The sequence below is a fragment of the Silene latifolia genome, chromosome 1 (assembly GCF_048544455.1).
Source record: "Silene latifolia isolate original U9 population chromosome 1, ASM4854445v1, whole genome shotgun sequence".
NCBI lineage: Eukaryota > Viridiplantae > Streptophyta > Magnoliopsida > Caryophyllales > Caryophyllaceae > Silene > Silene latifolia.
Window position 1 is genome coordinate 194,778,295 of NC_133526.1, and position 72,089 is coordinate 194,850,383.

The following is a 72,089-nucleotide window of genomic DNA, read 5'->3' on the forward strand; positions in this document are numbered from 1 at the left end:
TGGTTTCCGTTCTATTTAGTTCTTTACGTTTTCCATTTTGAACTTGTAACACCCCCACATACCAATGTGCCTTACCAAGGACCGCACTAACATGAGAGACTGTTACCATCTCGGTTGCCTGAGGATAGTATATCAAAAGAAATCATTCCACAACATTTATTAAATTATATAAGTTAATGTTTACATAGTTCCAAAAACCAAACAAAAGAAATGTTTACTACTACTCAAAACAACTAAAATCTAAAACAACAAATCTCGTGACAGCGGAAGCTAGACTCGAAATGATGAGTCCCTATCTCGCCTCCATAGCAAAATACTATCATCACCTGTCATAATCTGCTCACCATCCCCGAATGGATCACCACAGATTTTACAAAACAACAACGGGCCAGTTCACTGCATAATCAAAATAAACAAAGTACGATAAAGATAAACAACTGTTCACAATCCACCTCCAACTCCCAATCACATCTCGTAACTGACTACACACTACAGTGTGTGGCCCTGCCAGTGGGGGACCGCAACCGTACCCATCTAAGCTCCGCTCATCAACGAGAGATAACCCTATTCATTAATGTGCACATTCTCTTATGTGGCGGGTTCCACAGAAGGCGAATAAAAGGCATGAAGCCACTCCCGCAAGTGACTCCACTCAATCGAGGGCGCACATCGCGAACCACAGACAATTACACAATCAATTATGCAACAACAACTCCAACACAAAACCAACATGTTATAGATCAACGATAAACACAATCACCACCGACAATTATGTAACCAATAACCGAGTAGGGAAACCCTACCTTTTCGCAATCCAAGCACACACAAGCAATCAATTATGATCCTTCACATATCCATCACCTACATAGCATAATTATGTATCAAATCCGAGAACGCTTTTCCTTTTTTCGTCGAAGTCGGGAGAGGGGCGGAAGAGGAACTGAGGGACCTCGGGCGCGCCACTGCCGCCGTTTCTAGGACCGACCGACGCCTTACCTGCACAGGTACCTACGTAGTGTAGTGTCGGTCGCACATTCAACAAGGAATATGGACTAGTCCTTCAACCTCAATTCTCCAACTCGAAACTTTATTTTAAAAGAAATCCTAAGAATAAGCACAAAGTGAGTGCAGAAGGACCTGAAAAGAGCCTATAGTTTCTAGTTATATAGGGTAGAAGAATCCCCTCAGATTCCTGCTGTTTGTGTGTAGAATGGGAAAGCCCCCTTTACGGGAACAACCGTCTGATGGAAAACTACTTTCACGTTCGGCTCATAGGCTAGCTAAGAAGTGAACCGGTCTCCCCTTTTACCACCTACTCAATCAATTAATCATGCACATAACCTAGACTCATCACAACTTAATAGGAATATCAACTTAAAGAACAAACACGACTTTTCCTGATTTTTCAGCACATGACAGACTCTGTATAAAATGAATAATTAATTCCATAAATCGAATCGATACAAGGCCAATTGGATTGGAACACCATGAGTTTTAGCTACAACTCATATCCAATGAATGTTTTTCAAATTCCAAACTTATCAAGGGTTTTGAGACTGATTTTCCAAAAGCTGACAGAATCCGTCGCATAAAATGTATCGATTCATAAAACGAGTTTAAAACATCATTTTTCGGTAATTCCAAACTTTACAAATATGATATATGAAAAAGCCCCAAAACTGAATCGACATATATATAAATTAGGGTTTCAAATCATTTTCCACAACCAAATCAGATTCGCGGACTTTTCAGCGATAGGTTCATAAATAAATCACCTAAAACAAACCATAAGGAATTAGGCTACGAAATTTGATATGCATAAACTAGACTTCAAATAAATAGGACTCTCTTTTCAAAAATTTTTTGAAGAAGAATTTAAAACAACATAAAAAATTGAATGAAATCGACTTACAAACAGGGGAATCAAATTAGGCTGAAAAGGGTGAGAAATCTCCAATCAAATGAAAGGCTCGTTCATCTCTTCTTTCTATCCCTCTCTCAATGTTTAGAAATTAATTTTAGAAAAGTTAAAGTGAAGTTAGAAATGACTTAAGCATTATAAACAAAACCTTTGGTCAAAACATAAAAGAAACCGTCAAACTTGCTGAACCAGTTTACTCGGTCAAGTGCACTCGGCCGAGTAACACACACTCGACCGAGTACTCCAACTAAAATACGGAGTATTACAGTCTTTCCTCCTTAAAAAAACTTCGTCTCCGAAGTTCGCACCAACTACAACCAACGACACCTAACATCACATATAATTAGCACAACATAACTCATACCCATAATATAACTCGTATGCATAACTAGTACAATATATGCTAATTCATATAAACTTGAGTAAACTCGGGTTGTCACATTTTATCCCCCTTAAAAAGAAGGTTACGTTCCCGTAACCTAACTCATATAAAACCACACAAGCCACGCGATATCACTGTCCTTCCTCACAAATACAATTCATAATAAAACATATAAACAACATATGCAACTATACAATTCTAAATAAAACATATAAACAACATATGCAACTATAGTTCGACCACACACGGAAGCTATCATTCAATACAATAAACATGTTACCGCATTGTTTGAAGTAGTAATTACTAATGGAAATCCAAATAACCACATAGCAAAACATAATATCACATTATATCTCCCTAAAAATAAACTTCGTCCCGAAGTTTCTTATTCATCCCATATACCAACAGACCCCGAGGTTTCGTCATGCACCACCAACATCTTCAACGACAAAAGGTCAATATTCGTGTTCATCTGTCATATTTAGCTCATTCCTAATAAGAGATTGTAAATCATCAAATCATGTTACTTTTCGGTAACAACTCGTAAAACCCTAGTGCAGACCAAAGCTCACTTAGCCAACTAAAACCAAAAGGACGAGACCAACCACTATAAACAACTTTCACTCAAAACTGGATACTAGACAACCAGCACCATGTAACGTATTATAAACTAAGAACTTCATCTCAAAATATCATACCTTCACGAGGCACTTTCTCAAAGTACGTCCAAACCCAAGAAATATCGCCTTGTCTTCCTCCTTTTTTCTTGGTAGTAGACGAATCCGAACCAACACAAGTTTGCGATTCTTGGGTATTTGGAAGGTCACCAACTAATAAACATAATAAACAAAACTAATTAGTAATATAATCAAGTCAATTAATAAATGAAAATTAATTACAATATAAATATAAAGAAATTGAGATTAGAGAATTAGAGAGAAAGTATAATTACTTTGATTATATTTTTAATTAATAATATAATCAAAGTAATTAATAACAACATGAAATGATAAAAATAATTAATAATTAATAGTAAAAATGTTTTACCATCACCAAATATTCTTTCCATCTCCTCTTCACCGATTTCTTCGGATATATCAATGTTGATATTATTAGACATTATGATAGAATTAATGAGAATTTGAAAGATTAAGAGCGAATTAGAATTTTATATTATAATTTATAACTTCACAACTTGAAATAACTTGATTATTTGAAATTAATTAGAAGATTAAGAAGATGATTAATTGATTACTAGAGAACTAGAGAATAGATTGGAGAAAATTGTGTGAATATTTAGCTTGAATGAATTGAGTATTTATAGAACTAATTAGGGGGGAAAATACAAAATAATTTGAATTCAAATGTAATAAAAAAAAAAAGTACAAAAGGAACCCTAAACCCAACGGTCGACCCACAGAGTCAGGCGGGCCAGACGGGTCAAGCGCGTTGGGTAACGGGCTGGGTTACAACACATAGAACCCGGGACCGGCCCATGGTTACCAGCGGGTTGTGCGGGCTAGAGTACGGGTCTGGCGGGCTGGAAATTACATGACCCGGTGGAGCGGGTCGGGCCAGTGCGGGCCGGGCTGGCTCGTGCTGGAGTCCAGCTCTACCATACACAGTGTCAAGCCCCTGGAGGCCGTCATAATTCACCAATCGTTGTTGACCACATGTACGAGTGCTATATATATAATAACAACTTACCAAGTGTAGATACCCAGTATCTGCTGAGACTCCAACAAACACCCGATGATTATCGGACTACAACATATTTTGGAATCGCGGCGTTTGATCGACAGTTTGTGTACAACTTTACGTCGGAAAACTTAAAACGATTTCGAAAATAAAACATTTCAAAAATACCTGGAGTGTTTAATGCACGGTGACGGGGTCGCAATGACACTAACTAGAGTCAAAACCGACACCGGACCAAAAACCGACTCGAAAATTCAAATCCCGACTCCAACAACGAGTCAAACCGAGTCAACCACAAAAAACAAAAAATTATAAACCTTCTATACTAAGTTTTCCCGGATTCATGAATGGTCAAGTACCAAACATGTGACTACAAAACCTAGGATAGAACAAATCATGATTGCGTTTGTTGTGAAAGCGACAACACAGCTCGAAGACCCGCGACGTGGCTCGCGCCTCTTTGAGCAGCCCAGGTGGCCACGTCGCTCAAAACTCACACAACCACTCATTCTCCTATAAATACCCCTCAAATGCCACCCATTTGAGACTTACGCGAGTGTCCGCCCCCCTCTTTTCTCCCTTTAAATTCTCGACTCGACTTCTTAAGTCACAATCCGACGCGTATTTACGACCTACCTATCGTAAACACGAGCCTTACACATTGTTTGGTACCGTCATCGTGCATTAAATCACTTGACCGACCACTTTGACCACTACACCATCACTAAACTTTTAAAACACTCTTTTACTTACCAAAACGGTTTTAAACCGAGTTTTTTCCGATCAAACGAGTTGTTACACTTACGTCGGTCACTCGCCATAACCAAACATGTAAGTATGAGGGTGTAAAAATCCTCTTTTATTATGTTTTCATTTGTTTCATGACTCTAACATGCTAAAACTTGCATAACATGAACCAAAACATGGAATAAACGAGCCAAAACTGATTTTTGGTCTGAGGCAGAAGCCCCTTAGGTCGCCAACTGGCTCGCGCCTAAATGGGGTACTCAGACCAGAGATCAACCGTGTTTGTTCTCGTCATTTCCCTTAATCCATTTTTCATATTTGTAATCAGTTTTTACCATTTCAAGTATTTTCGAAACCTTTTTGTTTCATTTGACATGTTTTAACCATAAAACATTTTTCACCCTTGGTTCCTCATACCATGGCGGTTAAATCCGTGTTTCGGTGATAATATTTGGTTAATGACATTTAGAAGGTATTTTAAAGCCTTTTATTTCATTTCTTCACATTTTCAAACAAACATATTAGTCACCAACACAAAGTCATCCTTGGTTCTACATACCATGCCGGATTTTAACCCGGGTACGATGATGAGTATCGACTAATTACATTCAAAATGGACTTAAAACAATTAGTCCATAATCATTTTCAAAACTATTCATGTCAAGTTTGTCAAATCGAACCCGACACCGAATATTATCAAAACAATGATGATTATTCGAGTCTAGTTCTTCAAATAAAAAAATGCGGTCTAAACGACCCTTTCAAATCAAACCGGGTTCAAATACCCATTTCCAACACGTTTTACAACGTTTTCTAAATAGTAAGAACACGGCATACAACCGTTGGCTAACCCGCGCCTCAAGCAGGCTCCCCTTTTCTCATTTTCAAAACCAGAGGGAGGCCCCTTACACCGCCGGCTGGCTCGCGCCTCTTATAGCCGTCTGGTACAGGGCCTGTTCCCTTCCAGCATCAGTCTAGGATGATCCCGACTCCGGCTAACCCGGATATAGGACGGATCAGATGACTATTCAAACCATATTTGCAAAATGCCTTACTAAGACGAAAGGATTATGTTATGCACCCTAAACCTAATACGGTAAATGGATGTTTAATTTCCGTCTTGCATGCAAATCAATCATTAATCCAACTCGATATCTTATACTTGATACTTGGATTAAATCAACCGACTTAGAAAGCTCTCACATGTTAGGTTTAAATCATTGGATGCGCATTCATGCATTTAAACCGTTTTATCAACTTTTGCATTCAACCAACCAAGATCGATCAGTAGAGGCCGCTGAACGCGGGCGGGATTGGGTGTCTGATTAAAGGGCTTCCCATACCTTCACCTCTTACTCAGAAACTTTGGATAGTGGACGACCTTATCCAGGGTGTACGAGAGTCATTCTAGAGATAGGATGCTAAAGAGGGACGATTTCCTTATCTTTAGTACCTATGTCAAACGCTGCTTTGTGCTTCGATTTGACCGAGGTATAAAGTGGAATTCGAACGGGTTCCAGGCATCCCACAAATGCTTGGTGGCGACTCCGAACATCTCTACTCGTTTCGAGACCCTTACCGAGACGAAACCGACCGATCTAAAACGATCCGGTCGAAAGCACCTTTACGCCGCCGAGCGTGGCTTTCAAAAAAGACCGCTGCCATTGTCCACAGATCGGCTGGGCATACGCAGGTGGGCCATGTCCACACCAAGCATGTTATCGACAATATAAAATAAAATCACTGTCTATGCACATATACTCGAACAGTAAAAGTATGCAATAACACCATCTTTAATCACATATCAAGGTAATACTAGTTCAAGTAACTGAACATGCTTGACTTGTTATGCCACTAATCAAGCTTCCCAACAGAGTTACCAATTTCATCGCAATTATCGAACATGCACAAGGGATGTAAACAACAAAAGCCATCTTATCGTTAATCATGCTCATTACTATCATTAAGCTGTACATACATAGTATAAGTTGTTAGTTCTCACTATTAAGCACAAGTTTGTATCCACATTAGTACTACTTGGCAAATAATTTAAAATATGCACATAAATCAATTATACATGTATGATCGTAATTCCACATCATGCTCAAACTCGTACTCAAACATGTTCGAATCATTCCTACACAATTGTTTACAAGCACAGTACATACTAGGACAATCATCATTTGAATCGTGATTAATAACATGTTCAATGTCAAACTCACGTGGATCATAATTTTTTTTTTAAATGTACACACTTCAAGACCAATATATTACCATCAATTAACTATCATTCAACTGCTCACGTCATCAGATAAGCTATTTATTTGCACCGTCAACCATATATTATCATATCACTAGACATGCTAGACTAATCTTATGCAAATAATCACTTAATACTTCCGTTTCAATATATTAGCTTCTTATTTGTATATATACTCCAATCTACATGATAATTACTAACATCATTAACTCATCGAACATTATTCATGGAGTATTATACGAATTACCTCATCCTACAACGATTTATTCAACCCATGTTATGTTCTATTCCATATTCATGTCGATAATATAATCAATCACCATGTAACATATCTGACTCGATCAGACTCGATAGCTCAGATAACCGCAATTTTCTTGCATGTAATCACACTTGTTACTATTTGTAATATGTGCAACAAATCAATCTACTTAATCAACCTAGCTATAATTCATGTTCATGCTATTTGCAGACATCGTCATGTAATAAGTGGCATATAAGACACGACATCCGCAATCTTTCAATGACATCACTTATTCCACATAGACTTACAGGTTAAGCTACTTCTCATGTCACCTAAACATGTTTCCAAAATATAGAAACTAAGACTTCGCAATTCATAAGGTAACCTTTATTTGAGACTTGTCATCAAACACACATTCACATGCACTATAAAGCATGCTGTAATTTCCAGAATCACCAATAAATAAAAATTTAACGAACACATGAGTTTTTATACTTTTTAGAAAATACAGAGAGTCACGGAAAGGAGAGAGTTGGAATTAGGTCCAAAGCGTACATAATCAATTTATAAGGAGTTTCCCAAACCGATGGATCCAAGCAGAATGTTATCAGCAATTTGTCGCGTTTCAAGGTCAATTTTCAAAAATCATAATTCATTAATAACACATCCATATCAAGTGAGGTTTATCAATTTGGAAAATTATACGAGTCTACTAATTAGGAGAGTTTGAATTACTCAAAAAGCATGTACACATCTCAAATGGTAAATTTTCCAAATTGGTTGGTCGAAATTAGCACTGTACAGTAACATTCTGACCGCTGCTCACTAAAATAATTATTTCTGTTAATTCGTAACTCTTATAGGCATGAAACTAGTGGCAAATGAAATCTAACACATGAGACTAACACATATAAAAATTTAGTTAACATATCTTAACCACATATAAAATAGCATCCAAAACAAATAAGAGTCAGAATCTGAGAAATAAATCATCTTTCAGTCTTTATTCTTTGCAATCCTTTATGCTACTGTACTTGTCTTCCCTAGGTACTTGCTCAAGAGTTTATCACAGCCAAAGTAATAAACTTAACATCACATATTACAATTCGTAATATTCGATCCCATAAAACGAACTCGATCGAGTATACACGTTACTCGGTCGAGTATGCCTATTACTCGGCTGAGTGATCACAACTAGTAGCTACTGCTACGTATACACCAATCAACACTCGGTCGAGTGCTTGGTTACTCGGCCGATATCCCTTAGTCGGCCGAGTAGCCGCCCTGCTCGATGGAGTCATGCCAAAACGAGCTATATATCTACGAGAAACTTATCTAAACATGCAAACCGTACTTTTAACATATTACTACCCTTCCAAAGCCACGTAATAAAGCACACATCATGTTCCAACACTAACATATTCAAGATACGCAATTCACCTTCTCTTTTCATCCAACAACTTCACAAAATTCACAGCTACAAGTACATCACATACGCACACAGCGGTCCCCAAGACACCCCATGTTGACCGACTCGAGATTGTAAGGGCCTCATTGCACCCAAGTCTTTGCGGAAGCTCCAAACAACTCTCTCCGTGTTCATTTTTTTAAACTCACTATGTTCATTAGGTTCATTGGTTTTAGGTTTCAGAATCGTCGCTCTGATACCACTTTGTAACACCCCCACATACCAAGGTGCCTTACCAAGAACCACCCTAGCAAGAGAGACTGTTACCATTTCGGTTGCCCGAGGATAGTATATCAAAAGAAACCATTCCACAACATTTATTAAAGTATATAAGTTAATGTTTACATAGTTCCAAAAACCAAACAAAAGAAAAGGCTTCGGTCGATTAGTTAGCCACTGAAACAGCTCCCTTTCTTCGTTGGTTAACTTTCGAGACCACTTCACGCTTCTCGAGGCATAATAATTCCGCTCCAAATCCTCCATCTCCATAAACGCATTCTAAAGGGACTGAAGAAGGCACGATTCTACTACTTTTGGGCCCGTTCCTGCAATTAAGGCCAAACAAACCAAAGTAGCCTATTCGGGGCATTTTGCAATACAAAACTACGAGAATTACATGGAAATGTCTGCATAAGAGGCCAAAAAGGACTATGTAAAATGCACGTATCAACATCTCCAACTACTCTAACAATCTTCATAGTACCATCAGGGAGAGTAATTTTAACAGGATTATCCAAAAATATTTGAGAAATCAATAAAGTCTATCATAGGTCATATGATCAGAGGCACCAGAATCAAAAATACAAGAATAATAATTAACATGTTCATTATCTACTATTGCATTCACAATAGTAGTGGCCACACTGGCCAGGGATGTACCTGCAAAGTTCACAGAATGAGAACTTTGAGACTGAGATCCCTGGACCCTGAACTCTGGAACATCTCCTATCTTGACAGCTTTGACAATCTGTTTGAAGAATGCCGTTACCATAGCAGGATTGACCTCAATATCTTCATCATCAAAGTGATCCTCTTCTTCGAGTGGATTGTCAGTCTTAACATTCGCAACATACTTCCTTCCTGTAGGTCCTCTGTTATTTTTCTGACCAGGAAATCCATGTAACTGATAACACCTGGTGACAGTGTGTCCATCTCTCTTGCAGTAGGTGAAAGTCATCTTAGGTCTCTTGACATACTCTTCATCTGAATCTTCCTTCTGAGTATATCCAGTAGTTGATCCAGCAGCATTGTAAGTAGGCTTCTTATAACCATTATTGTAATTTGTAGCAGTCTAATCTTTCTTATAACCATTGTTATAAGCATTCTTCTGAAAGTTATTTCCATTGTTGTTCTTAGCAGAATATTTCTGATAGTTTTGCTTTGGAAAATAGGATTTGTTAGCTCCCAGAGCAACCTCTTCATGCATTTCAATCTGTTGTATCCTGAAGAAAGCTTGATTAACTGTCGACAATTGATCTGAGGCAAGAATTTGACTCCTGACATTATCATACTTTCTGTCAAGTCCCATGAGAAAATCAATCAACCTATGCCTATTATCTCTCTCCAGAATCTTCTTGAGCAGGCTACAGGAACATTTGCTTAGAGCTCCACATTCACAATCAGGCAAACTATCTAAAGACTGTAAATCCTCCCAAACTGACTTCAATTTACCAAAATAGTCAGCAACGGACTGATTATTTTCTTGAATTGTGTGCATGACATCTTTTCTCAGCTGATATAGAAACGGAGCATTAGCTTGGCTGTATCGTTCCTTAATTTCATCCCAAAGCTTCTTTGAAGATTGCACATACAGCAAACTCTCTAAAATCTCAGGAATTAAGGACTGCAGAATCCAGCACATCACATTATAGTGTACGCTAACCCAATCTTGATGTGTTGCTGTTGTTTCTGTAGGTTTAGGATACTTCCCTGTGATGAATCCAAGTTTATTTTTGGAGATTAAGGCCATTTTAACAGCTCTCGGCCATTTGAGATAGTGTTTCCCATTGAAAGGTGAGGCAACAAGATTTAATCCTGAAGTATCATCCGATACAAGATATAAAAGATCTTGCATTCCTACAACTCCAGTAGTAACACCTGAATCGATGTCTGATCCGACGGAATTATAGTTTGTCATTGATGAATTTGAAGTAATTTGATCTTAAAATGGAGAGAAAGACTAAATTTTTGTGTTTTTGTGATTTTGCAGCGGAATTTTCGAAGAAAATGAAGAAAAACAACAATTTGTTGTGTGAAATTGCGTGGAAAAGAGTATATAGAAACTGCTAGGATCAAGCCTTGCAGCTCTGATACCATGAAGAAAAGCGTTTTTTCATGGAAGCCATTGATGAATGTGAGAAAGTTTCGAATTGATAGAGTAAAATGTAAACAATTGTAGAGAAGAAAGAGCTAAATAAAATGTAAATTTGATTATGAAAACTTAACTTACAAACTGTTAGTTAAAAGTATTTATATACAAATCTGTCTAACTAACTTGGAGGAACAAAATATCCGGATATTATTTGTTAGTCAAAGGTCCTACTCAGTTCACCATAACAGAATTCTGTTATGCTGACTCATGTGTGACTCATTATAACAGAATTTGTTATGTTGACTCATCGTAACAGACTATAATAGCATGTCAACTATACTCTAGACTCTTAGGTCTTTCTACTAGGTTAGTATCTATGTTAGGAGCACGGCAACGTAGAGTAGAGGTAAGTAGGCTAGTGTCAGCATTATGTCAGCAGTGTACATCATCATGTACACCATCAATATCTCCAATACAAACTAATCTCAAAAATCACATATTTCCTTAAATTATCCGAAAATCAAATCATCAATGCATTGATTAATTATAGATACTAGGAGTTAACTCCAATAGTTGGATAGATTAAGGATTAAACTAAGGTAGTTGTGGTATGAATTAGAGGGAAGGGAAACCCTAGAAAAAAAGGGAGGAAAAGTTGTAGAAAATGGTGAAGAATATAGAGGTGTGTTGACGAACGCGCAACAAAGAAAGAACGAGGAAAACATATGACTAACTTTTCTTTTATTTTACTAGTGGGAACTGCGCGTGCGCCACATGCGCGATATCAAACTTTTCTCAATTGTTGTGTTAATTGTACTCCGTAGTTGATTTTAAAATTCAAACATTTAACATTTTTCAATTTTAATTTCTATCTAAGCATGTTTAACCGGAACAAAAACTCAGGAGCATAGCATCTGAAAACACAAAAAAACAATCCACATATAAAACCATCGACAACAATGACTCTTATGCGTCCTTCCAAAACTTAGTTTGGGATAGCGTCAAATTAATATCCATTTGTGAAATAGTTGTAACAGAAGTCCGTGCAAGATGGTTCGTCAAACACTGAAGCAAAAAATTAAAGTAGAGTCCGAGATGTACAACAATGTACACCATTAAACATGTATTAATACTACAAGATTTGCAGGATTTCAAAGATGGGACAAGGATGGGAGAAATCAGGAGTTTATGTGCTCCACATAGTTGGGGTCCTGTTATTTCGACCCAACTACTGAACCTCGAACACCGAACTTAATACGAACAAAACACGAATGTCAGCAATTCAACAACATATCAGCTAGAGAATGATGAACCCAAGTTATAGATAGCGATGAAGGGCATTAAGACACTAGTAGTCCAAAGTTTCCCGTCTTTCTCCTCTACTTCACTTATCACTTTCACAACTTTCCCAGAACGATCCTCCAAGATCTGCAAGATTTCATCAGCAGGGTTGTACTTGACGATGATGCCATGAGGAAATCCCCTAACGAAGAGTATAAACAATAATGAGAGAGGGATAAAAAATTATACCTAGTTAAGGAAAGAGTTGAGAAAATTTGCTTTAGAAAAAAGATGGAAACCCTAAATAAGTTGCAATAAATGAGACCTCTCTGAAGACCTCTTATACAATGTTTGAATGCTAAAAGGCAAAATCTTTTATTAATTATTAACTAGTTTTATTACCCGTGAAACTCACGGGAATAGCTATATTGTCATGTTGGTTGTGTTATGCAAGCCCGGATTTACGATCGCACTGGGCCTTAAGCGAAAAAAAGAGATCGTAAGAAAAAAAAATATATTAATCAATACGTATATTGTCATAATATATCGTCAAAGTAAATATTTATTGTTATATATATGACCACAATTTAGTAAAATTTTGCCACGGTTTATTAGTGTTTTGCAACGATTATTGTTATATTGTTTCTATTTGTTTCTTTTTTTATGATGCTACCCCGTCTCGATCATTTTTCTACCTTTTTTTTGTTATTTCATTAAAAAACAATTGATCTATGTTATTAATTCAACCTAAAATAATATTTTCAAAATAGAATTTTCTACATTTTTGTTTGCGAACTATAACTCAAGGTAAATTGAATGATAATATTTTTCCACTACAATGCATTTTTTTGTTTAATACTCCCTCCTATTCACCATTTTGTTCCCCTTTGTTGTGGACACAAGGTTTTAGGAGGGGATTAAAGTATGAATTGTGAGTTGGGTGGGTTTTGGTGATAGAAGAGAGTAATGAATAATTAGGAATTAAATAAGAAATTGTGAGTTGGATGGGGTTTGGTGATAAAAGAGAGTGGAATGAATAAAATAAGAGTGAAAATTTCTCAAAAAGGAAAGGGAAAAAAAACCTAAATAATCCGTATTGAATGGTCCTCACGTTGTTCGTATTGAATGGAACAACTAACACTCTCAAAAAGTGTAATTTCATATTGAACAATGATCACTGAATACTTTCATCAATTAATTAATTAATCTCAGAAAGTGTAATTCAGTAATCAACACCGTGAAATTATAAGCATTACAATAAAGTACTAATAATAGATATTCATAGAGTTAGACAAGTTCAAGATTCGACAACGTAAATAAAATAAAGTACTAATAATAGATGTTCATAGATCTAAACAAGTTCAAGATTCGACAACGAAATACGGATACAAATCTCACAATACTTGGTACGAATAATAATCTACCATCCATACTTATCTTCTAAATCTCACAGATACAAGTATGGGTGACTAAGGATTGTAAAATGCGATGATGGGGTTCATTGTCTTCCCACGAATTTTCGATAATTCAGAACGGGTCAACGACTCGCATGTAACGATTGTCTTGATCATCGACCTCAAAAACCAGATCATAACCGCTATCTACAACAGTGACTGCATGGGGGACTGTGCCCGGACGCCAAGAACATCCACGATAAATGGTACCGGAAAGAGGGGGAACGGAAGGGACGGGGTAAAGCAAGCGATAAAAGGTTCGTTTTCGTCGAGTTCCCTCAAGAGTATCGGGACCTTTACGACTTGACCATACTTGTGTACCTTCAGGTGAAAACGGATACCTGGTTGGGTGGTGGGAAACCCCAACGCTATGGCGGCCTCGAGAACAAGAATGACATATACGGGCGACCGGAGAAGAGTTTCCCCTAAACCGGTCCCTCTTTGTGGGGTCAAAAACATTAAAGTCACCCGGCTGCTGATACCTCTTTGCTTGTACGATCCTACGGCGATAATCCATACACCTAGCAACGTGGTGGTGGAAACAAATATCTGGAAATTTGGTTAAAAAAGCATTTACATATGAATGGGTAATTGATTGATCAAATGATTCTGTTGTTGATGTACATGGTCAATAACAAGTTGTTGGCAAATTTACATTTTGTTGGGCCTACGCCAATCATCTGGCCAACCCAAGTGATAATGCCCCTAAATAAAAGCCTAAGAAGTAAAAAGTAAGCACTAGCATTTGACCGTGCTTAGAACTTAGTCACCCATAAGATAAATAATTGGTGCAACGAATAGAAACGAGACCAACTAAACAATTTAAAAAGTGGTGATTTTAGAAAAACCTTGTAAATAAATATACTTCAGGTTATCATTTTTTAACATAGATAAAATTATCAATTTTACTCCAAAAGTGATCTCGCTATACGGACCGGACCATCTTATGATATAAAAATTAGTGAATACTCGGAAAATAAAGTAATATAACCCCTCATAATTTCTCCTTATTTGAAAGCTTTTATGTGGTTTAGATTCAACTTCATTTGAGGTAGTTTATTTTATGTGGTTTAAATTCACTCTCAAAAAGAAAAAAAAAGTGAGAAACATAATACTTTATAATTTATTTATTTAGCCACAAAAAAGAACAATGTTTGAGATTTACACATTTTGCAAATGAGAATGCTATCAATATAATTTTACAGATCTAGTGGGTGTGCATATGAATAAGGAAGTCTACATTTATTAAGCTAATAAAATAGTATTACGAGTAGTCTGGTGAGAGCAAACACTACTTAAGTCAAGGGTGGGTTTTAACTTTTAACAAGCAAACGGATAGTGTTATCACCTGATTGTGGTGTCGGCTTTCTGAGAACCTGATATCCATTTAGCCCATTGATCCACGATTTCTCACATCGTGTGCGGAATAACTCGTATCGCTTTGCCCCTCCCATATATCTGTTAATTTTACATGCAAAATCAAATCTTAGATAGTGCTTTATATTTATTTAGAGATTTCAACATTTTAAACATAAATAATAACCTGATAATAGATCTAATATATACTTTAAGTAGTAATTAAAAAAAACAATAATGAGAAAGGGATAAAAAATTATACCTACTTAAGGAAAGAATTGAGAAAATTTGCTTTAGAAAAAAGATGGAAACCCTAAATAAGTTGCAATAAATGAGACCTCTCTGAAGACCTCTTATACAATGTTGGAATGCTAAAAGACAAAATCTTTTATTAATTATTAACTAGTTTTATTACCCGTGAAACTCACGGGAATAGCTATATTGTCATGTTGGTTGTGTTATGCAAGCCCGGATTTACGATCGCACTGGGCCTTAAGCGAAAAAAAGAGATCGTAAGAAAAAAAATATATTAATCAATACGTATATTGTCATAATATATCGCCAAAGTAAATATTTATTGTTATATATATGACCACAATTTAGTAAAATTTTGCCACGGTTTATTAGTGTTTTGCAACGATTATTGTTATATTGTTTCTATTTGTTTCTTTTTTTATGATGCTACCCTGTCTCGATCATTTTTCTACCTTTTTTTTGTTATTTCATTAAAAAACAATTGATCTATGTTATTAATTCAACCTAAAATAATATTTTCAAAATAGAATTTTCTACATTTTTGTTTGCGAACTATAACTCAAGGTAAATTGAATGATAATATTTTTCCACTACAATGCATTTTTTGTTTAATACTCCCTCCTATTCACCATTTTGTTCCCCTTTGTTGTGAGCACAAGGTTTTAGGAGGGGATTAAAGTATGAATTGCGAGTTGGGTGGGTTTTGGTGATAGAAGAGAGTAATGAATAATTAGGAATTAAATAAGAAATTGTGAGTTGGATGGGGTTTGGTGATAAAAGAGAGTGGAATGAATAAAATAAGAGTGAAAATTTCTCAAAAAGGAAAGGGGAAAAAAACCTAAATAATCCGTTTAAGGAAATAGAGAAGAAAATGGTGAATAGGAGGAAATATATTTTTTCTCTCTTTGTAATACAATTTTTTTTTAAAATATTCTTGCAATACAATTTTTTGTATTGTATGATAATTTGAATTTTTAAAAAAAAAAATTCATTACATTATATTATTCTTATAATTGCATGCGGTGAAAGATGGGTATATATTTCAAAAAAATCTTTGACGTACTATATGAAATGTATCTAATTTAATTAAATTGGGGATTTTATAACAAAGAATATATAAACAATTTAAAATTAGGGTGATGTAATTTTTATTTTTGTTTGACTTATTCCAACAATTAGCGTCGTAATTTAATGTTGAGTTTGAATATTGATTTTGATTTTTTTTTTATTTATAACAACAATTAAAACGCCAAAGGTAATTGTTTAATTTGCTATTATTAATTTGCTTTTAACATTTAAAAAAAAAATCATTAGTTTCTCATAGCGTAAAATTAGAATGATGTGAATTTTTTTTCTTTATCTTATTCTAACGATAAACATAGACATTTAAATTTTAGTATGTATCTTAATTTTTGTTTGTTGTTTAATTTATTTTAAAATTAACACAAAAACTTACGAGAGACGGTCTCTCAATAGCGTTATTGAGACACCTCTCTCATAATGGGATGAGGGACCTACATCATTTATTTATATTCCAATTATATCTCTCACTAAATTAGTGAGAGACGGTCTCTCATGAGACCTACTGATATAATATTTATATTGAAGTTCCGTCCTTGGTCAGGTTTATCACACGGCGCTATCAATTAAAAACTATATAGTATAGTTAATTTGTATTGATTATATAGGTGTTGTTTGGCCTGACTTTTAGGAGTGCTTTTCCAATAAATAAGAGAAAAAGAAACATACATCGGATGTACTGCCTCCAACTTTTTTGTTTTTTGAGCATAAATGTATTTTTTTTGAGCTTATTCCCTCAAACTTTATTTGTTTTTGAGCATATATGTGTATTTTTTGAGCATATTAAAGTTTATAAGTTAGATTTTAATATTTTTTCCGTCAAAACTCAAATTTAACTAAACTTATACTAATATTTTTGAGTTTTATTGTAATTTTTTAGAGCATAATGTTTAAATGAATAAACTCATAAACTTCATAGTAAAACTCATAAACTTTAAAATAAAACTCAAAAACTTTATTAGAATGCTCATAAACTATAGAATTGGAAGTAATACATCAGATGTATAATCCTCTTACTGAATAAATAAGCACAAGCTAGCCCAAACAATCAATTTTGAAGAAATTAAAACAACTTCTTTTAAACCCAAAAGTCAATTTTGAGAGCCAGAAGTATGTGATGCTTCTAACTTTTACTTTTATTTTAGATGGTGTTTAGCCCGGCTTTTAGAAGTGCTTTTTCACTGAATAAGCACAAGTTAGACCAAACAATCAATTTTAAAGAAGTTAAAACAACTTATTTTAAGCGTAAAAGCCAATTTTGAGAGCTAGAAGTAGAAGCACCAATTGATGCTTCTAACTTTTACTTTTATCTTAAAGATTTTTAATGCAGAAGTGACAAATTGTATACTGTAAACATGTCAAAATAAAATAAAATTAATACTTATTCATTCATATTTTTTTTTCATTCTCTACAAATCGAGACCCATCTTGATATACTTTCAACAAAAATTTTCCGCTTATGTAAACAATCTTGTTGAGAAGTCATTTTTTTTTTTGATAAAATGTTAGGACAAACACCAACAGAAGTACTTATTAAAAAGCTAATTTCTAAAAGTAAAAACAGTTTTCCTAAAGCAAGGCCAAACATGCCCTTAAAGATTTTTAATGCATAAATGACATTGTATATTGTAAACATGTCAAAAAAAAAATTTAATACTTATTAATTCATATTTTTCATTCTCTACAAATCGAGACCCATCTTGATATACTTTTCAACAAAAAATTTCATTTTTCATCCGCATACATAAAAAGTCTGTTGAGAATTCGTTTTTTTTTTTTGTAAATTGTTAGGCCAACACTAACAGTTTTATCAATTTTCCTAAAGCGGTGCCAAACATGCTCTAATTACATTGAACTCTCTTAGTTTCCGGATTTTATAGTTCCTCAATTCAACTCTACTCTACCAATTTCAATTTTCTACACTATTTATAAGTAAACATTTATTTTCAATTTTCTCTCAATACATACGTGAATATATTAATGTGCGAACTTGTTTGATTCGTCTTTACGAATACATTAAAAATATACTAGTTTTAAACCCGTGCAAAATTGCACGGGTTTGTATTTAGGACGGTATGAATGTTATTTGACAAATATTTTATTTTTACATTTCTATTGTAATTATCTAATAGTTCTATATCAGTGATCTACATGTTTAATGTAGATCACTGATCTAACTGGAAATGAACATTCTCCACATAAATAGGATGCGTTAAAACAACAACTACCGGGTGAATGTTCATTTCCAGTTACAGACGGATTAACATCAGTAAGAGTTTCACCATATTCGGCACATAAATCTCTCACTAAGCGCTCAACAACATCGTACTATCTAGTTTTAATAATTAATTTAAGTTATTTAATTTATTCGCATTGTTTGTAGTAATTAATTTTATTAATTTCTGTAATATATTTCCATCATATGTAATTCATTCCCGTAATTAAATGTAATTTATTCTCGTAATTATGCAATTTTATTATTAATTATGTAATTTCATTGTTAATTATGTAATTCATTCCGATTATATGTAATTTATTTCATTTATTCCGATTTGTAATTCATTCCGATTATATGCAATTAATTTCATTTATTCCGATTGTATGTAAGTATTTCATAATTTTTTTAAAGACGGAATTTGTCGCATGGTTGTAATGGCAGACGATTTGAAGAAATAAATTCTTTGCACACCAACGGGACCCACCATAACCTGAATTTCAAAAAAAAAAAAAAAAAAGTTGTATAAATGACGTGGCGCATTCTCCATTCAGCATTGTCTTCTGAATTAATAAAGATGAGATCTTTTATAATTTTTGCAAATACGTAGTTAATGATATTTACCGTGTAAAACACACGTTGATAAACGTGAAAAAGTAAACTGGTAGAGTGGAGTTAAATGGAGGAAGTATATAGTATTGATTGATTGATTGGTATGGATGGCTGGGGTAGATTTTGTCTTTGGTTTTTGTATTGCGATCTTAGGTGGGCAACACTCCCGAGAAATATAAATTTTTATTGCAAATTAAAATGGTAGTAGTAATTTTTAAGCATTATTTTAAAAAGCGATTCACATAAGGGGGTGTGTCTTTTTTTTTTTGTACTGTGATAAGATGCAGAATAATGCATCAACTGCACAATTTATATCAAGTGCCCTAGTAACTCACGGCGAATTAACTGACAAGTGAGCTTCTCAAGTATGCTTCAACAATATTTAAGCCACAAAGCTCCTTCACAACCGGCATGGTTGCCGGAACACTCAGCTGAAACAATGACTCCTGACCGTCTAAGGCTAAGCCACCCCAAGAAGCAAGCTGCTTTCTAGCGTCTTTGACTGCTGCCCTTACTGCACAATGTACTGATGCTGCTAACAGCAGTGGTGGCTCTCCGGATGCTACAAAACAACGAAACAGGTAGTGAGTCAGTTCATGAATGTCTTAATAAACTAATAATCTGATCACTGACCATATCATATACTGTAATAATTTGTGGTAAGCAAATGAGAACTATCAGATACTCAAGGTCGCGCAGCACGACAGTCTTATACAAGACTTACAGTTACTGTATAAAGAAATACCCCAAAAACGAAAAGCCAAGACGTTGGATTGTTGGAATGAACATCATAGATATACCTTTGGATGAGAGAATTCGCTTCTGGTGGTGGCCGCTGTTCATCACCTCGACATTAAATTGTTTGGGTATAGTATCGACTGTTGGGATTTTGTAAGTCCATGTGCTATCAGAAGTTACTAGTCCTTCAGGATTACTTAGATACTCTTCCATCAGGAAAAACCCGATTCCTTGCACAAATGAACCTTCTATCTGTACGAATTAAATGCTAATTGCATGTTAAATCTTCTTACAGGTATGTATAGCCGTGAAGGCTTTTTGTAAATTTGCAGCCAAAATCAACCTGTCCAAGGTCAACAGCAGGATTCAGACTCTGTCCACAGTCGTAAATGATGTCAGTCCGTAAGATACTGGTTTCTCCTGTAAGAAGATTTACCTCCACCTGCGAAAACAGCATTGTAAAAACAGGAGGTGAAAGGAAAGGGCCAAGCACAACTGCAGACGCAAAAGTAAAAAAAAAGTTTACCTCACTGACAGCAGCTCCATAATTTAAGTATTTCATGGAAGTAAATTCAGGAACATAGTAAGTACTTGCGGACAGGCTCACTGATTGCATAGCCGCCTGCAATGAGAAATGAACATCATAAGATTTGATTCAGCCATCTCCTTACCAATTTACTTAGGTTCAGTCCAAAAGTATCCATGTGTGCGTTCAAGTGTCGGACACGACTAGTAATGAAAATGGTCATAGTTTGTCATGATGTTATGTGAAAGAACTGTCTCAACGAAAAGCCTACGCTCAAAATTGAGGCTCAATAAATGACTGTATACCATAATGCAGTAGCCAGACAACCTAAAGGGAACCCTAAGGATAGCTTTTATGGTAGCGGGTTTAAATTCCATATCATTATGTACTACCATTGAAAGATGTATCAGCTGAACTAGCTAACATCCGCACACAAAGCCCACATAAGAGCACAATATCTTACAAGATAGCAACATAAGTTCAAGCTCAATAACATCTAAGAAAGGCATAAAACAAGAAGTTACCTGAGCGATCAATGTTTCCCAGTTGACAGTCTGCATTTGTCCCTGCAGTCGGTCTCTGACAGCCGATAATCTGTCAACTAATAAACCACAGCAAATCCTAACAGCTTCACAGCTAGACTCTGAAGTAGTACTTCCGGCTGTTAAACCTCCTTGAATCATGCTTAATGTATCTGCTTGTATAACGCGTACCTTATTCAACAACATTTCAGACCCTGGGCACTGAATCAAACCAAGACCAAATGCCGTCACTTGCTGAACCTTTGTCCATAGACCTTGTCCAAGCTCAATTCCTCCAACTTCAACCACAATCGAACCATCAGGAAGAATGCTAACTTTGCCTGGTGTTGCTCTCAGCCGAACTTCCTGAAAAATGGGTATTCTAGAAATTCCCCTTTTACTCCATTTGTGAGCGCGGTTAAAACTTTCTACCATCTCCCTTCTTAAGTAAAAATTCGAAGAGGAAGCTAGCTTATCCCAAATTAAGGGTAATGTATATTCTCCTGGCTCTCCATAACTATTCTCATAAAACAAGCCTAAGCTGTCGAAAGTGTGAAGGTTCCTGATTCTGACATCATCAACATCAATGGAAAGGATAGAAGCGACATTTTCAATTATGGCTTCAGCGATAAATGACCCTTGAATATCACCAGGAGCTCTCATGGAAGTTTTGCTTGGATGATTGGTTTTGCATAGTTTGATATCAAATGATAAAGCACCCCAGTCATACTTCTTGAGTGCACCTATGAAATTATTCGGCATAATTGCGCTAACATCTGGAGCTATTCCTGCATTAATAAGTAAATCAAGATGCAAAGCTGTGATCTTCCCATCCACTTTGAATCCCACACTGTAAGTGATTTTCATTGGATGTCTTCCTCCTGCCCTTATCATATCAGTTTTGCGGTTGAGATACGTCCTAACTGGACGACCAAGCTTGTGTGCAGCCAGTGCACAAGCTGTCGTAACCTGCAAGTTACGAAATTGTTTTGAGAATTATATTTCACGAATTAATTATCGAGGTAGAGGCAAAAAGCTTACAGGAAAAGCTTTATAAGCCTTCCCACCAAATCCACCTCCAACTCTTCTGGTAATGACGCGAACATTGTGTTCAGGGATTCCAAGACATCCGGCAATGGTAGTATGTAAAAATTGCGGAGTCTGAACAGAACTATAAACCACCAGACAATTATCTTCATCCGGAACAGCAAGAGCAGTTTGTGTCTCCATATAGAAGAAGTATTGTGATGGAAGTCGGATCTAAAAAATAATACAAACAGGAACTCATTAAGAAGTCGATATAGCACCTTCATTCAGCCAGTCACATACCGAAAATGAAAGTCATGTAAACTAAAAAAAACAGTTAGATTAAATGTACTGATGATTAATTACAGATAAAATAAAGCGATCTCATCATAGACCGGTTGAGAATTTTAAAAAAAAGCATAATTCATTAATTTCATTTGTACCTCAGTAGTGAGAATTTTCTGCTCAGCTTTTGCCATACCCTCATCAAAGTTGCCAACTGGTTTCGAGCAGATGAAAGGTGGGATGTCGAAAAAGCTAGATCTCTCAACAGCATCTTCGACAGATAAAATGGGAGGATCCAAATTTTCTGTGTCATACTCGACTACTGCAGTTTCTGCTGCAATATCTGCATGTTTCTGTGAATCTGCAACCTGATATCAAGATTAAAAAAAAAAGTTAAGACTTTAAATAGACCATTAGTCTTGTATGAGATGGTTTCACATAAGTATATGGGTAGGTGAGTTCACATGTGAGAGTGTGAGACTGTCTCGTATACGTTTTGTGTTAAAAGGAAACACAGCAGACCTAGAGAGATCATCAGAATATAAGTATAACAGGAAGAATGACTTACAACTAATGCGATAAGTTCACTGTCATGAGCATAAATAACTACCATAACAAACTGCTGAGCTGGCATAACAGAATTGCTGAAAGTTAGGGCGAGTTAGTTAGAATAAGTTAGTTAGTCAATTGCTATAAATAGGCTCAAGTCATTCATTATAGAATCATCTGTTGTATTACATTCTCTACACTTCTTCTTCTAAATTCTCCATTAATCTTGTAATCATCAAGCTTCCATTAATAAAATTTTCTGCTCGATTGTGTTCTTCAAATTGGCAATCCTGCAATTAGTTTCTCGAATTTCTTCGAATTGATTCCTAGAAGTTCATTCCAAGTGGTATCAGAGATTCGCTCCTGGCAATCTCCTGAATCATTCTGAAAATATCCTTCAAATTCTGTAATAAACTCCATTAAAATACCTCAAACACTCCATTAAAACCTCTCTAGCAATGGCGACAAAAGCACAAGCAGCCCTTGAAGAGTTTCAGAAAAGTATGAAGGATTCTTGGACAGAATTTCTAGCTGAGCAACAAAGACAACAGAATGAATTCAGGGATGAGATGCGTGCTCAAAGAGACACAATGCTTCGAATTACAAATCAATTTCAAGAAATTGGAACTAAAGTCACAACATTAGAGAGGAATGCACTCAACAATGGCGACCACCTGAATAACAACAATGGAGGACAGCAATTTAACTCAAGTTTTGCCAGATTTTCTAAAATTGAATTTCCACGCTTTAATGGTGAAGATGTGCAGGGATGGGTTTATAGGTGTGAACAATTTTTTGAGGTGGACTCGACAAATGAAGATTTGAAGGTGAAACTTGTGTCCATACATTTGGAGGGAAAAGCTCCATTGTGGCATCAATCTTTGATGAAGACTAATCTACAAGGATTATGGCCTGTATGGGGAGTGTATAAAGCGGCAATCTTGGCTCGATTTGGGAGTCAACCATATGATGATCCTATTTCAGAACTAATGAATCGAAACATTCGGGAACTATTGAAGCATATCGGGAGAAATTTGATGCATTGTTGATCGAATCGATTTGTCGAAAGCAAGCAATCGATTGTTTTCTCGGTGGATTACAAACGACATCCGAGCAACTTCGTAAGAATGTTCAAGCCACAAACTTTAATTGATGCTTATACTTTGGCTCGATTACAAGAAAACACCTTAACTTGCATTAATAAGAGAAATAAACCTCTCTTGGAGAAACTCGTGACTAAATCTTTTACATCATATCGCCCACAAAACAGTCCAAAAACCTTTGTCAAACCCCAATGTTCAATTCAAAACCACCGGACAAAGATTGACCCCGAGTTTATTTGAAAGAAGGGCCAAAAATTTGTGTTTCTTTTGTCTGAAAAGTTTGTTCTTTGGTCATAAGTGCCCGGCTCGGTTTACCGCATTGAGGTGGTTCTGATCCACGAGAAGATGAGACAGTGGGGGAGTCCGAAGTTTCGAATTATGGCGGCAGGAGAGTAGTGGTGATGAACTACCTCCCTTAATCTCCCTAAATGCCATCATTGGGAATCTTTGCATTTCGGACAATGAAGGTCACGAGGGGAAAGTTCGTGGTACTTCTTTGAATATACTCATAGATTCAGGGAGTACCCATAATTTTCTAGATGAGAACACGACCATGAAATTGGGGTGTAAAGTTGTTCCAAGTTACCATGTGGTGTGTCGGTGGCTAATGGTGAAAGTATTTCTGACAAAAATGTGGTGAAACAATTTAGGGCGATTTGCAAGGTGAAACTTTTTTCGGATGATATCATGTTGGTGCCCTTGGGAACTGTGATATGGTGCTAGGGGTACAATGGCTCTCTTCATTGGGACCGGTGTTGTGGGACTTTAAGCGGCTCGAGAATGCAATTTCAAAGTACAAAGGGAAGAAGCATGTGCTAAGAGGGGGAAAGCGGCGAGGAGTAGATTGGGTTAATGGCAAACAGACTACAATCTCTCATTGTAAAGGGCATATCAACAGTCGCTCACCCCAATTGTTTGCATTATCTATTCGATCCATCGAAGAGCTTACAACATCCGAAGGTAATCCTATACCTCTTCTGCTGTACAAACAATTTTGGATGACTTCAAAGATGTTTTTAAGACTCCCATTTGAATTGCCTCCCATAGAACCTATGACCACACCATTCACCTTAAAGAGGGAACCACACCAATCAATGTGAGGCCTTATAGGTATCCTGTTGTTCAAAAAGATGCTATTGAAAGCATTGTGAAGGAAATGTTGGAATCAGGAGTTGTTAGGCCAAGTCAGAGCCCTTTCTCATCTCCTATAGTGTTGGTTAAAAAGAAAGATGGGACATGGAGACTTTGTGTTGATTATAGGGAGCTAAACAAGTACACTGTAAAAGATAAATTCCCAATTCCTGTCATTGAAGAGTTGCTAGATGAATTACATGGTCTTTGTGATTTTTCTAAGATTGACCTTAGATCCGGATATTGATGATTAGAATGCATCCGGATGATGTCCCTAAAACTGCATTTAGGACACATGAGGGCCATTATGAATTCTTAGTCATGCCCTTTGGCCTAACTAATGCCCCTTCAACATTTCAACACCTTATGAATACTGTTTTCAAGCCTTACTTGAGGAAGTTTGTGTTAGTGTTCTTTGATGACATATTAATCTACAGTAAAAGCTTGGAAGAACACACACTGATACGAAAGTAGCGGAAGCAATATTAATAACGTGAACAAGAACGAATGAAAAGGGGGATATTTGCTCAAAACAGACCTATGTTTTGAACAATGGTGACCGATGTAGCAAAGCGCGTGCTAATCGATCTAGTTTAAGCCTGAAAGCGCGTCAGACAGAAACCGTTTTGGAACGAAAACGCGTCGATCCGAGATAACAATTGCAAGGCAAAAGCTTAGGTTTTTTTATTATAACTTGAATGAATTAAAAACCATACATAAGGTCCTTATTTATAGTATTAGAATCCTACCTATTGCTAGCTATTGCTAGCTATCACACGCCTAAAACAATAAGGAAATAGTACTCTTATTTTCCTAAAACCGACCTTCCTAAATATAATCTAATTACCTTGCCTTATTTGTAATTAAGCTAATTTCCATAAACTAAATAAACTAAATAACGATATACCAAAGACATTAAGCTATTCCGAGATTCATTAGAACTCCTCGAGCTCTACTGTAACCCACGCCCAAATATGTGACGTGAGCAGCTCCTCGTTCCTCGACCAACGTTGCATCTTCAAGCCCTTTTACATCCAACACGACCTCATCACTTAAGTTTGCTATTTTCGGATCATCCCCTCCCCCTTTGAAAGGAATTGTCCTCAATTCAGCAATACCATCATCGTCAAGATAAGGAGACAAATCCCCTACATTAAATGTAGCATGAACACCATAATCCCCAGGTAACTCGACTTTGTAGGCATTGTCGTTTATTCGAGCTACAATCTTGTAAGGTCCTTCCGCTCTAGGCATCAGCTTATTCTTACGCTTACTCGGGAATCGTTCCTTCCTCAAATGTAACCAAACTAAGTCGCCTGGTTCAAATATTTTAGGCCTTCTATGCTTGTTTGATTTCTTCTTGTAAGATTCATTAACGGACTTAATTCGTTCCCGAACTTGTTCATGTAACTTAATCATCGATTTAAGCTTAGCCTCGGCATCTTTATGTACTAACTCGTCCTTTGGCAATGGAATCAAGTCCAACGGCAGATATGGATTCAAACCGTATACAACTTCAAATGGGGAGTGCGTAGTAGCGAAGGTAGGAGAACGATTATAAGCAAACTCGGCATGCGCAAGCTTTAAGTCCCAATCTTTCTGAGTTTTGCTTACCAATCCACGCAATATAGTACCCAAGATACGATTGGTTACTTCTGTTTGTCCATCGGTTTGAGGGTGATGCGATGTACTAAACAAAAGCTTGGTTCCCACCTTTCTCCATAATGTATTCCAGAAATAGCTTAGGAACTTCGAGTCACGATCAGAAACAATCGTTTTGGGCACTCCATGTAATCGAACTATTTCACGGTAATATAAATCAGCCACATTACTCGCATCATCGGTCTTATGACAAGCCACAAAATGCGCCATTTTTGAAAATCGATCAACGACCACCATAATAGCATCCTTACCTCGTTGAGTGCGAGGCAAAGCAACGATAAAATCCATCGACACATCCTCCCATGGTCGGCTTGGTATTGGTAACGGAATATACTCGCCTGGTTTAAAAGTACTTTTTGCAAGGTGACAAGTGACACACTTACTCACGACATTATGCACATCGCCTTGCATCTTCGGCCAATAGAAATGCTCTCGGAGAACATCCAATGTCTTCTGAACACCGAAATGGCCAGCCAAACCTCCTCCATGTGCTTCTCTAACTAGCAATTCTCGAATTGAATGTTTAGGAACACAAAGACAATTACCTTTAAACAGAAAACCATCTTGTAACACGAAATCCTTGAATGCACCCGTCTCGCACTCGGCATATATCTTATGGAAATCCCCGTCCTCCACATAATAATCCTTCAAAGTTTCGAAACCAAGCAACCGAATATCGAGTGTAGAAATCAACGAATAACGGCGAGATAGAGCATCAGCAACAACGTTACTCTTACCATCCTTATACCTTGAAGAAAAATGAAACGATTGCAAAAAATCAACCAATTTAGCATGCCTCGGGTTTAGTTTCTGCTGCCCGTTTATATGCTTCAAAGATTCATGGTCCGAATGCAAAATAAAATGACTCGGACGAAGATAATGACTCCAATGATCAAGAGCTCTCACAATAGCATAGAATTCCTTATCGTAAGTTGAATAATTAAGTCTCGCTCCTCCCAACTTTTCAGAAAAGTAAGCAATGGGGCGTTTACCTTGTATAAGCACGGCTCCAATTCCAACACCGCTAGCATCACATTCAACTTCAAAAGGTTGTGTAAAATCAGGTAATGCCAATACAGGAGCCTCACAAAGCCGCTTCTTGATCTCCTCAAACGCTCCTTGGGCTGCTTCACTCCAAACGAATGCTCCTTTCTTCAAACACTCCGTGATAGGACTGGTTATGGTGCTAAAATCCCGAATAAACCTTCGATAAAACGAAGCAAGACCATGAAATGACCTCACCTCAGTCACGGACTTAGGACAGGGCCAAGACTTGATTGCCTCGATCTTAGATTGATCGACTGAAACTCCTTCTTTTGAAACGACATAGCCAAGAAATACCACGCTATCCACCAGAAACGTACACTTCTCCATTTTCCCGTAGAGTTGTTGTGCTCTAAGGGTCTCGAATACTTGTCTAAGATGGACGAGATGATCCTCCAAGCTTCTACTATAAATAAGAATGTCATCTAGATAAACAACAACGAATCTGCCCAAGAATGGTTTAAGCACCTCGTTCATTAACCTCATAAAAGTACTCGGAGCATTTGTAAGACCGAAAGGCATGACGGTCCACTCATATAATCCATGTTTAGTCTTAAAAGCCGTCTTCCATTCATCACCTTCCCTCATTCGAATCTGATGGTACCCGCTTCTTAAATCAATCTTGGAGAAAATAACGGACCCATGGAGCTCATCTAACATGTCGTCCAGTCTCGGAATTGGGAATCGATACTTGATTGTAATGTTATTCACGGCCCTACTATCGATGCACATTCTCCAAGTTCCGTCTTTCTTTGGTACAAGTAACGCCGGAACAGCACATGGGCTTAAACTTTCACGGACATAGCCTCGACTCATGAGCTCATCAATTTGCCTTTGCAACTCCTTTGTCTCCTCGGGATTACTCCTATAGGCTGCTCTATTAGGAAGCGACGCACCTGGAATTAAATCGATTTGGTGTTCGATTCCTCGAATTGGCGGCAGCCCTGGTGGCAAATCATCTGGAAATACGTCTTTGAACTCGTGTAATAACTCTTTGACGGGTCCTTCATTTACAATTGTTGCAGCGACATCCCTTTTCTCATCAGCAATTAACGCATATACGGGCTCACCATCGTCTAGAGCTTGCTCAATTTCTCGTTCATTAGCAAAAACAGATAAGCTAGGTTTCTTAGCTCGCTTGGCACTCATAACTCGAACCTCTTTAGGTGACATTGGTCGTAGCACAATCTTCTTACCTTTGTCATGTAGCTCATACTCGTTACTCCGACCATGGTGCACTACATCTCGATCAAACTGCCATGGACGCCCCAAAAGGATATGGCACGCGTCCATTGGAATAACATCGCAAAGAACATCATCACTGTATGAACCCATTGCCAACCCAACTCGGACCTGTCTGGTTACCTTTACTTTATTACCGTCATCGAGCCAATGCAAAGAATAAGGCTTAGGGTGAGCCGTTGTCTCTAACCCAAGCTTAGTAACCATCTCTGTTGATGCGACATTCGTACAGCTACCACCGTCTATAATCAAGCTACACCACTTGTCTTTCACCTGGCACTTAGTATGGAATATTTGATCTCGTTGTTCCGTCACGATGGGCTCGGATTTAGTTTGCAAGGAACGAAGTACCAACGTGTCATAAATAGGAGCATCATAGGACTCAACGTCCCCTTCTTCTTCATCCTGTATACTGAGATTAAAAACGCCTCCCAATGTCTCATCTTCTTGCTCAAATAACTCGTCCCTAACAGACATGGCTTCTCTTAAGGTTATGTTTCGTTTATTCGGACAAGAATTCTGAAGGTGGCCAAATCCTTGGCATTTAAAACAACGAACCCTAGAAAGGCTTGTTTCCCTCGGAGGTGGAGTAGCCTTAGGAGTCACGGTCATTGCAGGGGTATTTACGGCCGTCACCACCGTATTAGAATTTGAGCCCGAAGTCATAGCTTTGGATGGGTCAGACTTGCTCCAATTGTTCGATCTACTTACTTCACTTGTCCCATACTTGTTCTTTCCTTGCGCCTCAAGTTTCAAGCACAAACCACATAATGTATCGAAATCTGCATACGGATACATCTCAACGGAACTAGCAATATTTCGATTCAAACCACGAACAAATCGTGCCATCTTTTGCTCCTGATTTTCCTCTATCTCTCCCATTAAAGAAAGCTTCTCAAATTCGTCAATATATTCATTAATACTCATCCTACCCTGTAACAAATCAGCAATTTTCTTGTATAGGGTAAGTCTATGCGTTGCCGGTACATACCTCTTCCTTAGTTTTCGTTTCAACGTATCCCACGAAGCAAGTTTCTCCTTTCCAGCCCGTGCTCTTTGAGCCTTCAAATTCTCATACCACAATGAAGCCCCTCGAGCAAGTTTGAGAATTGCATACTTACAACGTTTATTGTCATCAAGATCCTTGAAATCGAACAACCTATCGATCTTTCGTTCCCATTCCAAGTAATCTTCAGGATCGGTTCCACCAACGAATTCCGGCAACTCCGTGATTTTGAACTCATCCACGGGTTTCTGTCTCGGTCCACTCCTGGGTCCCGTTGGCCTATTACGTAGGTAATCTCGCACTTCAGCCAGTATGGTGTCATCATCGAGCTCAGCCATCGAATAGAATCAGTAACCTTTGCTCTGATTACCACTAATGATACGAAAGTAGCGGAAGCAATATTAATAACGTGAACAAGAACGAATGAAAAGGGGGATATTTGCTCAAAACAGACCTATGTTTTGAACAATGGTGACCGATGTAGCAAAGCGCGTGCTAATCGATCTAGTTTAAGCCTGAAAGCGCGTCAGACAGAAACCGTTTTGGAACGAAAACGCGTCGATCCGAGATAACAATTGCAAGGCAAAAGCTTAGGTTTTTTTATTATAACTTGAATGAATTAAAAACCATACATAAGGTCCTTATTTATAGTATTAGAATCCTACCTATTGCTAGCTATTGCTAGCTATCACACGCCTAAAACAATAAGGAAATAGTACTCTTATTTTCCTAAAACCGACCTTCCTAAATATAATCTAATTACCTTGCCTTATTTGTAATTAAGCTAATTTCCATAAACTAAATAAACTAAATAACGATATACCAAAGACATTAAGCTATTCCGAGATTCATTAGAACTCCTCGAGCTCTACTGTAACCCACGCCCAAATATGTGACGTGAGCAGCTCCTCGTTCCTCGACCAACGTTGCATCTTCAAGCCCTTTTACATCCAACACGACCTCATCACTTAAGTTTGCTATTTTCGGATCACACACATCATGTTGGGATGGTTTTATCTATCCTTAGGCAACATACACTTTTTGCTAAGATGTCTAAGTGTGTGTTTGGAGCCCCAGAAGTAGAGTATTTGGGACATGTGATCTCTGCCAAGGGGGTAGAAACAGATCCCACCAAGGTTAAGGCTATGGTGGATTGGCCAGAACCAAGGAATGTTAAGGAATTGAGGGGATTTTTGGGTCTTACAGGGTATTACAGGAAGTTTATTCAAGGGTATGGGATTATAAGTAAACCCTTGACCAACTTATTGAAGAAAAATGGATATAAATGGGATGATACTGCTGCTGCAGCATTTCTGAAATTGAAAGATGCAATGACTAAAGCACCTGTTTTGGCTCTCCCTAATTTCTCAATGGAGTTTGTGGTGGAAACAGATGCTTCAGATAAAGGCATGGGGGCTGTACTTACTCAAAATGGTCATCCCATTGCTTACATAAGTAAGGCATTTTCTCAAAAAACACAAGCTAGCTCCACCTATGAGAAAGAACTGCTAGCTGTCATCTTGGCCATTGAGAAATGGAGGCCTTACCTCAGCGGAAGACATTTTAAAATTAAGACCGATCACTTGGTCTTAAGTATTTCTTTGGAGCGAGAAGATAACAACAAAGACATTCCAAAGCAAATGTTTGCCCAAGCTCTTGGGGTTGGATTATGAGATTATATACAGGAAGGGGAAGGAAAACGGAGCTGCAGACGCCCTATCTAGAGTTAATGGCACTGAATTAATGTCCTTAATTTTGTCACAACTCAATACTGATCTTAAGATTCAGGTTTTGAACAGTTGGCAGAATGATGACCAATTACCAGCCATAATTCAGGAACTACAAAATGGTGGGAATAAAAAGCATTACTCATGGGCTCAAGGGGAATTAAGGAGGAAGGGTAAACTGGTAGTGGGGAATAATGGAGAATTGAAACAGAAGATTATTTCCTTATTACATGATACACCAGTTGGGGGACACTCAGGAATACAGGCTACCCAAAGGAGAATTACAAATTTATTTTACTGGAAAAAGCTTAAGAAAGATGTTAGGAATTACATCAGAAAATGTAGCATTTGTCAACAATGCAAGCCTATTTTGGAAAAACCTGCAGGGTTATTACAACCACTTCCTATTCCACAAACTATATGGACTGACATCTCCATGGACTTTGTAGAAGGTCTACCTAAATCCCAGGGTAAGGATGTTATACTTGTGGTGGTGGATAGGCTTAGCAAGTATGCACATTTTGTGCTGTTAAGTCACCCCTTCTCTGCAGTCTCAGTAGCTCAAGTATTCCTAGATAGGACAAAGGAGAACCCACCCCAAAAGCTAGCTCAAAGGGTGGTAGAGCCTTGTCCTATATAAATCTCACATCAACCCCTCATTTGATCGATGTGGGACTCATGTCCCATACCATGCAATTGCGCAGTCTTGTAACATTCGTCCCTTCTTCAGGACCAACGTCCTCGTTGGGTCACGGCTACGTTGGGTCACGGCTGGCTTTTCCAGGCCACCCACTCCGTAGGCCACCCACTCCATCATCAAAAATTTCATAAGCAGCAGGAGTACTAGAATTAACAGAATGTTCATCTTCAGGCATGATGATAAAGATTTGAAGATAGAAACAAGAAACACAGAAAACGAACAATAGACGGAGATTACGCAGATTGATCACAAAGATTTGATCAAAAAAAGAGATAAAACGAAGAAACCAGACCAGAAATTAATGGAGAATTACACCGGAAGAAGAATAGCGGAAGCAAAGAAGTACAGGATCATGAACTTGAACAACTGATACCATGTGAAGAAGTATAATCCTCCATTGATGTAGGTGTATAGAGTAGCTTGTATAAAAGTTGTTATAGAGAGAGAAAGTAGTTGTAGGAAATATAATCTGTTATTATGAAAAGTTAGTTAACTCTATAGTTGTTACATGTTATTTATAGTATGACTAACCACTTGCTACATATACTGACTCTATAATACTTTAGTCAATATTGACCCATATATGTTTCACAATATGTCATACGAGTCAGGGTCGGGTTTGCGGGATTAACCCAAACCCAAATCAATTAAATCGTGTGTCTACCCACTTACAGTCATTAAATCTCAACCCAAACCCGTATTTTTGAGCCGGTTTGTGTCGTAAAATTACGAAGAACAAACTATTAAATCGTGAAATGGAAGCTAACAAACAAGATCAATTACTACGAATTTGTGGAACTTCAACACAACTAATTACAAATCGATGTTGACGACATATTGACATGGAATGATTTGGTAGTAGTAGTAGTAGTAACATTCAAAATTGTCTTTGATGTCTAGGTTTTTTGATTTAGAATATGAAATTATTTGATTTGTTCATATCGTTAGCTTAATGTTTCCATCGATCATCATATAACATTTAACAATTAAAACCTTTTTCAACCATTTAATTTGATATAGGTATTACTCTTACTAAACGTAGTTGTTGTAGGTTAAAATAATTTACAAGACTCATAAAGGTCTGTCTCCGTTCTTAAGGATTTATTTTGGTGAGTTGCACCATGTTTACAGATAGAGCAGTTTTTTATTGAATTAAAAACCAGTTGTGTCTGCGAAAATGAAAAAACAAAGTACATATTATAACTAAATCACTTAATGTTATAAGTACTATTGAATGTAAATTTTTACGGTAAACGCACTAATAATTCATAAATCAACTATACCAACCATGAAGTTTTTTTCATCAATGATTTAACATAGTTGGATTTTTTTGTTAACTTAAAAATATATTTTTACAGATAATCCTAATAAGAGCCTCGTGCATCGCACGGGCTTTCCAACTAGTATAGATAGATAGATAGATAGATAGATTATTTCTAAAAACTGAAATAGCGTTTACCAAAAGTAATAGAATTAAACAAGTGATAATAGGAAGGTGTCTTAAACTTCCAAATTCTGATCATATTCCCTGTAAGGATATATAACATACGAGTCGCTATATATAGTGTTTCGATCTTGAAAAAAATTGTAAGTGCAAGATATATACGTAACAATATGGCAGGTGACTGGTCGTGTATTGTGTTTGATATTCTTGAAATCATCGCACGGAAGTGCTCTCGAAACATTGGAGACTTGGCCGTGTTTTCGAGTGTATGTAGGTCGTGGCGACAAGCTGGTAACATGGCCAAGACAAGTATGAAGTGGCGTGAGAATATGCCTTGGTTATTGCTTTGCGAGAATAAAGAGAGTCGGAATGTGTTTGATTTGAGTAACAACAAATGCTACAAATTCCACATTCCCGACTCGTTTGGCAAAAGATGTTACGGTACTGGGAGTGGTTGGATTTTAAGTGTCGGCCTGGACCACCATATTCATCTATTTAATCCAATCACCGCAGCTCGACTGGATCTCCCATCTATACATGCTTTACCTCACCAACCTCGCGGGGAAGACGGCGAATTACCATATGAAGATCCCACTATTGAAAACCAACTAGTGCGCGATGAGTTCATTCATGACGCTTTGGTGGCACCCCAGCAAGACTGTAATGATGATGAATCGTCGTTACTAGTTGTCGTGATTTATGGTTTACCACCGTATAACTATATTGCAGTAGCCAAACCAGGGGATTCCAAGTGGGCTCATATTGAGCCAATTGAGGGCTACATCCACGAGTTCGCTGAGGCCGCCTACTGTCCTGGTTTAGGTTTAATCTTGTTCATGACATATCAAGGTACCCTTTGTTTTTGGGATTTGCGTCTTAATAAACCGTTGGCTTTACAACCCTATCTTCCAAGTCCGGTCTGCTTTCCAATAGACTACCTGACGACTAAGTACTACAGAAAGTTTTACCTGGTTGAGTCTTTTGGAAACATTCTAGCTGTACTAAGGTGGGTGGACGTGTACGTGGTACAACTCTCGGAAGACAGGTTTGTTGACGGAATGGGTAATAGTGTGAGTTACTTCGACAAACTCGGTTATAATACGAGTTACTTTGAAGTCTACAAGCTTGATATTCATGCTAACAAGTGGATCGAGATGGACGATTTGGAAGACTTGGCTTTGTTTGTGGGCAATAGTCCCGCTTCCTCTGTCACTGCTTCAAGCTTCAAGGGATGCCAAGGTAATTCCATCTACTACACCGACGATAGCGGCTTTGAGGAGACTTGGAAATGCACAGTCGATGAGCTTGGAGGTCGAGACATGGGTGTTTATAACTTCCCTGAGCAAACCACTCTACCTTTTTACTCAGGAGATGATTCCCTTTCTTCTTACTCTGTTCCTCTTTGGTTTCATCCCCAAATTAATTAATTAGTTTTCTACATTTATTTACTTCATATTATGTAAAACCATCCTACATATATTGAAAAATATAAATATTTCCATATTTTCAATTATTAGCTCATATCCTCGAGTTTTTTGGCAATTAGGTGTTGATTGGCAAAATAATTAAAGAGTTGGGGTTTCTTTGAAACTATTTTGCCCAATGTTACCCACGTCATCAGTTTTTATTTTTTTTCCAACTTTTATAGTAAGCCGCTAAGAAAGTTTAATTTTTTTTAAATTCTTTTTTTTTTTAGAAAAAAAAGTGAATAGTATAACCGCTAAGAAACCTAGCGGATCAGTACTGTTTTCAAAAACTTTCACCTTCAAACACAGATAACAGCCTATTCTAGAAATGAACAACCACTGAAGCCGTTAAGAAAGTTAGCGGCTTCCCTATTTCTTTATTTTTCATAAACTTATGGCATCTATCATCTGAAAAATGATAAGGAGACAAACCAGTTAAAAAACTTGGCGACTTTGCCTAAAAAAAGGAAAAAAATGAAAGTAATGACATGGACACCATTGGGGTAAAATAGTTTCAAAGAAACCCAACTCCCTAATTATTTTGCTATTTAACTCCAATTTGCCAACAAATTTCATATCCATCGTCCTTATAAAATTTCAGTATTTCATAAACCATGGAACACTAACCTTACATCGAAATTATATTGACCACATGTTTAATAGAAATATTTATAATAGTTGGGCCTCAACCATCACCTTAAGGTTTTTGTTGAGTTGGTTCATCAATCATGGTATCAGAGCCAGTGTGACCGTAGGTCAACCTCAAAACCCCTCAAAAACTCTCGAAGTGGAAACCCAGCATACGGTACGGGGGAGCCGGTGCACAACTAACCACTCTTCAAACCCTCACCTTAAGGTTTCCTTTGATCGCTAAGCTTAAGATGGGTCATCCATATGCTGTTTCCTTGCATTTACTACAGTCCATCTCAGGCAAGTTTACGCGATACAAACTCATTTGCTACCAGTTACTGGGAATACAGGCCAACTACAAATTTCGAATATCATCCGAATGACCCATTTGTTTTACTAGGTTTCAGCCAATTCTTTAGAGCCATATAAATAGTCCATAATATGCAACAAGTAGATATCAATCAATTTGTTACCCATATTAATGTTTTCACTTTTCAAGCTTATGTTAATTGTATGCAAGATGAATTATATTCGTTGCCTTTGTATTTCCTAACTTAAGTTCCGTTATACTAATGCTTGCTTTAATTTGTTGTTTTACCGGCATTGTTATGGAGGGTATACGTAGCAATAATATTATTGCAAAGGCTCATAAATAAAAGTCTTAAAAGGTCATTTTTTTTCCCATTGTAATAGTTTTAACGCTTCGTTGTTTAGCAGGTTCATTGGTAAGACTTTTTCTTACTCTTTGCTTTATCTTCTTTACGTATATTTTAATTTTTTTTTCTTAATAAATAGTTAAGCTCGGATAGGATAATGCAAGACACCACCTTTACATAAAAACAATAACATGTGTTGAAATTCTTATTGATTAACATATTAAAGAATTTACTCATAATAATTGTATTGTAGTGTTGGGGACTAATCTACAATCACTTCTTCATAACTTTATCTTATGCTTAACATGAGATAATACAAGTATACAACCACTTTTTCGTAACTTATTATTTTATTATGCTTTTATTTGGAAGTAATCTATGTAGGTGTTTGGAATTTTGACTAAACACCAAGCTGTTAGTCTTTAATAGAGCAATTTCATGTTTTGTTAGCCAGTTGTATAGTAGTTACACATAAATAAACATCATCGTTGTTATGTATGGAGTTAGTTAGTAACTCTCACATTATGTATACCTTTGTTCAAAATTCCAACTACTATAATTTTTGGAAAAAAAATTGTGTCTTTCGGAGGGACCGTACTCCTTACACCCAAGTTTTTACAATATTACATTTGGTGGATTGATTTTAGATGTAAGCAGGACGGCCCTCTCAGAGGACACAAGTATTTTTCAAATTTTTGTACGACTTATATATAGATAAATTTACAAAACTATCCCTTTAGTCATAAAGATTGGGGGACAATGTCATTTTGACAAAGGGTGTGGTAGTTAAAACATTAGGAGCAATATTGATAGATCATTCATTTACAATACTAATTAAATTAGAAATTATATTATTGAGATGGAACCAATCATATACTAAAAAGAAAAAGAAAAAAACTAAATAAAAATACTAACTAACTCTTATGAGAGAGGTGTCTCACTAACATTAATGAGAGACCGTCTTTCTTAAGAATAATTTTTTTTACAATTGATAATACTTCATAATATAACTTATAGTAGTTTGGGTAGGATACAATAATCCTATTAATATTATTATATGTGAATTTAATAGTGGAATTTGATATGAGATAGAAATTGGTAGAACTAGAATATTTATACTTCGTAGCATCTCTGAATTCTGATGGAAGACTACATCTCTGGTGGAGGAGCATTAGGAGTCCATCTAAGAGATAATTATCATTACCAAAGAGATAATTATTTCCTATGTGGAGTACGGAGTATTACATATTACATAAGTTTTATATTTCTCTTATCATCTTTAATAATCACCTTATTTTTATGTGTATATTTATTTATTAAGCTATAAACACTGCTTCTTGCCCCAAGCTTCAATTACACGTAGATCGTTTTTCCTAATTCCTACATGTTTGGTGAGAAGTTAATGATTTTTTTGAGATTTTATCAATCTCAAGAGCTTCTCTATTACATGTATAATTGATACGACATATTATTGTTTGTTGATGCATTTTTTTTTATTGATGGGTAAGTAATGACAGATTCTTCAACAAAAATTCGTTAATAGGGTTAAAGGGCGAGGATGCATAATAACAAAGCTTATATTGTCAAGTCCTTCATTTTCCTAATCAAACGAATTGGCAATTACTTTGCAGTGCAATGAGTGTAGACAAATAGTGCAGCAGCGTTTCTACTTCAATTTTGCAAACACGTGAACTTTTCAAACGATATTAAAGAGTAAGTTTTGAGAAATTGTAAATATTTTTTTTATTTTAGTTATTACTCCGTATTATTTAATAATGAAATTATTGTTAATACTACATAATTGTAAAAGTAGATCAGGAGAGTTCGTAGTTTTCATATACTACTCCTAATTCGTAGAGTAGGAGAGACCTATTCATATATAGAGTATGATACTCTTGACCATAATGATAAGTTACAAGCATATCTTACATGTATTACTCCTACTCATAATCCTATTAATGATAAGGGATAGGGAAAAAAATGCAATGTAATTGTAAAAAAAGAAAATTAATAAGTAATAAAATAAACACAAATTCTAGAAAACCAAAACGTCAACTTTGCAGCACTAATTTATTACTTTTCCTGATTGGTTCTTTGATCAAGGCCCGTGTGTGTGTTTCTATGTTAACAGGGGTAACAACAAAGATTATCTTTCTTTTAAATTTTAGAGTTGGGGGGTAACATGGGCAACCCCATGTTACTAGCTCCCTCCGCCCCTGACTCCTACTCTTATTAGGCCCTGTTCTTTTGGACTGAAATTTATAGGATCTGAATTGAATTGAAGTTATAAGATCTCGAATCGAATCGAACTTATAGGATCGAACTTAATCGAACTTATAGGATCGAATCGAACTTATAGGATCGAATCGAATCGAATCGAACTTATAGGATCTCGAACTAAACTTAAATTAAGTGATGTATAGGATCTCGAATCGAACTTATAGGATTCGAATCGAATCGAATCGAATCGAACTTATAGGATCGAATCGAACTTATAGGATCGAATCGAATCGAACTTATAGGATCTCGAATCGAATCGAACTTATAGGATCTAAATTGAACTTATAGGATCTGAACTGAACTGAACTGAACTTATAGGATCTGAAGTTAACTTAAATTAAGTGACTTTAAGTCCAAAAGAACATGGCCTTAATCCTATTATGCAAACGAGTTATACTTCGTAGTATTTATTGTACTTCCATTAAGCAAACACAAATTCTTATTTGGGTTATTCTCATTGGTACCCCTAACTAATTAACTTTTCTCATCAATACCCCTGCCTTTTCATAATCCTCAATTGTGCCCCTAAACTTTGTTATTTATTCCTAACTGTGAACCTATCCTTTTTTCCGTCACTTCCTCTGTTAAAAGCTCACGTGTATCGATGATGAGAATGTTGACTTTTTTGTTTATCATTTTAACTCCAAATGAAATCTTTCCCCTGATCGCCCTCTAATATCCACTAACACATGATTTTTCACCCATTACTCATTCTCTTTCAAGAGTTACTGTGATTATCTTTCAAGAATCTACTACAATAATAGCTAACTTTTGAGAGAAAGTTAATCTTATAAACCATGACATTCCATTGCACAAAGTTACAATATGCTAATAACATTGCATACTGGTCTTCTTAGCTTGCTAACAAGCATTACATATTAGTCGATATAAAATCAATTGTTATTATAGCAGCAATTCTTCATATTGACAAAATCAATAGTTATGAATTTATGACACTCTTACTTGATACCAGTAAATCTCAATTGAACATGATTATGATAATACAACAATATGCTCATAAATAACACAATCTAAAAGGCTATTATTTGATAGAAATTGATCTTGCATATATCGGTAGAATAAGATTGGAATTAGGGGTAGAAAAACATTGATAATACAAACATTGATAATACAAACTTACTTTAGACGAAGGATTAATTAACAACTAGATGGCACGTTTGGTTCATGTCAGGTTGAAATTGGAAGAAATTGGAAGTTTAATAGAGCAAGGAGGAAGATTGGTTTGTGAGTTTTGCTCTTGGCATTTGGGAGAGAAGAGTATTAACGACACTAAACAATTAATATGGTACAATCACCAGGTCAGTCATCTTTTAACAGAAATAATTGACAGAAAATAGAAGGTGGTCACGGATAGGAGTAATTAACAAAATTTAGGGGTATAATTGGGGATTATGAAAAAGCTGGGGCACCACTGAGAAAACTCAATAACTCAGGGGTACCAATGAGAATAACCCTTCTTATTTTAAACGGGCTATTTCTTATCTGAAATAATACGGACCAAATGTAGTCATTTTACGGTAAATGTTACTATTTGATGATAAAATGTTAACACTATTTTCAGGGTAAAAAGTGACAATTTTAGTTACAACATTTTGTCATTAAATGGTTACATTCTACTAAAAAAAATGGTGATATTTGGTCTGTCTTTTGGTCTGTCTTATTTCAGACCGTTTGAAGCTAGCAAGACTTATTGGTAAGCAAATATGTGTGAATTATTCACTTTATGTGCATTATTGTATCTTTATACGTATATCATTGTAGTTACTAATAACTCAAATTTACTAAATATTACTCCCCCGTTCCATTCATTAGCTATCAATTAAAACCGGGATAAACATCAACTGTGAGAGAAAGCATTTTAATAATAAGATTGGACCACATGATACACCTAAAATTGGAAAATCATAACTACTGACTGAGACAGAGGAAGTATAACGTAAATAGTACTAAGTACTAACCATGAAGAATCAGTTCCATGATGCTAAGAAGAAAGAAATAATTGAATAAGAGAGAGTAGCTATTATGGCCCTAATACTTAGATATATAAGTATATATGTTCTCTAAGGGCCAAGGAGATGAGCAAAAACAACAATGATACATGTTGTTTAATGAATGGATATTAGCAAATAGCAATAGGTAAGGCGATTCTTGAATCAAAGGTAGAAAATGATGAGACATAAGAGACGTGGATTGAGATACCTCGAGATTTGATTGGAAGCCTAATTAAGGGACCTATGCTCGAGTCAATGGTGAGTGAAATGTATCTAACTTTGACCTCAAATATCACGACGCAAACTATCTCAGGGAAATGCCATATTTACAGAGTTACAACTTTGAACGTGAAGGCGGATTTGATAAATAATTACATGGTTGGACTACTTTTCAGGGGAGAGCAGGTGACATATAGAAGGTGTGATGAAATTTGTTATTCTTCGATAGTATGCAAGGAACACTTCACATCGTCCCCCACCGAGTATTTGAACAACTTGATCTTGCAGAGACCACCTCATCGTGAATTAAAGCTCAAAGTAGGTATGTCGATTACGTTTTTGAGGAACATTAAGAGCATTACGTAAAGAGGCCTGTCTTATTACAAATCGCGTTGGAAAATTTATGGCTGAAGGGAAGATAGTTACGGGTTACAAAGTTGGAAAAAGCGACTGCATCCGAGGATCTTGATAACTTCCTCGGATACAAAGATCCCTTTCGTTCTTAAGCGAAGACAATATACATTTAGGCGATGCTACAACATGACAATAAACAGGGACAATCACTTGATCATGTTGGAGTTTATCTGCCGAAACCAATTTAAATGACCAGTTTTACGTAGCAACATTAGTTAAGAACGTCACCCGAGGAAATTAACATTACTAAGTTGAATATTTTATTTTTTAATAACAAATAAAGCCTACTTAGTTCCCAACCTATGAAATATACTCCCTCCTTTTCAATCACTCCCTAAATAAAGATTAATGCAAACAATTGTACGTCATATATTTTCATGATGAAACCAAATGTGTTTGGTGTGTGGTGGTTGCTCACCTCATCCCTTAACCATGAGGTCAGGGGTTCGATCCCTGCCAATGGGAATGGAGCAAACTCTTTGGCCAGCAGTTTACCTCTTCGTGAGAGCACGCGCGGCGATGGGATTATACACTGTTGTCGACGGTGGACACCCCGGTTTACATCAAAAAAAAATATTTTCATGATGAAAAAAAAAAACACCATTTGGAAATAATCAATACTATTATAAAAAGCTTGAATAGTGTAAGACAACAACTTATGTTATTAATTTAATTTTAGTTTGTGTGGAAAAATATCAAATTATGAAGTTCTTATAAGCACTGGTTCAAAAGACCAGATTCATGACACATCACGATTGGAGTAGAGGTGTAGCAATTTCCAATAAACCAAAATAGTTAATTAAGAGGTTTGTTTATATGCATAGACATTACTAGCGCCCGTACAAGCGCCACCGGGGATATAATTGTAAATTACTTAATGTTTTCCATCTCCCTCCATAAAACTTTAAATTTCAAACTAATTTCAAGTAAAGGGTAATTTAGGAACTAATTAATACAATTCACACAAAAGATACAATTTGTATTTCGTTAATGGCTTCCTAGATTTTATCCAACAAACTTCAACATGTGAAAACCAATTTCGCCATGGAGTTTGACGTTCCATTGTGTGCTTGCTTGTTAGTGGAAATTAAATTCAATTTATATAGAATGAAAATGGGAGTTCCACTACTCTATTGAAATATTAATGAAAATCATCAGTGTATAAAATTGAATTTTGATGTTAAAGCTAACGTCAAGTTGTTCAATTTACAAAATTGTATTTATGTCATGTATCGAATAAAATGATTGATAAACAACGTTTTTGGACCGTATTAAAATTAATTTGATTTATATCCGTGCTTATAATATATACGCACATGTCAATTAATTAAGGGGTGTGAATTTCATGAGACGGTCTATTTATGAAACATTTTGATTTAATATAGTTTAAATTTTATTGATGTTTGTTACGGTTGTTCATGGATAGGCAATTTTTTGCTACTTTATGAAGCTCATGAAGAAGATGAAGTACTCAAGTACGTGCGTGCAGTTTGAACTAGTAATATGCATATTAATAATGTTATTCATAATGTAATCTAGATTCACATATACTAATTACACTTTTATCCTTATGTATTTGGCGCAAAATTGAAATTAATTTTTTTATTTATAATATTTTTCTTTTTTTAATTAAGGTGGCGTCGAGATTCAGCGCTATCGGGTGGCGCCATATCGCCATCCTTTTTTTTATAGTACTTGTACTAGGTATAGGGCCCCGTTTTTAATTTCGCACGGGGCCACCATAATCTCCCAGACGGCCCTGGTATGCTTATGTTTAATTTATGTTACCCATTTGTATATTATTGTTTGGAACAAATTTGGATGAGGAATTATGTGTTGTGACAAGTCCGCGTGTTGGCTGGAACGCGTCATTATCGGACCGAGACGGTTTTCAATGTTTCCAAAAATATGACAGATTGAACGGCATCGAAAAATTAGGTGGTTTAGCCACTTGAATCACTCAATTCGGAGTCCGTATGAGTAAATGGCGTTTTATCGATTAAAATTTATAGAAAAGTTTACCCTTGTGTGAGACGGTTATTTATGCTATTTTATTATGCGAGAAAGTGAAAGGATGCCCTTCGAAGACAACATCTCTGAGTCCACAATCATCGACCACATTTATGAAATTATTCATCTGCCATTTGGGATGCTCCCCTCCCCTCCCCTCAGTAGCATACAAAATCTCATTAAAATCCCCCATGCACAACCAAGGACCCGAGTCAGCCGCTGCAAGAAGACGTAATTGTTGCCAAGAGAGGTGCATATCTTGTACCGCCGGCCAACCATAAAAATCCTTGAAGCGCCATTTAGCCTCGCCAATCTCCAAATCAACATCCATGTAATGCACAGACATAGACCGAAGTCTACATCGAACCCCCTTCTGCCACAAGAGAGCCAAGCCACCGGACCTACCTATACTATCAACAGATAAACTATCATATCCATCCAACGACCTACTTATTTTACACCACTCACTACCACTAAGCTTCGTCTCACAGAGAAAAAGCACAATGGGGGCCTCCCTCCGTACAAGATTACGAAGCCCGCCTACTGCATCGGGGTTGCCCAGCCCCCTGCAGTTAAGGCTCAAAAGATTCATTGGGCCCGGCGGGGTTGAATTCTCTCAACCTCCGCCTCGGATAAACACACATCCATGGAAAAATGTAATTTCTTGCTCATACCTGACTCATCCTCCATCTCATCATCCTGTCCCCTCTTAGTCGCCAACTGAACCAGCCGCCCACCCCATTTCCCTTGCCTTTTGTCTCGCTCTTTCCTTACCCATTTCTTCCCTCCCGTCTTTTCCTTGTCCTCCTCCCTCCTCATTCCAGTATCCCCACCTTTAGAACGTGAACCAACCCCATCAGAGGCCTCCTTTGTACTCCCAAGGATCCCCGACACACTCATCATACTCAGCTCACAATCACTTCGTCTCCCCCTGCCTCACTCCATGTCATCTCCGTATTAACATTTTCCACCCCTCCCTCGACCTCCGTTTCCATCTGTACCACAGTCATCCCAGCATTACCAACCTCATCCACCGGTACCTGATGTTTCTTCTTCCTATTGGCCAGCGAGATAGCTTGTAGTTTTCCTATCATTTTCTCAATATTCTCCTCCTCCATACGACGCTGCTCAGCCTCAAACTCTCGAGATAGCGCCCTAGCAACCTTCGAACCCACCAGCTCCGCATTTGTCTTAAGCACTTTCTTCGGCGACGCACGTAGCCACTCCCCGAATACTAACTCAGACTCCTCATACGGCCCCTCATCATATTCTTTCTCCCCATGCCCTAGAATACCGCATCCGTAGGAAAATATGGGCAACCGTTCATATTCCACATCAAATCTCGTCAACAATCCATTCGGCATCCTCGCACTTGTATGAGCACGCACAAGTTTACGCACATCATGCAAAATTCTAACCCTAACTGCCCTTTCCAACTCCGGATACGGCTTCTAATAGTTAGTTTGATAATTTTAGTTAGTGGAGATTATGGCTCCTAATAAGTAGGGTAGTTCACATATTGAGCTAAGGTTTTCCGTGGGATTGATCCCACTTATTCCTAATTCTTAGTTTATGGTTATGTAGGTTGTAAGCCTATAAATAGGCAAAATTAATTTATTAGTAATTGAGCAAGTTTACGATTAACTTTTCCCTTTTCTCTCTAAATATTATTCCCTTTAGAAATTCTACAGACATATCATAAGGTTGCACAATCATTCCTAAAGTTAGTACGGTACTTGTTAAGCGGCGAAATAGACATAGATCGCTTCTGTTTAAGGGTGGGCTGTCCTAAACATTTTGCACAGAAAAGTAATTTAAATCTTAGACGAAAAGAGGAGTTGAATTTGTGCAAGCTACTATGCAAGTATTATATGGCATCAAGGCAATTTGAGGTTGAATTTGTAGGGATGTTTCACAAATATGTTTCGAATAGTCGGTTGAAAAGGTTGACAAGCAGTAGATGAAGTTATCCCTCTGCCTTTATTTTTTTGGTAACAAGGGAACCCGCAGCCGCTACTACCTTCGGTGCGCAATGGATAAACCCTCGGGTATACGTAATAGCCTTTTAATTCCTAGCAATTTTATCGTATTTTTTTTGGGTGAAGGGAGTCACATGAGTGAATATGCTACTAACGGGTTTGAACTGGATCATGAGTGTATCACCCCATGACTATATATGCTAAACTAGCTGACATCTACATGATTTTATATATGGTATTTAGTATTGACTCCGTAATTTATGCTTAGCTTTATCAGTTAACTTATCGATTTATGAGAAAAATCTATTTAGTTTATAGGCAAAACATAAAGATGATAGACGTTAACAATTTGGAAGGCAGAGAAAAAAGAGATGATCGACTGAGCTCGTTGCCCAACGACATTCTTATTGAAATTCTCTCCTACCTTCCTTTCCGATTAGCCATTGCAACCGGAACTTTATGCCATCAATGGCGTGATTTCTGGACTAACGTAAGCTCTGTCGACAAAAACAACAAATATTTGAGCTCTTATGCATTCCACATCTTATAATATAAACGGCAACTTAAACAATCATTGACTCATTGTATCGCAATGTTTCAAAGACTCCTGCCTATTGTAAGATAATATAAACGGCAACTTAAACAATGAAAAGTATACTTTTGCATAAGATGCAACATACACTATTGCAAAAAAAAAAAAAACCCACTAATCTTCTCTTCGTGGTTGCGAACAACTAAAATAGATGATTTCCCGATTTGCTCTTGAAAATTTCCGGCAAGCATTACGAGACAGCTTGTAAAACTCTCCTACAAAATCAACCTCATGTCCCTTAGAAACCATTGGAGCTTGATGAAATATCCTTTCCATTCTTTTTATACGTTCTACAGTTTCCTTTCTACAATATCTCGCAGCATATAACCTAAAATGGAAATGCTTTGAATCGATAGTGTTACTTAGTAACAAGAATCCTACTAACTCCACGAAATATTTTGATGGGAAGCGGTAATCGCACCAGTCGATTTCTACCTCCACCCTCTTGAGTACTCGTCGTAAGGTGCTTGAACGGCGAGAATGTGAGGAGAGTTTCAACCACGGTATATTCTTAGTATTAGTATAAACGCCTTCAAGTTTTAGAGCAAAAACGTCTAGCACGGGGCATAATTTCAGTAATGACAACACTAAATTAGTATCAAGGGTATCAACGTAATTTTTGATGTTTAATGTAAGCCTAGTTACATTGCGAAACACGGTACATATGCAATCTAGTACTGGAACATCCAGAGTAATCAAGCCAACACTGGAAATCGCTTCGTAAAATTTTGATTTCAACTTCTTTTCTTCATCGTCTTCATCGTCTAGACGATAATGCTTTTCACTAATTTGGAGTTTAGCTTCACGCAACGCAATTGTTTCTTCTTCAAGGCAAATTACCGCAGCTACCGGAGCACAAATATTCAGATACTCTAATTTTGGGGCGTTAATCACAATTTTGATTTTACCCTCGGACCTCCAGTTTATAAATAATCGTGTTAGATTTTGATTCGAACATTTCAAATAACCATTTGACGAATTATGAGTAGTCTAATAATATGATATTTTTCTTTATGTTAAATGCAATAGATAGTTGAGTACATAATATTTTATCGTAAGTAAATAAATACGAGGATTTTATTTAATTGATAAACAACATAATAGATCAAATCATCCGAATCAATAAAAATCGAAAGACTAAATCAAAATCAGACCTTGGCAACATCAAGAGGGTTAACAATGACAAGAGACGTAAAGCGCAAAGACCACCAGCGAAAGCGCATTGGTAGCAAAATTACTCGAACTCGCATCATTTGCACCATTTTTTTTCCTGGGTTGATGCTGAAATTGAGCTTGCTATAACAAGGCTCCATCAATCACATTTTCAGCCATAGTACCACTGCCACCTTCAATATCAATCCCATGCCTCCTCAACAATTCCTCTGATTGGAAGAGAAATAACATCAAAATCGGTTAACCTATCTAAAATTGGATCTTCAGAATGATTTGAAGTAGGAGCTATTTTAGTTTCACTATCGCGGGGCTCTTCAATTGAACTACATCATCTTACCATAACACTTTAATCAAATAAATTCATTATTTATCCATCAGCTTCTTGAATTTTGATGCGGGAATACAAACTACAAATGTATGCATGAGACCATAAGTGTGAGAAAAATAAAAATGATAACTTAGCCTATTATAATTGTTTTTTATTTGTTTGATAATTGTAATCTACTTATATTAGGATAATTTTACTAAAATATATTTGATCTACTTATATTAGGATAATTTTATTAAATTTTGTTTTTAAATATTAAGAAATCTACTTGTATTAGGATAAATTTAGTAAATTTGTTTCGAAATCTACTATATGAAATTTAGAAAGAACACATGTCTCACAAGTAAAATCCATATCATGAGAAAAATTCATTACATGCCTTAACTTGTCCAATTATCTTAGATGGGAAAAATGTTTATTAAGAAGGCAAGGGAGTATACATCATGAATTTTTTAACATAACTCATAATGCTATGTTCTACGAAGTGTGGTATGTTGGTTATGTTGTTGAGGAACATCAACCCCGTAATAGGACTATCTAAAGAGACATTGTCTTATTATCAATCGCCTTAGGAACTTCGAAATATAAAGGAAGAAAATTACGTGTTCCAGAAGGGAGTCACATGAGTGAATATGCTACTAACGGGTTTGAACTGGATCATGAGTGTATCACCCCATGACTATATATGCTAAACTAGCTGACATCTGCATGATTTTATATATGGTATTTAGTATTGAATTAAAATCTCATATTTTGGCTCTGTTTCGAAAAAAAAATTAGCTTAAATTTATCTGACCAAAATTTCATTTATCTTTTTTGTTGTAAGTATTTGGTGGATAAATTATTTACCAAAATAAGCGAAGCATGTGAGAAATAAGCTACCTGTTTTTTTAATACTTCAATTTATAATATTTAATATGGAGTACTTAACTATGTCCTTTTATACCATATTATAAAAAAAAAAAAAAAAGCTATCTTTCGGTTAGTTTTAAAAACAGTTTTTATTTAATCGGTTAATTGATATGTTATGAATTTTCAGTTATCTTTTAAGCTCGATCTTCTGATGTTTCCCAAGGAGATTGGAAGAGACAGAAGTTGGATGCGCCTAAGGTGGATGCAACAGCATGTGAAAAGCCTGTTAAGTTTTGCACTCACTGCAAGAGAGGTGGCCACAATCTTTCTGAGTGTTTTCATTTCATTCCTTGTGCTCATTATGGTAAGAAAGGGCATCCTGTATCCAACTGTTTTATCAGGTTGAGGAGTCTTAATGGTGGGTTTGCAAGAGGCAGAGGAAGGAATCAACATAATGGTGGAAGGGCCAATGTTTATCATAGGAAAGCTAATAATGCTGATAACTTGGATTTTGCTGACAATCCATTTAAGATTTCTCCTGCAGATAATGTTCCTGCACCTGCTACTCAGGCACAGATGCAAGGTGTTGATCCTGCTTTGATGAATGGTATCATGAAGAATGTTACGCAGCAGGTGTATAAGGCTCTCTCAGACTCTAATCCTACAGTAGCTTCTTCCTCAGTCAATTTTGCAGGTACAAACTTGTATTCTCAATCTTGTACTGTTGCACATATATATGGTCAAGTATCTTGGATTGTAGATACTGGGGTTTCAGATCATATGACTTCTAATGAAGGCATATTACATGATATCAAGTTATTAAGTAGGCCAATTATGATTGGATTGCCTGATGGTACTATTAAATTGGTACATAAGATGGGTAATGTCAGTCTTACTCCTAATATACATCTTAAGAATGTGTTGGTGGTACCTGATTTCAAGCAGAACTTGTTGTCAGTGAGCAGATTGATTCAATATACTCCTATGATCGTTTTATTTACTTCTAAATATTGTGTATTCCAAGACCTTTCCAGTAAGGTTTCCTTGGATTTAGCAGTGAAGAGAAGAGGATTATATTGGTTTGAGCCACATCTCAAGATTAAAGGACAAGAGAATAATCTTCAGCTAGCTTCACTTTTGCGAAGATCATCTATAATAGATAAATGTCCAGAATCTTCTTCTAATGTTTATGGAGTGAAATCTTGGAAAGGTATGGTCGGACTAGTGGTTTAGAAATCTATCAATTGAAAAAAGATTTTGGCCAAATTTCTCAAGAAAATACTAGTTTGATTGAATATTATAGCAAACTGAAACAAGCATGGGAAGATCTTGATGCTATTGATCCTATTCCATATTGTACGTGTGGTGCTATGGATGCTTGTTCTTGCCAAATGCTTAGGAGAGTTGTGGATAGGGAGACGAATTCTAAGCTGATTCACGTCTTGATGGGATTGAACAATCCTTTTGAAACTGTGAGGACTACGGTTTTATCTATGGAACACCAGTTTGTGTTACAAAATAAAATGTTGATGCAAATAATGCTATTGATTTGCGCAGCAGTAGCATTTGTTAGTGGTTATGTTTTAGGTTCTTTTAAGTTGATGATCTTCATCTAGGCCGTCCTTGTCCTCGTTTTAACTGTATTGATGATTGTCCCTAATTGGCCTTGGTTTAATCGCCGCCCTCTCAGATATCTTGACCCACGCCATCCTAAACCGATATCCGCTCCCATTTCAGGCAAGAAAAAGTCTACTGAGAATAAGTAACTAACAGTCTTGCAACTGAATTTCAGTTTATGTTATGTTATGGTGGATTTGTGTTTTATGGGTGTTGAACGCTTGTAGTCTTTGTTGTTTAGGCCAATAAGTAACTAACAGTCTTGCTTGAGTTGAGGTGATGAAAGTGATGGATTTTTATGGAATTTGACTTGTGTTGATATTTTGTTTGATGGCGCGGTGATTCATAGATTTGTGATTTCTTTTGCGGTATATTCTGGTCCATGTTGTATTGTTAGTTATGTATAACAAATGATCTTTGAGAATAGACAAATAAACCTTTTCTACCAATCTAATACTCGTAGATGAAAGCGCTCCCTTGTCCTGTTTTTAAATGCAATACATTTTTTTTATATGGAACGCTATTTATTTTGAACCAATTTATTCTATTTCTCATGATTATGATGTGGGATTTATATAGCATCATCATAACCTTGACCTCTAACACTGGAAAGAGTAAGAGAATTTGCACCTAGCAACTTTTCTATTGCAGCTTTAAGTGTCAAAGAAGTAGTGTTACCCACATGCACAATACCCAAAAATCTTTCTTTCAGTTGTCCTGTTTTATCAACAAATCTCAAACAAAGAGCCATTTGTTCTTTATTAGATATATCTGCTGACTCATCGGCAAGAATACCAAAAAAATCCACCGTCGAGTTCTTCAATGACTCTTTTGGTTGTCTCATTTGCGAAAACACTCACAATTTCTTTTTGGATTGTAGACGAGGTAAGAGTACAATTTCCAGGTACCTTCTTATCAAAAAGAGCTCTAGCTATATCACTGTTACGCTTTGCAAAAACTTTTATAAGCTCTAGGAAATTACCTTGGTTTAAAGATTCGTCACTTTCATCATGACCACGGGATGCCAATCCTTGTAAAGTAATAAACCGTAATGCATCTATTGAAGCTTCCAATCGAATACGATAATCACTTTTAGCTTCTTTGGTATAATTTTCAAAGCAACATGCAATGGAAGATTTTTGTTTATTAAAAACATCGAAATTCTTCATGGCATTATTATGAGAACTCATATGATTACCGACATGCTTATTAAATGCATCAGTTTTACTCCAAGTTCGAACCCCTTATTCACAAAAGCCTCACCCCCCGATAAATAACAAACGAAACAAAATGCTGCATCTTTTTCTTTACTATACTCCAACCAAGGCTTAAACTTATCAAACCACGAAACAACAAAGTTACGCTTTGTCTTTGGAAATTTGTGATCACGAGGTTGACATGGTCCTCTTCAAACATACTCCTTTCTTATTATATCACGGTTATTGATGTGGAAATCTGTTAACTTTCTCCTCAACCTAGGATCTTGTGGAAGAGAAATAACATCAAAATCGGTTAACCTATCTAAAATTGGATCTTCAGAATGATTTGAAGTAGGAGCTATTTTAGTTTCACTATCGCGGGGCTCTTCAATTTCAATTTCAATTTCAGGTTCGTTTATGGGACTTGATGTAATACTACGGATTTTTATAAGCTAAGTACTCGACCGAGTAGAGCCTACTCGGCCGAGTAGTGTCAAGAGTGTAGTCTGTTTGGGTACTGCCGAGGAATACTCGGCCGAGTATAGTGAATACTCGACCGAGTAGAGGATACTCGGCCGAGTATACACTTTACTCGACCGAGTATCCGGTCTGGCGAGTAATATTTCAGCGGTTGATGCGGGAGTGTTTAGGGTCATTTAATATTGAAAGTAAGTTTCTAAACGTCATTTACAACCCTAAACATTTTACGATTACTCTAATCACTCCCTAATCCTCCACTGTGTGGGCAATCGTCGTAGTCCTTGCGTTCAATCTTTCATTCTTTCGCCGGTAAGTCTTTATCCCTATGTTGTTGACGATTAATTCTAGGGTTTGTCTTTATTCTTTGAATTGGGGGAAATGGGGTTTTGCAGTTAGTGATTAGAATTATATGATTGTTGTTGTAGGTGACGATGTGGTAATTGTTATGCATTTGTATGGTTGATTGCAACGTAAGCGGATTGCGAAAAAGGTAGGGTTTCCCTACTCAGTTACTGTTAATTGATTTAAGACTGTGCTTGTGTTGTAATTGTTGTTATCTGCTGATCATCGGAGTATGGGTGTTGTGATGACGGTGGCGATGTGGTTGTGTTGTGACGGTTGTGGTGTTGTGGCAGCTGTGATGCTGTGGTGTTGTGTGATTGTGGTGGAGTCACTTACGGGAGTGGCTTCACACCCTAGTTCGCCCTCCGTGGAACCCGTCACGGGAGGGGTTGTGCACATTAAAGGACAGGGATTGTTAGTCGCTCGTTGATGAGCTGGACTTGGTGGGGATGGGCTGCGGTCACCCACTGGCGGAGTGGATTACCTTTTGCGATGGGTAATCTGGCAGGGCTACACACTTTGGTGTGTAGTCGGTTACTATGGAGGATGATCAGTCGGTTACATTTTTTGTTTGTCTTACATTGATTGAATGGTACTAACCCCGTTGTTGTTGTTTTGTAAAACCTGTTGTGATCCATTCGGGGATGGTGAGCAGACTTGACAGGTTTTGCATTTGGTGAGCTTGGGCGGTCATGGGGAAGTCGTCATCACCAGTTGTAGTATCACAGTCACGAGTCTTAGCTATGATTTTGTAGTTGTCCTCAGTTGTATTCACTTTATTGGTTTTGGTTTGGATTTGGATTGTTGTAAACATTAATACTTTACAGTACTTCTAATAAATGTGTTTAGGACGGACGCTTTTGATATATACTAACATCGGGCAATCGAGATGGTAACAGCCTTTCATGCTTGGGTAGTCCTGGTAAGGTACCTTGGTATGAGGGGGTGTTACAAAGTGGTATCAGAGCCGAAGATTCTGGCACCTAAAACTAATGAACCCAATGAACTAAGGGAGTCTAAATAAAATGAACTCGGGGAGAGTTGTTTGGAGCTACCGCAAAGACTTGGGAGACGTCCCAAATCGCATTAAGGCCCTTACGATCTCAAGCCGGTCACATGGGGGGAAACTGTTGTATGTTTGAGTCATGTGTGTTTGATATCTATAGTTTGAATCTTGTGCATGGTTGGATGAAATGATGAAAGAAGTGGAATATGATAGTTGTTGAAAGATGTATCGAGGATTGTTGATGTTAAACTTTGAGCATGAAATATGTTGGCATGTTAAGTGTTTATTATGTGGCTTTCAATAGGGTAGTGGAACATGCGTACATAATCATGATGATGTTAATGTTTGGTTGTTGGTAGTAGCATGTGATTAAGGTCATGCGTCTATGCATATGAATGTCGTGTTTAATTTCCATGTGGATATGATAAAAGTTCACCCATGTACTGGTTTTTAGAAATATTGGATCGTTATTGTTTGTTTTATGCATGTTTAAGTTGTTTTGTTTAAGAAATTTTGATTTGTATACAAACCGATTTTAGAAGGGTTGTCTTAAAACTGTCATAAGTCGAGTTCTGAAAATGATATTGCTGTGATTTCAAGTTGAGGTGATAACTTGTCCTCTTACGATTCTAACGATAGGTCACACGCCCAAAATGACCAAGTAACGAGTGAGATATGACTGTTTTACGAAAACTGCACGGTGCTGAGAACTGCGCCGATACTCGACCGAGTAGTCCCTACTCGGCCGAGTATCTTTTATACTCGACCGAGTATTCCATATTCGGCCGAGTAATATCTCTGTGATAATACTGTTTAGCGTCTGGAGACGTGAACTCGGCCGAGTAGTCTCATACTCTACCGAGTAAGGTCTACTCGGCCGAGTATTCCCAATACTCGACCGAGTAATCCTTTTGCGACAATTGAGTTTGCTTCTGGAGTCGAAAAATCGACCGAGTAATATAGTTACTCGACCGAGTACCTTGTACTCGACCTAGTTTGTTATGTACTCGACCGAGTACCTCATTGGGCGGCCACTTTGAGTCGGTGGCTATGTTCTTACTTTTGTTTTGAGTCGGTGGCTATGTTCTTACTTTTGTTTTGAGTCGGTGGCTATGTTTTTACATTGTTTTTAGTCGTAGGGTATATACACATGTATATTTTGAGTCTTAACGCATTCTTTTATATGTGAGACGGTTTTGATACGTAAGTTACCGGAAGTTATGACATGGAGAATGACGGCTTATGAGGGACATGGATTGGGTAAGGAAGACATGTGTTAATGTGGTTGTGAAGGATAGTGGAAAAAGAAAAGGGAAGAATGATGAGCTAATCGAGGTAAAGAGCATGTTTTGTGAGATATGATGAGTGATATAGTCGTGTGTTGAGTAGTATAAAACTAAGTGTATATGGGCAAGGGTGATGTAAGTGTAAAGAAGCATGAGAATGATAGATTGAGATAAAGGATACGAATAGTGGCATATTTGGATGTGTAAGGATTTATGGAGGAAGACAGCTAGGATAGAGTTGCTTAAGGATATATGTAATGGAAGGTTGTTGTAAGAAGATAGGAAAGAGAGGTATATAGTGAACTTAAAGGAAGTTATGTCGCGATGTAGATTTGTATATAGTGGCTAAGTTTGGGAAGTTGGAATATCAAGGGGTGAGCCTAGTGTGTAATTCTTTGGACAAACGGTATGAAGTGAATTTTGGTTTCTAGAGATGCGAAAAGGAGATACGACTAATTGAAGAGTAACTGTTAGTGCATGGACTTGATGGTGACAAGGGTGAGTGTGAAGCAAGATGAGAGATGATAAATGCTAAGAAGAATGATAAGATATTGATATGAATTAATGGAATTAGAGTTGTGGAGCTATGGAAAATAAACAAATTACTACAGAGATAGGTAGAAAGAGAAAGGAGAAGAATTATTAACTGGTATTATTGAGTAAAAAGGTAGAAAGAGGGATGGAAGTAAGTTGAGAGAACGTTGACCGAAGCTAATGAGCATGAAAGTAGGAAATTATAAAATGTACGGTATCCCCACTAGAGGGTGTGAGTTAATGGTTATATAGGAGAGCAGGACGACGTGTTAGCCGTGAGTTTCGAGGTATTAAGGGAATAAGAAGCTTGTGGAGTGTTGCAAGATCTGAGATTTTGGTGGAAACTTAGGTAGCGATATGATAAAGGATAGAATTGGGAATAATGTTGAGGTATGTTCTGTTGATGGATTAGATGTTCGTTATTTGGGATGATAACCAAAAAGAGGAAACAGATTTTTATATTAAGAAGTGATAGTAAGAGAGTAGCCACATAAAGGATGTTGGTGTCATAGTAGTGTCACTAGTGGCTGAGGATGATGTTAATTTAGGGAAGTTAGTTGTTCTAATGAGGTTGATTTTGTGGAGGTGGTTAGTATGTTTGGTTGTGAGGAAGTATAAGATGTGGATATACGAGGTGTTCACTGGAAGTTGGGTACTGAGGTTATGGCTACATTTGCCGGAGGGGTGATAATTGTGTCTAAGAGAAGATATGTTAGGAATGGCATCTGAGTTAAGTCCGGATAAGAGATATTCATTGTCAAGTGGTAACTTACGTGATCAGGATTGACTAGTTGAATGTGATTACGGGTCTATGATATATGTAAATGTTTGTGTGAGGTTCTGACCTCACAAGAAGTGGTATGGTGTGATAATTATAAAGTGGTTATATGAATGTTTTGTAATTTATGTTGGGTACGGTATACTAATGAAATTAGGTTCAAAAGGTAATAATTTGATTGATCTGGCATGGATAGTTAAAATTGTATGTGTATTAATGATACATGTTTATTCCGTGAAATGGTAAGGATGATGTTCATGAGATTCTTGTCAGTTTATTCCGTATAATATGTTGTGTTATAATCTAGTAAAACGGTTTTGAATGAGTTTTCTTGTTCGAAATGTCATACTGAGTCAGTGTTTATGGGAATTATATGTGATTGTGATGTTTATCGATGTGGTTGTTGTGCCTCGAGTGGTGATCCGGTCATGGTACTTCATGTTGTGATGCGGGCATTTTCGCACTGCGGTGCGGCTGTTGGTGGCGGTGTTGCGATGTCGTCACCGGTTGTGGCGGAGTAGGCGGGATGATTATGATTCGAGTTTCGACAGTACATACCAGTTATACATAGATTGTTGTTTTGTTTGATGTTGCTCCCTACGAGTTTCACTTGTGCAGATAGCCAGTTGTCTTGTTTATTGATGTTTTCTTTACCAGGTTAAGTTTAGGAATGAGGGTAGAGTATGATATGAAATAGAGTTGTATATGTTTTCGTTGTTGTCATGGTATAGTGATATTCTGTTGATGGGACACGGTTGTGAGAGGTTGTTACAGTAATTTTGATCTTGTTCTAGATAAGGCTTTAGTAGACATGGTAATGGCAAGTGATTCGTAAAACATGTGTGGTAATGACCTGAAAGATGCAGGTGGTTCATAATCCTTTGTTGAGACAGTGAGTGTAGGGTGTTGGGGAATTAGTGTCATGTTAAGTTATGTATGAGTTTTGCGGTAATGAAGGAAAGAACTTGAGGATCTAGTGTGAGTGTTCGTAACGAGTGTGGATCGTGAGTTATGCTTTTGGGAGATAGGTGCTTTACATAGAGAGGTATGTTGTTTTGCAGTAATAATGGAGAGCTAGTATGGTGATTTTGCTACGAGTTTTATGGTATAGGTTAGGTGGTGTGCCGAATGAGTTGAGTTATGAGAAATTTTTAAGTAACAGAGCCTTGGATATATACATGACGAGTGTTTAGATTATAGGTGGTTATCTTTGACATGCGGTGGTGATGAGGATAATGAGACGATATAGCTAGGATTTAGTATTAGTGAGTTACGAGGACGTAACATTTATCTTAAGAGGAGTAGGATGCGATAAAAGAGATTTTGATGGTTGTGCATATGGTAGTATAATTGGAAGTAGAGTATTGGTGTAGCATAAAGGACGGATATTTATTTTGATTGATTTTATTAAAGTTCATGACCGTGCTTGTAGTAGTTCGATGTTTAGGAATGGGAGAATATTTCTATAGTGTTGACAGTTGGATGATGATGATGTTATGAGTGTGAGTAAACTTCAAGGACGAAGTTCCTTTTTAGGGTGGTAGAATGTAACATTCCGTTTCGATGGTTGATCTTGTTTTGTGGATTGTCTTGGTATTGAGTTGTTAGTGAGTGTTATGGAAGTGATACAAGGTTGGCAACGTTATATTGTGGTTATTCGATAATATTATGGAGTCAATATCGAGAGGATATGTTAACTAGTAAGCGTGGTTGGTGGAGTTAATGTTAGGTGTCCATGTTTTATAGGTTGGGTTGGAACTTCGGGGACGAAGTTCTTTTTAAGGGGGGAAGACTGTAATATTACGGATTTTTATAAGCTAAGTACTCGACCGAGTAGAGCCTACTCGGCCGAGTAGTTTCAAGAGTGTAGTCTGTTTGGGTTCTGCCGAGGAATACTCGGCCGAGTATAGTGAATACTCGACCGAGTAGAGGATACTCGGCCGAGTATACACTTTACTCGACCGAGTATCCGGTCTGGCGAGTAATATTTCAGCGGTTGATGCGGGAGTGTTTAGGGTTATTTAATATTGAAAGTTAGTTTCTAAACGGCATTTACAACCCTAAACATTTTACGATTACTCTAATCACTCCCTAATCCTCCACTGTGTGGGCAATCGTCGTAGTCCTTGCGTTCAATCTTTCATTCTTTCGCCGGTAAGTCTTTATCCCTATGTTGTTGACGATTAATTCTAGGGTTTGTCTTTATTCTTTGAATTGGGGGAAATGGGGTTTTGCAGTTAGTGATTAGAATTATGTGATTGTTGTTGTAGATGACGATGTGGTAATTGTTATGCATTTGTATGGTTGATTGTAGCGTAAGCGGATTGCGAAAAAGGTAGGGTTTCCCTACTCAGTTACTGTTAATTGATTTAAGACTGTGCTTGTGTTGTAATTGTTGTTATCTGCTGATCATCGGAGTATGGGTGTTGTGATGACGGTGACGATGTGGTTGTGTTGTGACGGTTGTGGTGTTGTGGCAGCTGTGATGCTGTGGTGTTGTGTGATTATGGTGGAGTCACTTACGGGAGTGGCTTCACACCCTAGTTCGCCCTCCGTGGAACCCGTCACGGGAGGGGATGAGCACATTAAGGGACAGGGATTGTGTGGACAGCGGGCCGCCCACGGGGGCGCTTGGTGAAGGTCGAAAAACAAGCGTTTGCATTTTGTAAGGAGTCGCCACCAATTTTTATGGGAAATTGGAACCGTTCGAATACCTCGTGTCATGTCAAGACACGAAGTAGTGACATGAACACTAAGCAATCGTTACCCTTAGCATTCTATGTCTAGAATGACTCTCGTAGATGCCAATGAACACGGGTGCTCACGGAGATCTGGAGTAAGGGGTGAGGGTACGTATTAGGAAGCTCTTTTGATCGAACACCTAATCCCGCCCGCCTCGATAGCGGCCTCTACTAATGATTAGGGAAGTTATTCGTACTCGATATATCGTCGGCTATATGCATGCAATGCAACATCCATAGATTAATCCTAACATGTGAAGAATTAGGCTAAGTCGGTTAACACGTAATTAGCACACAATTAATGTCGAAGTTGGAGTTAACATTGATTTACATGTGAGAAACATACAAACAATAAATAACATAACGATAAATTACAATAATAAAAATTACATTAATTACAATGAGATAGGCGATTTATGTCGAAAATACCTTTAAAACGGACAATTTGAGAAAAAGAGATAAAAGAATAAAAGAAGAATTAAATAAATTAACGAACAGGAATTAGCGATATTACGGATATTAGTTAGTTAATACGTAGCCTAATTAAACTAGGTCAAGGCAGAAACGGAGTTCAGGGACAGAACTCATCCTGGAACAGGCGCAGCAGAGACTGCGCCCTCTGGAAGAGGCGCAGCAGTTGCTGCGTCTGTTCCAAGGGTGAACTCTGGCTGTGAAGCCGGAACTGCAAACCGTTAATGTCGATTGATAAATTTGATGATTGATTAAATTATGTACTCGGATGAAAGTGATTTAATGGATTATTTACATATGAATGAGTCATAAAAACATTAAAACATGGATAAGACGGAAATAAACGGATTAATTACATGAAGGGGCGATGTTAATGAATGAGTCCTCTATAATTATTAATTAACTAACATTAGATATGACGAATATACAACGAATAAGCAATGAACATGTGGAAATTATATCAAAGGCGAATTCCAGAAACCCAATATGAACAAATTGAACCTCTAAAATCCGGGTTTGAATTTAATGACGAAAACCCGTAAATATTGGATTATTTAGGATTTAAGTCGGAACAATGATGAATTAAAGCATGTTAATGAATGATAATTAAAATATACATGTGAAATTAAACTATCATGTGAATGAATGAAAGACAAGCATAAGAAATAAATAAGAAAGACACACGAATTACAGAGGACGAAGAAGAAGAAAAGAAGCAGGAACTTCGGCAGCCTCACGAAGAGGCGCGGCAGAGGCTGCGCTCCTTCGAAAGAGGCGCGGCGATTTTTGCGTCTTTTCTCGACGTCTGTCTACTGGAAATCCGCAAAAACAGGTTTTAACAAAGGGTTTTAGAAATCGGTTTTAATGGTGTTTTCGACATAAACCTTACAACGATGATACGATAAAGTAAAATACAATAAATAAAGAGAATTATACACCCTCAGACTTACATGTTGACGAAACGAGATGAACTAAGATATCGACTAGTGATGCTCGACGCGAATGCAAAGAGAGTGCCCTCGTAAGAGGAAAACGATTGATTAATTAAATTGATTGAGTGTAGTTGGTCAAATTGGTCGGTCATGCAACGGAGAGGCTGGTACCCGGAAAGATCCGAGCTTACGTGGTCGGAAGTCCAAGCACGTAGGCGCCAATTAGTAAGAACGAAGTCTAGAATGCAAAGGGAGAAGAGAAGGGCGGACACTCGCGTGAGAAATATGAGGAACGAAGGCTCCTATTTATACTAATCACGTGAAGGAATAGGGTTTCGGAGACTCTTTGGAAGTGAATCTCGGAAAGATATGAAAAAGATACGTAAATCATGCAAAGAAGGGCCTGGGAAGAGGCGCAGCAGCCACTGCGTCCCTTGGAAGAGGCGCGCGCGCTGCTGCGTCATTCCCGGGAGGTTTCCTCTCGTTGAAGAAAGATTTCCGTGTTTGAGTTATGGTAGGACGGAAATAATTCGATTATCTTATGAATATTACGGGATATTATTTGCCAAAAGATAAAATTTATGAAATATGGAATAGAAATATCCGGAACATTCCAGAACATTCTGACTCGGGATTTAACAGATTATCGAGAAAATGGAGACGGTTTTTGACCCGGACTCCGAATGTACTCTAATTACTGTCAAAACGACCGTATCAGGACGTAGATGACAACTAAGAGGTTGACGTTAATATTTGAGCAATCACTTGACGATAATCTTACGAACTGTCACAAATCGTTCCGCGAATCAAACATGCGGCCCAATCATCACCGGGTGGTTTGCGAGGGGTGCGGAAACGAGGTGTCTCTGAGCCCCCACTTTGACCGAGGCTTGGACAAGGCGAAAGTCAAAGTATAGCCATCAGGTCAATCGAATATTACAACCTGACGACTATGGCGACGCGAGGCGGTTCAAGGGGTCTGAACCAAGGACCTGTCGTCGGGAACATTTTAGAGTCTGTCGACTATCGGGGAGGGTCGTTTAAAGTCTATTAGACTAAGTAAGGAAGCTCGCCAGCCATAAGAAGAAACCATACCTGAGACTTCTTCCCGAGATGCTTTCGGAGTTGCGTAGGAGCTAAGGTTTGAGCATGGGAGCTAAGGGTAAGACCTAAAAGATATATAAAGATTGGTGCTAGGGTGTGGGACCCTAAAGGAAAGCATTGACGGGAAAGAGGCCTAACAACAAGGTCAACTAAGGTTTGGGTATAGGAACTTCTGGAGAACGACACCCTGTCGGACTCCGCGGGGAAACAAGAAATATTGAAAGCAGCAGGACGTCGGTAGAAACTGCTGGGGGAATCCGCTTGCGTTGGTCTCAAGCGAACTCTGGCAAAACTTGAGGTTGAATCGCTTGCGTCGGTCTCAAACAAACTCTTTTGGGAAATATTGACGATTAGGAACATCTTGATCGTCGTGGAAGAAATCTTGAGTGAGCATATCGCAAAAATCTTCTTCTACTGGGTAAAATGAATTGAGCAATATTGCGAAATAATCTGCTTATTTGGATAAAATGAATTGAGCAATACTGCAAAATATTATCACTATTTGGATAAAATGCGGGCGGAACGAAAGAAAACCATCGAAACGGACCAAAAGAATACAATAGCGTTGAAGAAGAGGCGCACCAAAGATGGGCCCACTAATAACGAACTCATAACGAATTTTTGAAAATTCGTATGGAGGGAACACAAGGAAGAGGCGCAGCAAGAGCTGCGTCTCTTGGAAGAGGCGCAGCGCCGCCGCGCGTCTTTTCCCCAAATTGGCTATTTCCGCGTAAAAACGCGAAATCAGAAGGTTTATTATTCATTATTTCGAAACATATTTCCTTCAATTTCTCTCTCAAATCTTCACCATTTCCGTCGAGGTTTGATCCAAAAGCTTGCTTTAAACATGACTAATCGAGGTATGTGTCTTAATCTTGCATTAATCATTTACATTTGTCGAATTTTGAGCCGCGAAAATTAGGGTTTTCGACCCTTTTGATCGAAAATTTGGGGCTTTTCCCCCAAATGGATTTGCTTTGCCAAATTGATGTTAGAAATGGATAGTAGGCAATGTTAGGAACATAACCATGTATTTGCTTTGAATTTTCATCGAGTTTTGAGCCCTTGAGCGAATTTTGAGACGGTTTCACAGCTGAACCGTAAATTGCTTCGAAAATAGCCTTAGGATTGTCCATTGGCGATGAAATTTGATATTTAGGATCCTTGGATGATGGGTAAACTTCCTGTCATCTCGAAATTTTGGTTTGTGACAACTTTTTCAGGGCACCTTTCTAGGGCATAATCGCCGTTATAACGAAATGCTGCCGAATTTTCGACTTGAACCCGGAACTAGGCTTTGACTTGGACTTGACTTGACCCAATTTATCACATGAGTGATTGGGTTGGCGGGAATATGGCCAAAGATGGCCAGAAAGGACAGTTTTCAGGGCTCTGGGGGCTCGAAAACTCCTTAACAAAGGCTTGTCGTCATGTGACGCGGCTTAAATTTATTTTAATATTGCAGGTGATGAGGCTTCTACTTCTGGGAGGACTCCCATGGAGATAGACGCCAGTGCGGTTGAGGAGGCTATAGAGCAGGCTTTCACCGATGCGGTGATGGCCACTGGAGACGAGGCACACGAGGAGGTGGAGGAGGAGGAGGCCCCGAGACGGGCCAACGTCAGGCGAGGAGGTCGTCAGCTGAGGGGAGCTCCCGCGTGGGCTGAGACTTGGGAGAGTAGGCACCTCGTGTGGGCTGCAGAGGGTCACCTGTCCTACAGGACGGTGAAGAGCTTGGTAAATAAGAATTCACTACTCATCACCTATTCTCTTTCATTCTTTTTATCCAAACTTCTTGCAAATTTCATTCAAAACTAAAGATAGCCTTGTTTCAAATAATTATAGGAGGCCGGGAACATCAGGTCGTTCTCGGGTTACACGACAGCGATGGAGCACTACGAGCGGCTGTCGGCGGAGGAGAGGGCCATGATTGAGCGTGGAGCGTTTGGTCCTCTGGTTCAGGTTTGGAGGGATATCGTGAAGAGGAAGCTGCGGGCTAACCTTAGCCTGGTCCGCGCTTTCTTGGATCGATTCTGGGATACGACTTCCACGTTTCACCTTCCTTTTGGTGAGGTGGGAGTCACTCTGGAGGATTACGGCATGATTTCTGGTCTGCCGTGTGGGACCGAGGAGATGGTGTGGCCGGAGACTGCTATGAGAGAGGATTCGGCCGAGGCGAGGAGATTGATCGGCTGGAACTTATCGCCGAAGGCTGTTGCAGTGCCGGGTTTGGTACCCAGTACCTATGTTCGAGATTACTTTGCGGGGAAGACCCCGGAGCTGGTGACGATTGATGGGAGGGAGACTGCTCCTCCTCCCTGTACAGCTGAGCAGAGGGCTCGTTTGTGGCTTTGGTGGTTCTTGTCTTCGATTTACCTCGGAGACAAGGGCGAGAGGCTGTCGACGAAGCTTCTTCCCTTCCTTTCTGACCTGAGTTCCCTAGGACGTTGGGACTGGGTCACTGCTGGTTTTGCGGTCCTCATCCGCTTCATGAGGGCCATGGTTCGTCCGGAGTTGATGGAGAAGGGGACTTCTCCTGGCGCCGTCGGACCTGGACTACTGTTGGAGGTATGAACTTTACAAAGTAAATTCCTTTCTTTATTGAAATACGAAAGATCGTCATTGATTATTTTGTTTTACAGGCATGGGTGTACTCTTACTTCCCGAGTCTCGCGCCCAAGAGGACAGAGCCGTTGGAGAAGGCCTATCCTGTGGTGAGGGATTGGGTGATGTGCCGGACGAAGAGCAAGCGCTCTTCTCACAATGTCTACCGGCGGGATGTGAACGCCCTTCAGCTGAGTAGCGTGAGTATCCCACTCGTATTTACATCTCTTGTACTTTGCTTTCACTTGATTATAGGAATTATATTTGCCTTATCTTGTCGCAGTGGGTGCCCAGACCTTGGGCGGAGTACGCCGGAGCGCCTCCTTTTGTTGCTGAGGTCCTTCGACCTAGGAGCCCGAGTCGGCTGTTGTTGTGGACGTCGATGGGTCTGTGTGGTATCCGGGGAAGCGTTTGGCTCGTCAGTGCTCTCGGGGCGCGTTGACGGTTCCCATTGATCCTCCGAGGACGATGTTCAGGGAGCCTACTGAGGCTGAGAGGGAGGCGGACCTGGCTGGTGCCAGTGGCGACGACCTTCTTCTGCCTGGCGAGGACTACCCGGCGTTTCTTTACGGGAGGTTGGCGTACTGGCCAGTAGTGGTGAGTATTTTTACTTTTCCTTGATTTTATTTTGAGAGTTACGACGAAAGATCATCGATTAATGGGAGCTATTTGTCCTTGCAGGAGGTCGAGGCAGCGGGCATCGAGCCCCCAGTGTACCCCGAGACTCTTGAGTACACTGACGCGACTGGGAGGACGACGATCTCCGAGTTGCGTGACTTCGACGTAGCTGTGACGGATCTTTGGCCTAGACGATCGGCAAAGATCGATTCGGAGGGTGAGCCTCCAGCTTATATACCTTTCGTGTAAGAGCACATTTGATTGAACTTGTTCACTTTACTGAGAATTTCTTTTGAAATGTAGGTCGCGCCATCTCGGTTCGTGGCACTATGGAGGGTGGCCAACCGGCTACGAGCTACCGCCATCGAGGCACTCGTCGGTGGTCGAGGTCGTCAGGTATGAACCTCATTTGATTTCTTTTGATTTTTTTGATTTTCAGTTTCGTTTGAGTTGATTGACATGAGCCAATTTGTTGTTTACAGGGTGACCGCGAGCTGGAGCGAGAGTTGGCCCAGTCTCGGGAGGAGACGGCTCGTTTGTCGAGGGAGCTCGAGTTTCGGGACGCCGAGATTGTTGCTCTTACGGCGAGAGTTGCTGAGTTGGAGGGTGTCCATCAGTAGTTTGGCGTAGTTTTGTAGACTTGTACATCTGATTTTGAACATTTTTGGACTTGTTTGGGGCGCAAGCCCCCAGTTTGCTTGGACTTTTGGACTTTGTTCGGGGCGCAAGCCTCCAGTTTGCTTGTACATTTGTGTATATGATGGCCTGAGTGCCTTTGCTGCTGGGTTGTGTTGCTTGTACCTGCAGGTTAGTTCTTGAACAGGTTTGGTAGACAACGGTTTACGCCGTCATGCTGCCGAAATTTACATGGAAATCACACCAAAACATACATTTTATACACATGTGGTCTTAATTAGCGCAAAAAGAGACTCAAAAAAAATGCAAAAATGCAAAAATTTTGTCGGAAATGACCGGACGGTAGGGAGGGTTACCCCCTAAAAAAAGAAAAAATAGAAATCTGTAAGTGTAGAAATGAAAATGTTGGAATGAAAACAAAAGAGAATTATTTCCTAAAAATGAAATTAAAATGAAATTTATGAAATTTAATTAAAATGAAATTAAAGTAATAAAAAAAGAAATAAGTGCGATGAAAATGGCGAAGGTGTCGATGTCGCCTCGAAATGCGTGCCCGCGAATTTAGGAAGTTTGAAACATGGTAAACTGCTCGTATTTACCAAAATAAAATCCCGTAAGAATAGGAAATTATTCGTTATAGAATTAGGAAAGATCCAAACGCGGAAATCACAGAGAGTGAGCCTGGGGAAGAGGCGCAGCATGAGCTGCGTTGCTTTGAATAGGCGCAGCAGGAGCTGCGCCTGTTCCCAAGTTTGTCTCTCCTGGCGGATTTTGGAAACAGCAATTAGTATAAATAGAAGCGTCGACGAAGCTTTAAATCATATAATTCTTCCGTCTTTTCTCCGTTAATCTCATAAAAAACTCCCAAAATAAATTTTCAAGAGAAAATTTGTCATCATGAACACTTTGGAGATCCGCTTGAAGGAATGGACTAATGAATTCTCGAATATTGAGAAGCACGACATGGGTGCTCATAACCTTGGGTCTCTATTGAGTTTGAAACTCATTAAGGTGGTAAAATCGTTCTTGGATGCTTGCCTTGACACGGGACCCAAATTGTCATGTTTTCGCGTTCCCGGTGGTGATATTTGTCCTTTTCCGGAAGAAATTGCTGCTATTGGTGGGTGGGACCCTGAGCATTTACCTGCCATTCCTTCCACTTCACAAGGGTATAAGACCAAATTCAGAGACTTGCTTGGATTGACTAGACTTGAGGTGGATCGCTTAGTTACCCCGAAAGGCGTGAGAATGCTGAACTTTGTAGACCGATTCATCAACAGGGCTGACCCCACCGTCTCTTATGTTGCCAGGAGGAGAGCCTTTGGCTTTTGTTTGCTGCATGTGTACGTCTTCCATGGGCACGTTGATGAAGATTTGCGAGGTGATCCCCGTCTTTTGGGTCTTATCGAGCAAATGGAGCTGCGCAGGAGCCCAGCTTGTTTATGCTTAGGGGAGATTATCTTGGGTTTGGATAATAGGAAATCCAACCGCGATCTTCCATTCTTGGGGAGTCCCGTCATCTTACAGGTAAGAGACACCCTTTCTCTTTTTTTCTTTTGTTTTCTTTTCGTTTTTTTTTTTGTTTTTTTTTTTTTTTTTTTTTTTTTTTCGTTTTTTTTTTTTTTTTTTTTTTTTTCGTTTTTTTTTTTAGGTGTCTAATACCTGCTTTTGGTAGGTTTGGCTTATGGAACGGCTCCGACTGCTCGAGCCCCCAGTTCATGCGCTTTCCTATCATTCCCGTATGATTGCGATGAGGACGCGGTTGTACATGGTGGACTTCACCCGGGTCTGTGACTATTGGAAGAACAAGCTGAAGAACGATGATGGCCCGTTGATTAGGTGGGTTGTACCGTGGTGGCATCTCAAGTCTGTCACTGGAGTGTCTTCTTTGGATCCCACTAGGTCCGTGCGCATTCCGGGATTGGAGTTCATGGTATGCATCTTTCCGGAAAGATTGATGAGGCAAGTTGGGCTGAAGCAGACTATCCCGAGGCTTGATACCGTTCCGCAGACTGTTGTGGCGCTTACCACCGAGAGCCGAAGGGAGTGGGCTATTAAATGGGCCCAAAGGAACATGTGGTTCTTGAGCTTCTCCGCCAATGCTTTGTGGGTATCGGATTCCTATCTGAGGTGGAGGAAGGCTGCGACTTCGGAAGAACGCGAGAGATTGAGGAAACGCGAGCCTGTTGACTACAAGGTGCGCGAGGGAGAGAAAGAGAAGGAGAAGCATCTGACAGAAGGAGAAGAAGAAGCTGGATTTCAGGTCATTCATCCTTCGAAGAAATCAAAGACTACTCCTGTTGCGGAAATGGTGGTTGGTAAGAATGGAAGAGTCAGGCCTCGAGAAAGACTGTTGGTGATTAGGTCTGAAGTGGTGCAAGAGCGCCCGGCTCGAGGTCGTGACAAGAAGTATGACAAGAACGACAAGGGCAAGGGGAAGATGGAGGAATAGCCCGAGTCTTTATTTATTATTTGATTATTATTATTATTGTTGTAATAAAAAGGAGGGATTTTTAGAATCCTAGCCTATTCTATTTTTATTATGTAGCGTACTCTTATTATTAGAAAATGAAAGGGATAAAAAGGTTAAATGGTTAAGAAACCGCTGTGATTTTCTTTTATTATTCTTGTCGAATTTCAAATGCAGTGCAAATGTCTTTCTATTTACATTTTAGGTATAGCGGGTTGAATCCGGTGAAGGATTGCCTACGTATTCACTTAAAAAAAGCGAAATCAAACCCTTGCGCGTAGTTCGAGTAAATGTAAAAGAATAATTGTTCGAAGCAAGAGCTTGTAATGAACATAGAAAATAAGCATGAGCTTTTGCTCTCAAGGTGCGAATTTAGTTTATTTGATGATATGAGGATGACAATCTTGTCAAGATGCAAGAGCATAGTGACACTTAGCTTATTTCAGCTTGGCCAGGGGCCGTTTATTTAGTGCCACAAGAGTGACACATGGGTTTACGCGAGGCGCGTTTTTGTCCTAATCTAGGCATAGTATCGTTTTAGTTGGTCAAGGTTTGTGGGGTTCGAAAACTCATTTCCATCTAGGTCTGTGATTCTAACCGCACTCCCTGGAAGTATGGATTTGACTAGGTATGGTCCGGCCCAATTAGGTTTGAATTTTCCCCTTGGGTCGACGGGTAAAAGAGCTCTAACCGATTTGAGTACTAAGTCTCCTTCTTTGATGTTTCTTGGCCTAACTCTTTTGTTGAAAGCTCGTTTGATACGTGCTTGATATGTTTGGACATTATGTAAGGCGCGTAGCCTACGTTCATCCAGGAGGATAAGTTCTTCATATCTATCTCTCTTCCAATCGGCTTCAGGGATTTGGCTTTCGAGTAGAATACGCAAGGATGGTATTTCTAGTTCGACTGGTTGTACGGCCTCCATGCCGTAGGTCAAATAGAAAGGAGTAGCCCCAGTGGGCGTCCTAACTGATGTACGATATCCCCATAAAGCAAAGGGTATCTTGCTTGGCCAATCTCTGTAGTTGTCAGTCATTTTCTTGAGAATTGTGACAACGTTCTTGTTTGCCGCTTCTACCGCGCCGTTAGTCTGTGGTCTATAGGGCGAAGAGTGGTGATGCTTAATCTTGTATTTGGCTAGCAATTGCTCGGTTTCGGCTTGGAAGTGTGACCCGTTATCGCTGATGATCTCATGTGGGCAACCATATCGACAGATTATGTTATTTTGTATGAATTTTGCCACATTTTTGGCCGTAAGAGCAGTGTAGGAAGCCGCTTCTACCCACTTGGTGAAGTAGTCAATTGCTACTAGAATGAAACAGTGACCTCCTGTTCCGGCTGGGGTTATCTTCCCGATTATGTCAATTCCCCATGCAGAGAATGGTCAAGGAGATGTCATCGTGTATAGCAACGAATGAGGTACGTGTTGTACATTCCCGAAGATTTGGCAGTTGTGGCAATGTCTCACGTATTTGATGCAATCGGATTCCATTGTGGTCCAATAATATCCTAAGCGTGTGATTTTCTTTGCCATCATGGGCCCACTCATGTGAGGACCGCATTCTCCGTCGTGGACTTCTTCCATCACCTTTCGTGCCTGTGAATGATCAAGGCAACGTAGGACTACACCAAGAGGTGTTCTTTTGTATAATTCTCCTTGCATCAGGATATATTGGGAAGCTAATAGGCGTATAACACGTTGTCCCCTTCTGTCCATATCGGGTGGATAGGTACCATTGAGCTTGAAATTCAGGATTGCTTGGAACCAGGGTTCCTGTGCGATTTCTTCTTCATCGGTGATTTGATGGACATAAGCCGGTTCTGATCGTCGTTCGATACACAAAGGCATTTCCACCATGTGGTCTGGCATATTTATCAAAGATGCAAGTTTCGCAAGAGCGTCTGCAAATTGATTTTCCTCCCGTGGTAGGTGCAGGTAGGTTACGTGGTCAAAGAATTGAGCCACTTGGTCTTATCCTAGCTTGATAGGGTGCGAGGCTTTCGCTTCGGATTTTCCAGGATCCTGTAACTTGATTGATGATCAGTGATGAATCCCCATGTACTCGGAGGTTTTTGATGCCTAAGCTTACTGCCGCTTGTAGTACAATGAGACAAGCTTCATACTCTGCAGCGTTGTTTGTCACCTCGAAGTCGAGTTTGGCAGCGATTGGTGTATGCTCACCTTCAGGAGAAATGAGCAACACTCCTATTCCGAATCCTCTTAAATTTGATGCTCCATCAAAGTATAGGTCCCAAGAGTCTACGTCTGTTTGAAGTATATCCTCGTCGGGAAATGACCAAGTGTCTATGGTTTGTGCGTCGTTGATAGGATTTTCTGCGAAGAATTCGGCGACGGCGCGACCTTTTATGACTTTCAGTGGGATATATTTGAGGTCGAATTCTGAGAGCATCAGGGTCCATCTTTCAAGACGTCCGTTGAGGACGGGTTTCTCGAAGAGGTATTTGACTGGATCCATTTTGGAATATATCTTGACGGAGTAGCTAAGCATGTAGTGACGTAGCTTCTTCGTTGCCCACACAAGAGCGAGGCATGTCTTTTCGAGTTGCGAGTATTTGCACTCATATTCCAAGAATTTCTTACTTAGGTAGTAAATAGCTCTTTCTTCACTTCCTACAGTTTGAGCTAGCATAGCACCCATGGCGCTTTCGATTCATCGTGAGATATAAACCAAGAGGTTGATCTCGTTGCGGCGGCATGAGCACTGGTGGTTTAGCCAATATCTCCTTGATTCGGTCAAATGCCTTTTGACAATCATCATCCCACATGGTGTGGTCTGTTTTCTTGAGTTTCTTGAAGATAGGCTCGCAAATCATGGTAAGTTTCGATATGAATCGACTTATATATTGTACCTTTCCCAGAATCCTCCGACTCTTTTTTCTGTTTGAGGTTGTGGCATTTCGATCGAGCTTTGATTTTTGAGGATCTATTTCTATACCGCGTTGGTCGACGACATATCCCAGGAGTTTTCCGGATGTTACCCCGAATGTGCATTTTTGAGGATTGAGTCTCATGTTGTACTTTCGTAGCCTTGCGAAGAACTTGCGAAGGTTTGCAATATGTCCCTCTCTTTCCTTGGATTTGACGATCATGTCATCTACATATACCTCAACTTCTTTGTGCATCATGTCATGTAGGAGTGTAGTTGCGGTGCGTTGGTATGTAGCTCCGGCGTTGATCAATCCGAATGGCATTACTGTATAGCAATATGTTCCCCATTGGGTGACGAAAGCGGTCTTGTGCATATCTTCCATGGCCATCTTGATTTGGTTATAACCCGCATATCCATCCATGAAGGATAGTAACGCGTGGTCTGCAGTATTGTCTACCAATATGTCAATGTGAGGTAGAGGGAAGTCATCTTTCGGACTCGCTTTGTTCAAGTCCCTGAAGTCAACACAAACACGGATTCTCCCATCCTTTTTGGGTACGGGTACTATGTTAGCTACCCAGTCAGAGTACTCGGAAACTTTGATGAACCCGGCTTTGAATTACTTGTCCACTTCTTCCTTAATCTTTAGAGCCCATTCTGTTCTCATTCGTCGAAGCTTCGTTTCACTGGGTTTGAAACCCGCTTAATCGGAATCCTATGTTCGGCGATATCCCCTGTCGATCCCTGGCATGTCTTTGTAGGACCAAGCGAAAATGTCTTTGAATTCATTTAGGAGGTCTATGAAATTGGCCCTTTCGGTAGAGCTCAAGGTAGTCCCTATCCTAAGTTCTTTGGGTTCTAATTCGGTTCCTACGTTGATGGGTTCGGTATCCTCTATTCTTGGTCCCCCTTCCCCTTCCCGTAATATTTCTTTGGCTACGTAGGGAGGTATTTCGGTCAAGTCTGGGTCTTGGTCATCCTCAGTATCATCATAAACAGAATTGCACTCGAAAGAACACAGAGAGTAAGCAGAACCTGATTTATTCATATTAAGATTTGAGTAAAGTTGAAACAAAGAAGCCAACTGATCCATGGTCAGTGGCGGCAAAGGAACAGTAGTTGGGGCATTCCCCGAACTACCGTGACTACTCGATGCTAGGCTAGGAGAAACGAAGGGAGTGGGGATGACAACAGGAGTAGACTCTCTAATGACTTCTCTAGACTCCGACTCTGACTCCGACTCCGACTCCGACTCGAACTCGTCGTCTTCTGGTTCTCCTTTGAACATCTCTCCTTCTCCAAAGAGTGAGCTTGAAGAGCCTTCCTTGGTTGTTGGTCCATTTGATAGATTTTCTCCATCCTTTCTGCTGCTTTGTGTCGATTTCTGTGATCAACGCGGTGGGGTTGAAGCGATCGTCCTGAAGTATCATAGTAATGATCTCATCCTGCGCGGCCCTAATGAATCGGTCTTCTCCAAATAATAGGCTAACAGCTTGTTCGTCGAAGCAAGGTGCTTGACGGGTTTTGACGGTAGGAACCGTTTCGGGAGGAATGAAGTAGCAATCATGAAAGATCTCGATTCCGGCTAACTTCCTCTCAAGATAATGCCAAGGTTCGGGAAACCCATGAAAGAGTTCTGAACTTCCTTCTTGAACGAAGTATCCATTTAAAGTGGGGAGATATGGCCTCATTTGGACTCCCACGTACTTGCGATTTTGGACTTGAGCGAGCATTTCGAGAACTTCTTCAGTTGTGGGTTTGTATCCTAGTCCAAGTGGTATCCT

The 72,089-nt window shown here is 38.4% G+C and overlaps 6 protein-coding genes across 6 annotated transcripts; 2 read left to right on the forward strand and 4 right to left on the reverse strand.

The window, feature by feature from the left end:
* Positions 1-10,008: 10,008 nt before the first annotated feature.
* LOC141590356 (uncharacterized) lies at positions 10,009-10,854 on the reverse strand. The gene has a single exon (XM_074410954.1). It carries the CDS (start codon positions 10,852-10,854, stop codon positions 10,009-10,011), a length of 846 nt encoding a protein of 281 aa, XP_074267055.1.
* An 8,607-nt stretch (positions 10,855-19,461) lies between these two features.
* Positions 19,462-23,368, reverse strand: LOC141590360 (abscisic-aldehyde oxidase). Its single transcript, XM_074410957.1, has 9 exons — positions 23,355-23,368; positions 22,946-23,021; positions 22,536-22,745; positions 22,108-22,326; positions 21,070-22,035; positions 20,546-20,641; positions 20,363-20,461; positions 20,082-20,271; positions 19,462-19,843 (listed from the first exon to the last, which is right to left on the reverse strand). The coding sequence occupies exons 1-9, from the start codon at positions 23,366-23,368 to the stop codon at positions 19,623-19,625; spliced, it is 2,091 nt and encodes a 696-aa protein (XP_074267058.1). The 3' UTR covers positions 19,462-19,622.
* Positions 23,369-28,450: 5,082 nt separating this feature from the next.
* Positions 28,451-30,452, reverse strand: LOC141590369 (uncharacterized). Its single transcript, XM_074410969.1, has 2 exons — positions 28,507-30,452; positions 28,451-28,460 (listed from the first exon to the last, which is right to left on the reverse strand). The coding sequence occupies exons 1-2, from the start codon at positions 30,450-30,452 to the stop codon at positions 28,451-28,453; spliced, it is 1,956 nt and encodes a 651-aa protein (XP_074267070.1).
* A 711-nt stretch (positions 30,453-31,163) lies between these two features.
* Positions 31,164-31,787, forward strand: LOC141590377 (putative mitochondrial protein AtMg00860). The gene has a single exon (XM_074410976.1). The coding sequence runs from the start codon at positions 31,164-31,166 to the stop codon at positions 31,785-31,787; it is 624 nt and encodes a 207-aa protein (XP_074267077.1).
* Positions 31,788-34,281: 2,494 nt separating this feature from the next.
* On the forward strand, positions 34,282-35,412 carry LOC141590384 (uncharacterized). Its single transcript, XM_074410984.1, has one exon. The coding sequence runs from the start codon at positions 34,282-34,284 to the stop codon at positions 35,410-35,412; it is 1,131 nt and encodes a 376-aa protein (XP_074267085.1).
* Positions 35,413-50,784: 15,372 nt separating this feature from the next.
* LOC141590390 (uncharacterized) lies at positions 50,785-51,403 on the reverse strand. The gene is made up of 2 exons (XM_074410988.1): positions 51,022-51,403; positions 50,785-50,930 (listed from the first exon to the last, which is right to left on the reverse strand). Exons 1-2 carry the CDS (start codon positions 51,401-51,403, stop codon positions 50,785-50,787), a joined length of 528 nt encoding a protein of 175 aa, XP_074267089.1.
* Positions 51,404-72,089: the final 20,686 nt, after the last annotated feature.

Bases quoted from the DNA above. Each gene is read 5' to 3' on its own strand.
- LOC141590384 (XM_074410984.1), top strand. From the start codon at position 34,282: ATGGCCAAGACAAGTATGAAGTGGCGTGAGAATATGCCTTGGTTATTG.
- LOC141590377 (XM_074410976.1), top strand. From the start codon at position 31,164: ATGTCTAAGTGTGTGTTTGGAGCCCCAGAAGTAGAGTATTTGGGACAT.
- LOC141590369 (XM_074410969.1), bottom strand. From the start codon at position 30,452: ATGGCTGAGCTCGATGATGACACCATACTGGCTGAAGTGCGAGATTAC.
- LOC141590390 (XM_074410988.1), bottom strand. From the start codon at position 51,403: ATGAGTTCTCATAATAATGCCATGAAGAATTTCGATGTTTTTAATAAA. The intron at 50,931-51,021 runs GTGGATTTTTTT...TTGATAAAACAG, and splicing joins AGTCATTGAAGAACTCGACG to GACAACTGAAAGAAAGATTT.
- LOC141590360 (XM_074410957.1), bottom strand. The intron at 22,036-22,107 runs GTAAGCTTTTTG...CGTAACTTGCAG, and splicing joins AGGCTTATAAAGCTTTTCCT to GTTACGACAGCTTGTGCACT. The intron at 19,844-20,081 runs GTATATCTATGA...GTTGTTTTGTAG, and splicing joins GCGAATTCTCTCATCCAAAG to CATCCGGAGAGCCACCACTG.
- LOC141590356 (XM_074410954.1), bottom strand. From the start codon at position 10,854: ATGACAAACTATAATTCCGTCGGATCAGACATCGATTCAGGTGTTACT.